The sequence below is a fragment of the Nicotiana sylvestris genome, chromosome 4 (assembly GCF_000393655.2).
Source record: "Nicotiana sylvestris chromosome 4, ASM39365v2, whole genome shotgun sequence".
Lineage (NCBI taxonomy): Eukaryota > Viridiplantae > Streptophyta > Magnoliopsida > Solanales > Solanaceae > Nicotiana > Nicotiana sylvestris.
In genome coordinates, this window is record NC_091060.1 from 179,371,361 (window position 1) to 179,423,886 (window position 52,526).

The following is a 52,526-nucleotide window of genomic DNA, read 5'->3' on the forward strand; positions in this document are numbered from 1 at the left end:
GATGCATTTCCTCCTAAGTTGTTGTTGAAATCAGGAGCCCGCCTGAAGAGAGGAATGACGTTTATTTTTAAAGTTGTTGTTGAAGTCAGGAGCCCGCCTGAAGAGAGGAAAGGCGTTTATTTTTCAAAGTTGTTGTTGAAATCAGGAGCCCGCCTAAAGAGAGGAAAGACGTTTTATTTTTAAAAGTTGTTGAAATCTCGCCAACCTAAAGAAAGGAATGACATTTTATTTTAAAAGTTGTTTGTTTGAAGTCAGGAGCCCGCCTGAAGAGAGTAATGTCGTTTATTTTCAAAATTGTTGTTGAAGTCAGGAGCCCGCCTGAAGAGAGGAATGGCGTTTTATTTTTAAAGTTGTTTAAATCTCGCCAACCTAAAGAAAGGAATGACATTTTATTTTTCAAAGTTGTTGAAGTCGGGAGCCCGCCTGAAGAGAGGAATGGCGTTTATTTTCAAAATTGTTTGTTGAAGTCAGGAGCCCACCTGAAGAGAGGAATGGCATTTTTATTTTAAAGTTGTTTGTGGAAGTCAGAAGCCCGTCTAAAGAGAGGAATGACATTTATTTTTAAAGTTGTTGTTGAAATCAGGAGCCCGCCTGAAGAGAGGAATGACGTTTATTTTTAAAGTTGTTGTTGAAGTCAGGAGCCCGCCTGAAGAGAGGAATGACGTTTTATTTTTAAAAGTTGTTGAAATCTCGCCAACCTAAAGAAAGGAATGACATTTTATTTTTAAAGATGTTGTTGAAGTCAGGAGCCCGCCTGAAGAGAGGAATGGCATTTTATTTTTAAAAGTTGTTGAAATTTCGCCAGCCTAAAGAAAGGAATGACATTTTCATTTCAAGTGTTGAAGTTGGGAACCCGCCCATAGAACAGAGGAATACATTTCAGTCTTTTTATTTCAAGTGTTGAAGTTGGGAGCCCGCCCATATAACAGAGGAATATATTTCAGTCTTTTCATTTCAAGTGTTGAAGTTGGGAGCCCGCCCATATAACAGAGGAATACATTTCAGTCTTTTCATTTCAAGTGTTGAAGTTGGGAGCCCTCCCATAGAACAGAGGAATACATTTCAGTCTTTTCATTTCAAGCGTTGAAGTTGGGAGCCCGCCCATAGAACAGAGGAATACATTTCAGTCTTTTCATTTCAAATGTTGAAGTTGGGAGCCCGCCCATAGAACAGAGGAATACATTTTAATATTACTTTTCAAGTATTGAAGTTGGGAGCCCGCCCATAGAACAGAGGAATACATTTCAGTCTTTTCATTTCAAGTGTTGAAGTTGGGAGCCCGCCCATAGAACAGAGGAATACATTTCAGTATTATATTTCAAGTGTTGAAGTTGGGAGCCCGCCCATAGAACAGAGGAATACATTTCAGTCTTTTCATTTCAAGCGTTGAAGTTGGGAGCCCGCCCATAGAACAGAGGAATACATTCAGTCTTTTCATTTCAAGTGTTGAAGTTGGGAGTCCGCCCATAAGAACAGAGGAATACATTTCAGTCTTTTCATTTCAAGCGTTGAAGTTGGGAGCCCGCCCATATAACAGAGGAATACATTTCAGTATTACTTTTCAAGTATTGAAGTTGGGAGCCCGCCCATAAGAACAGAGGAATACATTTCAGTCTTTACTTTTCAAGTGTTGAAGTTGGGAGCCCGCCCATACAACAGAGGAATACATTTCAAGATCAAGTCAGAAGGCAGTAAAGTAGAAGGTTACAACAGGAATCCCCAGCAGGAAACAATAAAAATCCCCAGCACCGGGAAGTAGAAGGTTGCAACAAGAGGTCCCTGCACAAAATCAAGCACATGTGTCAAAAGGAAGAAAAAACGCATCTTGAAAGAAGTGGCATGTGAACATTAAATCATGCCCAGCATAACAAATCTGATGAAGAGAGTTGTATCCCTAGGGGAACCGCCGAAAAGCTTAATGAAGAAAGCCATGTCCCCAGCGGACCGAACAAAATTATGAAAACTGGTATTCAGAGAAGCAAAGGGCCGAAAGTCTCGGAAGAAAAGCACCGGAAGAAACGCAAGCGGACAAGAAAGCAAGGCAACAAGAACAAGTTGCAGTCTAGCCTAGCTTCTTGTTTTCTTTTAAGCACGGTGTAACAAGGAGATCGGTAAGCAGTGGTAATAGCATGCAACATCAGTAACATTGCACTACCATGGTAGTCCCAGCTACCAAAACTTCCCGAACTACATTGACCTGATTCCTGTTTTAGCCCAGGATATGTAGGAAACCTCTGAAGCAAAGGTTCGGTCAAATCTTTTTCAAAAAATGCTTCACACGGAGTACTCAGATGGGCAAAAAATTGCTCACTTTATTTTGCACGAAAACCCTTCGTGTCTTCGAGCAAAGAGGGGCAGCTGTAAGCACGTGATTTTTGCCTTATATGAGAATTACTCCCAAAAAATTCAAAATAAAATGATTTTTATTTTGGTGTGCAATTTTTGTGGTATTTTTGTGTAATTATTTGTATATTTGTCTGTGCATGTTTATTTGTTAAATTAATAAAAATATAAAAATATGTCGCATTTTGCATGTAGGATTTAATCCTACAATTGTTGGTAATTAAGTTTGTTTTACAAAAAATTAAAATCACAAAAATAGGCATCTTTTGCATTTTTAGCATTTAATGTCCAATTGGACAATTTCATGCTTAATTATTACTTAATTGTGTGTTAATTGTTATTGGGAGTTAATTTGCGCTTTCATAACTTAATTTAGTTCTATATGATAATTTAAGCATTTTTAGAATTTAGTTTTAGAAAAATAAAAGAAGAAAAGAGAGCAAAAAATAAAGAAAATCGGAATTGGGCTCAAATTTAAGTCATAGGCCCAAAGAGACCCAATCTTCCAAAACGACCCAGTCCATTTCGAACTGGGTCGACCCAGTTCATAACCCAAAAGACCCAAACCCCTTTTTTCTTTCATTTTTTATAAAACAAAACAAAACAAAAAAAAAACCAAGAAAAACCCTAAAAACTAACCATCCGCCCCCCCTCTTTTCTTCTTCCTCTCTTTCTCCTCCTACCCCAAGCTCCTCCCATGGCAGCCCTTCCCCCTCACACCCCTGCCCCCCTCACGTCAACACACACACACAACACAACCACCCTCACCCCCGCGACATCCCCTCGCTGCCATGGCTGCGTTTTTCAAGTTCGTCGAGCAACTTCTCCGCCACCATTGCTGCCCGTAGTTGCTTCTCCTCCTGCTGCTGCGTTTTCTTCTTCTCCGACACTGTTGCTGCTGTGTTTTTTCATCCTTCATGTTGCTGCTGCATCGTCCAAACAAACCACCACAACTGCTGCCCGCCGCGTCCAGCCATGGACGAGCTTCATCGAGCTCGAACTCGAGCTCCCATGGCTGCCGCTGCATCTTCTCCGACACTGCTGCTGCTACTGTTCCGTGCTGCTGCTGCTGCTCCGTCGAGCTCCACCAGCAGTGTCACCACTGCATTACGACTGCCATGGCTACGTCTTCTTCGTCGCGTTGCGGATGCTCCCCCATCGCTGCTATGGCAGCTCCTTCGCGGGTTGCTGTTGCGTTCTTCTTCTCCATAAGCTGCTGCTCCTGTGCTGCTACTATTTCAGCAGCATGGCAGCAGCATGCTGCTGTTGCTTCAGCTCTCGTCGTCGCCAAACACCCCTCCAGCGAAGCTTCGTCCATTATTTAAGTTTCCGGGCAGATTCGAGTGATTTTGGTGCGATAATCGTTTCCGGACAGATTTGTTTTCATTCAAGTTCATCGTCGCTTCGATCTGGTTAGTAGGTTCGAGTTTCATGTTTTCCGTATTTTGTTTTGATATTTTCGGATTTAAAATCGGTAAATGTTCGATTCTTGTTTTGTTCATGTATATCGTTGAATTAACTTTCTAGTTTGTTCATATGTTTTGTTGAATTAATTCATGTGTTTGTTCACGTATTTTGTTGATTGAATTATTGTTTTTCAGTTTGTTTCATGTGTTTTTATTTATTTTTGTAAAAAGAAATTGTTAGTTTAATTTTAATATTGTTAGATTCAAAAAGAAAATTCCTAGTTTAATTTTAATGTTGTTAGATTCAAAAAAGAAATTGTTAGTTTAATTTTAATGTTGTTAGATTCAAAAAGAAAATTGCTAGTTTAATTTTAATGTTGTTAGATTCAAAAAAAGAAATTGTTAGTTTAATTTTAATGTGGTTAGATTCAAGTTGAAATTCAATCAATTATTTCTTCTTCGGTTTATTTTTATTTGTTTAAAAGAATTTAGTTGTAATATAGAAATATGTTAGTTTAATCACTTAAATCATCCATTTTTGTTGTTTAATATAGATTTAATTCGTGTTCATTTTATTTGAAATTCGTTTTTAATTCAGTGATTTAATGTGAGTTTATGTTTTGGTTTTTAATTTTTTGATTTAGTTTGAATCATATATCTTTGTTGTAATTTTGTTGAATTTAATTTGAAGATCAATTGATTATTTGAGTTTAGAGTTTCAATCTGTTTATTTATTTTGTTTAAAGTTTAATTTGAATTTGAGTTCATGCTTTGAATATATTTGTTTGTTATTGTTGGTGAATCTGAAAATAGGTTTGTTGGGTAAAAACATTGTTCAGTCAAAATAATTCAAGTTGTTTCTTTGTTGTTCATCATATAGTTTGAGTTTATTCATAAAATCTGATTAGGAATTGGTTATAGCTGCTATATTTTGGTTAGAATTGATTAGTTGAACTTGTCATAGCTGACGGGGTAGATTGGTAAATTACAATGTTTTCAGGGTCAAAATGGTAATTTCAGTAAGGTCATAGGGGTATTTTTGGAATTAAATTTCTGAACAATTGTTTATTTTGAGTGCTCTGTCAATTAGGATTAAAATAATATTAAAATAATTAATAATGGGGGGACAAGATATAATGGTGGGGAATAAGATATTTGTTTAATGTAAGCATGGAGAACAAGACATAGTGGGATTGCGGGGCTCAAGAAAAGTTGTTTAAATAAATAATAATTGTATTTTTTTATGTAGTAGTGGGTTTGGTAGAAGAAAGTGGTTTTAATAATTGATTAAAGGGTTTGGGATGGGATATAAATAAGAAAGACTTGAATCAGATTTTAGGGAGACAGAATAAAAAGGGAAGAGAATACAGAAGAGAGAGAGAGATAGAGAAAAAAGAGAGTTGTATATTAAAGAGAGAGAAAATTCCGAAAATACTAAGATTCAGAAAATAAAAAGAAAAACATTCTGGAAATTCAAAAGAAGAATAGTATACACCCGATATACAATTTAAGTATTCTGATATACGGATTCAGAAATTAAGGGTTGAACATTAATTAGTCCTTCAAATCTGAAAAATTCCTTTGGCTTCTGTCCGTTGATTGTTGTCGGTGTTTTTTTGGGGATTTTCATCTTGATTTTAAAATCTGTCACTGGTTTCTCGTTCCTGGGTTGTTACGGTTTCTGGGTGTTGCTGTTGTTGTATGCTACTGAATTTCTGCTGATCTCCCTTTTCTTTTGCTTCCAATATCAGGTATACGACTGTAATACTAGCTATTGCAAGCTAATAATGTGGAAGCATGAATACATATGAAGAATGAAATTTTGAAGTTTTAATTTTGCTTTTTTCTTTGTTCCTTTTGTTGATTGTATTTAAGCTATTTCATGTATTACTGAATAATAATTGGAATAAGAAAAAATAACATAAGTTAGTCTTTAATGAATCGGTTTGGCAAAACGGGTTAATTCACTAGTTATGAAGGTTTCAAGATTATCAACAGTAGGTTAATCATGAACAAGTAGCTAAATTTAGCTAAGGCATGAATTTAAATTAAATTTCGTAAATTAGGCATTAAGGCATGATTTGAGTTCAAGCAAGATTAGAAGAACGTTTAAGTCTAATAAACTTTCTAATAAGCTTTAGTAATTATGGTTAAATCTAGTTTCAAATGGTTGTGAATAATTAATCTCAATAATTTTTTTATAACAATGCTGAGTTTTAATCTAGCTATATTTGATTCTTTTGAATATTAGTTGTCGAATTTTTATTTTATTTATAATTTCGAAATTTTGAGTAAAATTCCTTTTCATCAATATTTGTATTAATTTAGCAATTAGCATGCCATATTTTCTTAAAATAATAAAAAACTAGTAATTAATTAGGATTTTCTTTCTTTATTTTAGAGACTAATTTTAATAGAAAAATGTAGTCGCTTTAAGATTTGTCCATTTAAAATAAATGAGACGAGCCTCGCTTAATAAAATGTATAGATTGCAGGTCCCTCATAAAATGTATGTGTTAATTACTTAGAACTCGGGATCGGCCGCTTAGTGAATTTCACTGCCTTCCCCAAAGACAATAACGCGTTAGACTCTTTAGGCGCGATTTAATTAATCTTACCTTCTTAAACTCGGGTGCGCATTTCATGCGACCCAAATCCAAATCCCAAAACATTGAATAAAACTGTGTTCCGGATTGCGGGTGCATTTCATGTGACGCAATCCAAAGACATGTTTTTAAACGATGTTCACATTCTTTTAAAAATATAATAACAAAAGCGGTAAAGAGTTAAAACTTTCACATAAGTTTATATTTGTATAAAAATCAGATAATCAAGCCGAATATGACAGTTGAGCGACCGTGCTAGAACCACGGAACTCGGGAATGCCTAACACCTTCTCCCGGGTTAACAGAATTCCTTATCCGGATTTCTGGTACGCAGACTGTAATATGGAGTCATTCTTTTCCTCGATTCAGGATTAAAATTGGTGACTTGGGACACCCTAAATCTCCCAAGTGGCGACTCTGAAATAAATAAATAAATCCCGTTTCGATTGTCCTTTAATTGGAAAAAACTCCTACGCCCCTCGCGGGGGCGGAAAAAGAAGGTGTGACAGTCCCCAGAGTCCAAAACGAGTTTGTTGATGCATTAGCTACTTTATCATCCATGATCCAGTATCCAGATACAAATTTCATTGATCCCATCCCAGTAAAGATTCATGATCAGCCAGCTTATTGCTCCCATGTTGAGGAAGAAGCGGATGGAAAGCCATGGTTCCATGACATCAAGGAGTACTTGACAACAAAGGAATATCCAGAACTTGCCAACGCTACTCAGAAGCGCACACTTCATAGGTTATCCAACAACTTCTTTCACAGTGGAGGAATCCTGTACAGGAGGACTCCCGATTTGGGTTTACTAAGGTGTGTCGAAGCAAAAGAAGCATCCAGGCTATTAGACGAAGTGCATGCAGGGACCTGTGGGCCGCACATGAATGGTTTTGTGTTAGCAAAGAAGATACTCCGAGTAGGGTATTTTTGGATGACTATGGAAACAGACTGTATCCAGTATGTTTGCAAATGCCATCGCTGTCAGATACATGCAGATATGATAAAGGTGCCTCCAAACGAGCTTATTGCAACAAGCTCACCATGGCCATTCGCCGCTTGGGGAATGGATGTTATCGGACCTATCGAGCCTGCCGCATCAAATGGGCACAGGTTCATCTTAGTGGCAATCGATTATTTTACCAAATGGGTCGAAGCAGCATTATACAAGGCGGTCAGTAAGAAGGTTGTGGCAGATTTCGTCCGCGACCGCATTGTTTGTCGGTTCGGAATTCCGGAATCAATCATCACCAATAATGGTTCCAATATCAACAGCGACTTGATGAAAGCAATGTGTGAAACATTCAAGATCAAACACAAGAACTCTACAGCCTACAGGCCTCAGATGAATGAAGTTGTGGAGGCAGCCAACAAGAATATCAAGAAGATACTAAGGAAGATGGTCGAAAGGCACAGACAATGGCATGAGAAATTATCATTCGCCTTATTGGGATACCACACCACAGTCCGCACATCGACCGGAGCAACTCCCTGCATGCTGGTTTATGGTACAGAGGCGGTCATCATCTCCACCGAGGTAGAAATTCCCTCCTTAAGGATCATACAAGAAGCAGAGTTGGATGATGCAGAATGGGTAAAAGGACGCTACGAGCAGTTAGCCCTTATAGATGGGAAAAAGATGAATGCAGTTTGCCACGGTCAGTTGTATCAGAATAGAATGTCCAGAGCCTTCAACAAAAGAGTTAAGCCAAGGAAGTTTACACCGGGGCAGCTGGTGTTGAAGAAAATATTCCCACATCAAGATGAAGCCAAGGGGAAGTTCTCTCCCAATTGGCAGGGTCCGTACATGGTTCACCGGGTTCTAACTGGAGGAGCCCTTATTCTTGCAGAGATGGATGGAGAAGTCTGGCCGAAGCCAATCAATTCAGATGCAGTGAAACGATATTATGTGTAACCACTTATGATTCCCTTAATGATGTAATTTGAACTACGCCTAACCTGATTCCCGTTTAAGAGGGGATACGTAGGCAGCCCTATGGGTTCGGTCACAATTTAATAAAAATTCCATTTCCCCCCGCTATCGAAACTGGGGCAGAATTTTGAGGACCCTTAAAATTCCGAAGTTGATTTTAGTCCATGCATCGCCAGCCCAGTAAACTGGGGCAGAATTTTGAGGAGGACCCTCAAAATTCCGAAGATGATTTTTTAGTCATTCAGCACAGCCATCAGAAATGTCCGCTCAGCAAACTGGGGCAGAATTTTGAGGAGGACCCTCAAAATTCCGAAGCGAAAGAGGTTGCAATGTCCGGAACCACGTCGCAGTCGTTGGTTCATCTAAAGAAAACTATTTTTGATTATATACTTACGTTATATTTACTAAATCATGCATAACTATTATCCGGATTGCTGTTGTTTAGCGATGCTACCCCAATGACACACAATGTCAAGAGCCTGGGGAAGACGAACTAACCTTTTACCCTTACAGAACTCACGATTTTTCTTTGGATGCAGGCACTCAATTCGCAATATCATTAGATATATTTATGCACTCACACTTTCCCAAGAATGCAACTTCTCAGAACCATCAAGTGCCCGCAATTGCTATTCATACACAATCTCCCCAGCAGTCATATTATCATAATCGGCTATCAGCTAAGAGATCTTACTACTAATCATCCTTTTACATTCTTGCACTGCATAAGGCTACCTTTCTGCCTTCCGAGGTTAAGCTCTACCTCCATCATCATCTGCATAAGACTACTTTTCTGCCTTCCGAGGTTAAGCTCTACCTCCATCTGCATATCTTTGCATTGCATAAGGCTACTTTTCTGCCTTCCGAGGTTAAGCTCTACCTCCATCGTCATTTGCATAAGGCTACCTTTCTGCCTTCCGAGACTAAGCATTGTCTCCATCCTGCATTTCTCATCATTTTGCATAAGGCTACCTTTTTGCCTTCCGAGACTAAGCTCTACCTCCATCTGCATTTCCTGCATTGCATAAGGCTACCTTTCTGCCTTCCGAGACTAAGCATTGTCTCCATCTTGCATTTCCTTGCATTGCATAAGGCTACTTTTCTGCCTTCCGAGGTTAAGCTCTACCTCCATCTGCATTCTTGCACTGCATAAGGCTACTTTTCTGCCTTCTGAGGTTAAGCTCTACCTCCATCTGCATATCTTTGCATTGCATAAGGCTACCTTTCTGCCTTCCGAGACTAAGCCCTGTCTCCATCTGCATTTTGCATAAGGCTACCTTTCTGCCTTCCGAGACTAAGCATTGTCTCCATCTTGCATTTCCTTGTATTGCATAAGGCTACCTTATCTACCTTTCGAGACTAAGCCCTCTCTCCATCTGCATTTTGCATAAGGCTACTTTTCTGCCTTTCGAGGTTAAGCTCTACCTCCATCATTATCTGCATAAGGCTACTTTTCTGCCTTTCGAGACTAAGCTCTGTCTCCATCTGCATTTTGCATAAGGCTACCTTTTTGCCTTCCGAGGTTAAGCTCTACCTCCATCTGCATTTCCTGCGCTAATATCACGTGCCACCCCTCTTCTGAGGAGAGATTGCTGGATATTACATTGATGTGATCCATATTGTTTGTAAACCTAGGACCCCTCTTCCCTTTACTTGTTAATTTTTAAGTTTTCTTTTAAAACTAATTTTCTAAACTTTCTACTTCTTCAACTCTTAAACTTGTTTGCAAAACTATGTGAAGCCCTTTGCTTTATTTTTCTACCTGTCTTCTTAAAGTCGCAATTGTAGCATGGCCGGGAACCACACTTGTGAATCCTGAGGGGTGCCTAACACCTTCCCCTAATTTCTAGCCTTTACCCTAATCTCTGGTTTCTTCATCTCAAACTCTTCTAAAAGTGTCCAAATGCACTATAATCATTAGGTGATGACTCTTCAACTTCTAAACTCAATTCTCGAAAGAGAATAGGGTTGTCCTCCCAATGTTGTATACCCGATTTTGACACACGTAGAAAAAGGAGGCGTCGACAAGTAGTCGATAATCTAATTTTGTTTTATTCAAGTGTTTGAGTTTTCTAGTCTCATTATTCTTTAAAGATATATTTAAAATTAGATAAAATTCATATAATTTTTTTTATTATATTTAGGTATTTTTGTTAAAGTTTTGACTATTAAATCTTTCATTCTTAAACTATGTATCAACGCCTCATATTCTAGAAATTTAATAGTATTATCTACACCCAAACTGAAAATAACATCTAGTACTTTAATATTATTTATACACTAAATGAAAAATATTACGTTACTTATCATTAGGACATGACGTTAGATTTTAGACACAATATAATTATTAAGATTTTACAATTAATTTCAAAATATATAAAATATGAAAATAAGTAAGAACAAATTAATCTTTTCCGATACTTCTGCTCTTCCAGTATTCATGATTAGTTTTTCAATGTCTCTGAAATTATGCTATAAGATTTAACATACAAGTTTCAAATAACATTTGCTTGACTATCGAAAATGCACAAACAAATATTTAGTGTAAATTAGATGAAGTTTAGGGATTCTTGCCGATTAAGGTTGAGAAGGATTCGTGAATAATATTTTAATGTATTCTAACGTTACAAGTGTTAAGAAAATTAAAATGAAAGGTAATATTGTTAGATTACATATTTCAAATAGGAAAGGATTTATAAAAGGTACAATTTTAATTCACTTTGAAGTCTTAAATATTAGAAATGTTCAAATAAGGAAATATATAATAACAAAAAATTTAGTTATTTCAAATTCTTAAATAGAAAAATAATTAAATGACTATTTTGTCTAATGTGAACTCTATTTTAAAAGGGTAAAAAATACGAACTACATTTCGTTAAGGGTCTTTGTACTTTTAATATAAAATATAGATGAGACTAGCATTAGGGTATGCGTGACGGGCACGAATCCTATCTTAGTGAGTATAAATTTATTTAAAAAATAATGTTAAATTATAAAATAAAAGTGTAAGTTCCTGAAGATAATATGAAATTATGAATATTGGTTGTGTATAATTAACTCAATAATTAAAAAACTATCCCATAAATCCTCAATCATCAATAATTCAACTAATTCAACTTAAGATACGTTCCAAGTTTGTAATTTCAAAATTTCTGTTTCACGGGCAAGAATCTTGAAAATATAAATAATCATGAAGTATACAACTTATAACATATAAGCAGACAACTAATAATCTACAAACTTTAAATAACATAAATTAAAATTCAATAATAAACCAAAAAGGACATTAAAAATAAAATAAAGCAAGCTACTAAGAAAATCTACAATTGAAAGCTAACGGATAAACCCTCTCATGTTTAGCTAAATATATCATGGATTAAAAATTAAAGAATCTCAAAAATTATCTTGTTATTTTATGCCTTTTATTGATTTCCGCTCGACATTGCTTATAATTGTAAAAGGGCATTCGAAACTTTTGAAAGTTAAAAGTATAATATTGAATAAAATTATTGGTGCAGTATATTTTAAAAAGTGAATTATCTACGTTATTGTCCAGGAACCGTACCTATTTCTTCTTAAATCTTTCTATTCTTCTTTTATTTATTTTTTAATCATTCATATATAACTTATGTGTAAGGCTTATACGAAGTGAGATTTTAATATATCTCTAAATATTATAACTTTCTACATGATTCGAATAAGAAAACAAATTAATAAGTAAAATTTTAATTAATTTAGGCTCTTAAATATTAAAAAGTAATTAAATAACTATTATATGAATTGTTTCTTATGACATTTAACATAAAATTTGAGGGACTTCAGAATATTTATTTTGTGATAAAGATTAAGTTTGAAATGAAAAGAAAAGGCATTAGCTTAAAGTTTAGTATTTTATTCTAGGTAAATATTATTTTATTAATAGTACTACATTGAATGGTAATACTCACATTTTGTTATTTAATGAACATGCTATGGTGAAGGCTAAGAATTAGGACTTCTTAATTAGCTCAGCAATAAAATATTTACTAATCAAAATATTATGTGATTTAAGTATCCTAAATATTGGAAAAGTGACTTAAATTACAATTATGGCCAATGTAGAAATTTATGTTTAGAGGGTAAAAAAGACGAACGATATTTCACTAAGGGCCTTCATGCTTTTAACGTAGTTTATATATATAAACTACATTAGAGGGGACAAGTTTACGATAAATGATCAAAACGGTCCTTATTGTATTTGGGTTGCTTTATTTGATCCTTGATATATCCCTTTTGACAAGTATAGTCCTTAATGTATGTAAATATGTGATACATTTGGTCCTCAGTCCTAGTAAAACGGATAAATATTGTTCTGATTTTGTAGTTATATGAAAAAATCTCATTCTAATACTAGTAATATTTAATTTTCTTAAACTTAGTAATGTTACTAGTCTTTTGCTACGCGCGTTGCGCGTGTATCCAATCTCCATGAAGTCAAAAATTTAAAAGATCGCGTAACTATTATATTTAAAATTATGTTTGAGTTATATATAAATTAAAAATACTGTTTAAGTTCTTGTAAATATCAATTGTTGATATTATATGTCGAATAAGTTCTCCATCATCAGTAGATATATTCAACATAAAAGTATTGACGCAGACAATACTTTATTATTTGGGAGCTTTGGTTTCTAAAATCCTCTTTTCTTTTCGATAAATAATTTTTGGCTTAGTTCATATTTTTATGTGGAAGAAGATAATAGAAGGAGAATTAATATGCACAAAGCAATAAACATAAATCGAGAGAAGAACAATAAAAAGTACCAATAGTATTTAGTTTGAAATTGTTGCCTGTTGGTTTTTGTCTTAAATTTGATCTGGACATATGTTATTTGGAATAGTAAAATTTTAATGATTTTGAGTCCTAAATAGTAAGACTTAATTCAAATAAGAAAATATTTAATAATTAAAATTTTAGTTAATTTTAAAGTCCTAAATAGTTTTAAAAAATTTATTTTACCTAGTGTTAAATTAATTTTTAAAGGATAAAAATAAAAATTATACTTGCTTTGTGCGTGTAGTCGTGTACACATGTCAACCAATGTAAATTTTATGAACATCATATGAATGTTTATCAACTTATGTTTTGTGACATGCAATTGTTATGTGTTATTTCAAAAATATTTCTTCAATTTGTGGTTGAACTAGAGAGTATAATTATCGTAATTGTAGGGTTATCTTATATCTTATTATACTATTTATTAGAATATGTATTTATTTTGGTACATACATTTTGTGAAAGAAGTGTTTAATTAAAGGGTAATATACAAGCTTATACCTTTCATACAAAAAGAACTTTCCGTCAGTTTCTTTTATACTTTTACTCTAACAATTGTCACGACCCAAAATCTATTAATGGTCATGATGGTGCTGGACACCGCTGTCAGGCAAGCCAACCAAATTACTTAATTAAATTTTAATTTTTTTTTGTATTGTTTAAAATCATTTTTCTTTATACATTAAATAACGAATAATAAAATTTACAGAAATAACCATGAAGTCTTTAACAAAACTTAACATTTAATAATCCAAAAATCCTCCCAGAACCCGGTGTCACAAGTGCATGAGCAATTTCTAGAAAATAATGTAATACAACAATCGTCCGGAATACAATATTAGACAGAAATAAATACAGAAATTTGAAAGAGGCTCTGCTTGCTGCGGGTCGCCTCGAGAAGTGCAGCTCACCTAAGTCTCCGTATCAACCATGCTGTCACGCCGCGTAAGCCACTAGAGACGCATGTGCCTGTGCAACAAAAATGCACAGAAGTGTAGTATGAGTACGAAACAACGTGTACCCAATAAGTATCCCGCCTAATCTCGAAGAAGTAGAGACGAGGTAGTCGACTTCGACACTTACTAGTGGTCCAATAATGATATACTATTAATGCGAATAATCAAGGATTGATTAAGAATGACAGTAATTTCAAGTAAGTCATGAACAGGTGAAAGTTCCTTTTTATATTAAAATTCTCAAGATTTATAATCCAATAGTTTCCAATTATTCAAGTCGGGGAGAGCAAATATCAATCCCAAATAATCTTAAGGCAAGCAATACAAGCATGCGCAAATCATGTCGAGGACGTACGACCCGCTCCGACAAAAAATAAATTGTGCACTGCCGAGGGTTGAACGGCGCGAACCATAGATGTATCTATTTAATCTACCGAGGCGCTCGACCCGCTCCAAAAATAAACACATACAGACTGACAACCAAGAAGTCCACACGGAGAAATTTTCCAAAGAAAACCAATCCTCTTTTAACCATTTAAGAAAAATAAAGTTTAATCAGTTTAGAAATTTATTTACTAATTCAATGTGATTTAAGCAATTCAAGCTGTCAAAAAGTTCACAAATAATCTAAGTATAACATGTTCTTGGGTCCTAAACTACCCGGACAATAGCATAATAGTAGCTATGCACGGACTCTCGTCACCTCGTGCGTATGTAGCCCCCACAAATAAGAGCACATAATCAATTAGCTCACCTATGGAGACAATTCCCTCTTACAAGGTTAGAAAAGAGACTCACCTCGCTCCGAAGATCCATAACCGGCATTCCACGCTCCTCCGAAGACTTAAATCGATGGACAATGCTCCAAAACTAGCCAGTGATTATACAAATCCATTATTATATGCTCAATTACTCATTACCATCCAATTTATAGCAACTCCCAGTCCCGATCGAAAAGTTGACAAAATTGCCCTCGGGCCCACGTGCCTGGATCCTGAAATTTTTCGAAGATAAAGTTTACCCATGAACCCACGAACTCAAATATATGATTTTCTCTTAATTCCATACCCAAAATCGTGGTTAAATTCCAAGAATATAAATTCTAGGTCTTTCTACCAAAACCCCCAAATTTCTACCAATTTACATGCTAAAACATAATTGATGTATTTAACTCAAGATGGATGAGATTAGCTTACCTTATCGTTGATGATGAAAATCCCACTTGAAGCTTTCCCAAAAATCGCCCAAGCCAAGAAAATATGAGAGAAAATGGCCAAATCCCGATTTTTAAAACATCTCTCTGCCTCCAGCACTTTTCGCACCTGCGGTATCTTGACCGCTTCTGCGGTTTCTTCAGGTGCAGTTAGAATACCGCTTCTGCGGACCCTCACCAGGCTGCCCTTTTCCGCTTCTGCGTCTTCTTCACTGCAGGTGCGGTCCCACATCTGCGGCAAAATGACCGCATCTGCAGTCCCAACTTTCCTCCGCCAATACCGCATCTGCGGCTCTTCTAGCTGCCTCTGCGACTCCGCACCTGCGGCCCATTTCTTGCAGGTGCGGTTATGACAGCAACCAGCAACTTCAGCCTTCCAAAATTTTTATTTTTGATCCGTTAACCACCCGGAGACCACCCAAGGCTCCCGGGACCCCAACCAATCATACCAACCAGTCCCAAAACACATTACGGACTTATTTGAGGCCTCAAATCATATCAAACAACGCAAAAATCTCGAATCGGCCTCCAATCCAGGCTTTATGAACTTTAGAACTTCAAACTTCTACTCTCGATGTTTAAACCTAGCAAATCACGTCCGATTGACCCCAAATTTTGCACACAAGTCATATTTGACATTACAGACCTATTCCAATTTCCGAAATCGGATTCCGACCCCGATATCAAAAAGTCCACTTCCGGTCAAACTTCTCAAAAACCTTTAATTTTCTATCTTTAGCCAAATGACTCCAAAATGACCTACAGACCTCCGAAATCACTTCCTATCGCGCTACCAACTCTAGAATCACCATACGGAGCTACTCCCAGACTCGAAATCCCAAACGGACATCGATAACATTGAAATGCACTTCAAGCCAAACATATAGAATTTCTTCCAAAATGCTAACTTCTACAACATGCGCCAAAATGCTCCCAAATCATCCAAAACCTGATCCAGGCATACGCCCAAGTCCGAAATCATCATATGAACCTGCTGGAACCTTCAGATCCCGATTCCGAGGTCGTTTACGTAAAATTCCAATCCTAGCTAATTCCTTCAACTTTAAGCTTCCGAAATGAGAATTCTCTTTCCAAATCAACTCTGAACTTCCCGAAATTCAATTTCGACCATGCGTTCAAGTCATAATACCTGAAATGAAGCTACTTATGACCTCAGAATGCTGAACGTCACGCTAGAGCTCAAAACGACCGGTTGGATCATTACAATAATTAAATTATATAAAATTTATGAGTATTAACTCTATGATCGATTAAAATCTAGACTTAAGAATAAGAAAATTGAAGAAGTGTCAACATAAGTTATAGTTTACTACTTAGTCTTTCTCTAATGTATTTTTTATTTTTACTAATATAGACTTAATTGGTTATACTTTTATAACAAAAAAATAACTTAAAACTACACCAAGTAACAGCTACACTTTACTTCTTACCATTAATTATTTTATTTTTTTGATATTACTTGTGTTTTATAAAATTATTGTGTTACATAAAATAAGGAAAAGATTTGCGCAATAGTGTCACGACCCGATTTTTCTACCTTCAGACCGTGATGACGCCTAACATTGCACTCTCTAGGCAAGCCAAAATAAGGTTGTATTGTGGGCCGGGCCCAGGTCGGGACCGCTAGCAAACGGGCCAAACGGGCCGGTTCAAACGGGTCGGTCCCTAACGGTCCTAAAAGTCCACTGCGGGTCGGTCCTCCCAAAATAGACCGCGAGCCCGGGACCATTTAGCCTGGGACCGGCAGGCGGGTCTGGGCCAGTTCAACCGGGCCAAACGGCTATTTTTCAAAAAAAAAAATTAAAAAAAGGCCAACGGTTAGAAGTTTAAAAACTAGCCTTTGGCCTACCATTTTAGCCGTTTGGCTTTTTAAAAAATAGCCATTTGGCCCCCAAACTTTGTTTTAACCCCAAACTTTTTATAATTACACTTTTTTCCTATTCTCAACTATAAATACTCCCTCATTCTTTCATTTTTACTCACACATTCATCAATCTCTCTCTAATTTTCTTCTATAATTGCTTACTTTATTATTGCAATTTTGTGAAAAATTGTGAAGTTGATGAATTGAAGTATTCAAGTCTTCAACGATATTCAATTTTCAAGAAGTTGTTCGGCAATTCGATAAACTTGTTCCAACTCTTAAGTTTTAATATTATAGTTTTGTTTGTTTTAGTTTGTATAATTATAATTAATATGGACTTTTCTTTGAAAAACATATTTGATGGTAAGGGTAAGGGAAAATTTAAAATTGGTGAATCTAGTCGCCAAGCTACTACTCCTCCCCCAGCTCTCCGACCCAGACCTGTTACCTGTCCTCCTCCACCTGTTATTCTTGATAGTGATAACCCTTATTTTCAATTTTCTGATAGTCAATTTTGCTATGATGTTGCACCAGGTCAACAATTAAATGATGAAGTTATGAATGCTCTTTGTCCTAATCAAACTATCTTTGAAAATGATGAGGAAAATGATGATTTAGATGAAACGCAACCGGATTTAGATGATACACCTACTAGTCCTGTTAATAACTCAACTGATATTAATCCAAATGATGCCCCGCCTGACCCTCCTGTAGTAACCCCTACTTTTAATAGACAACCTTCTAAACGGACCGAAACATCTCTTGTTTGGCACTTTTTACTCAACTAAGAGAACAAAATAAGGCTAAGTGTAAAACTTGTGGGTCTTTGATGACTCATAAATATACTGGAGACTGTAGCGGTACGGGTACTTTGACTAGACACATAAAGAAATACCCTAGAGATAAAGCTAGATATTTACAAATGAAAGTTGCGCAAGAGGGGAGAAGTGTAGATACTGAGGTTAACCCTAGTACAGGGTCAAATCTAGTTCAACCGGGAATTAACACTGTTACCGGTGACATTTTATATTATGATCCAAATAAAGATCGTGAAGAATTGGCAAAAATGGTTACTGTTATGTGCTTACCCTATAGTTTTCCTTCTAACCCTCACTTTGTGCATTATATTAGAAGAGTTTTTAATCCTACTTATAAAGGATGACCTCGCGCAACCGTAAAAGCGATATTTATAAATATAAACATGAATATGAACAATATTTGTGCTATTTATTTACTCATATAGATTGTCGCATTGCTATTTCTACTGATATTGGTAGAAGTGGTAATGACTGTGATTATCTAATTGTTACAAGTCATTGGATTGATGAGGACTAGATAATGCAAAATCTCATTATTGCTTATAGAATAATTAATTCACACCACACAGGTAAGTTTATTGCTAACACAGTTGCAGATATTTGTAGATATTTTTGCATTAGAGATAAAATAATGTTAGTTTCAATGGATAATGCTTCTAGTAACACTAATGCTATAGGCTTGCTTACAACTACACTAAATCCTGCATTTACTAATATTTTCCATGTTAGATGTATTTGTCATATTTACCAGTTAATCATCGGTGATGGTATAAAAATTTTAAATGTGGAAATTGAAAAGGTTAAAATGGCTCTTAATTCGCTTTTTTACTTAAACCGTAGAAGTAGACTTAGAGAATGTTTTAAAAAATGTGATGAATTTGGCCTTAGAGAAAGAAAGATTCCTAAACCTTGTGGGACTAGATAGAATTACATGTATGAAAGTTTAGTTGTTGCATATGAATATAGAAACCCAATAAATGCAACATTTAATGCTCGTGTTGGTGGTGATGATGATGATGATGAGCACCTTACAGATCAGGATTGGACTAATGTTAAAATACTTGTAGACTTTTTAGAACAATTTCATGTTGCTACAAATGAATTATCTGGGCAATATTATCCTACTATTTCTAACTGTTTAGTTTATATTGCAGCACTTGCAAATTTGTTTACTCAATTTCAGAGGGTGAGGTAATTTATCAACTTGCTATTAATTCTATGAAAGATAAGTTTAAAAAATATTTTTTCCCTATCACCCCTATTTTTGGTGTTGCTGCCATGTTAAATCCTATCATGAAATTAGGAGGTCCTCACTTTTGGTACACAAAAATTTATAAGCCTTTATCACTTTCAGATGAAGAATTTGAAAGTTTATAAATTGTAAGGTGCTCATCATCTTAAGTTGTCTAGATAGTTTCAGCTCATTACACAAGTTTAATCCTTCTTGTGTACAAACTCCTATAAGTTTGCCATAGGTATAATTCTTATACGGAATTTCACCGTAACTACCCCTTAATGCTTTCCTTACTCTCTCAGCAGATAAGGAGGGAAGAGCATCTATAAACTTAGCTTTCTAATGCTCATATTTATTTTCAGGTAATTCCATAACCCTACTCATAAAGGTATCTTTGTACCATCTGAATTCACTAAGAAGAGCTTATAAAGATGGGAGTGGTAATATGGTTAAAGCTATATACCCTCCTCAAGCACCTTTTATTTACCTAATAATACTGGTATCACATTTTCTGCCTTCCAAAAATTTATTGATGAAAATGTTGCAGCAGTCAGCATCGCAGAAATTAATAAATTGATTTCTCAAAATAATTATTTGGGGTTATATGTAAAAATTTTGGGACATACTCTCTCTATATATATATTGTTTACAAGAAATTACCTTAGATAAAAAAAATTCGAAAAAAATAGCCCGGAACACTTAGGCCTGTGGGCCCAGCCTATTTAGCCCGGGACCATGTGGGCTTAGGCCCATAGTGGGCCGGTTCCACCCATTAGGATCATTTGACCCGGGACTGCCAAAGGCGGACCGCCAAAGCCCGGGACCGTTAGGCCCGGCCCCGGCCCAGAATACAGCCTTAAGCCAAAATTACAGAATATTTAACCTTTTTCCTTTATCCTTTTATAATTAAAATCTAATAAAATTAAATCAGCGAAAAATAAAAGCGAAAGTACATGATTTAACTAATTACTCTTATATTATTAACGAAAACATAAGTAAATACCACCTAGAAACTGGTGTCACAACTCACGAACAGTCTATGAATATTATAAGTATGGTTTGAAAGAAAATACATCTGTCTCGAAGAAAGTAAAACAGAAATGAAGTAAAGATAGGAGGGGACGCCAGGGTCTGCGGACGTCTGCAGGGCTACCTTGGGTATCCTAAATGCAGTAACAACAACCAACCTCTCGATCAGCCACTAGCTCCGAGATCTGCACAGGAAGTGCAGAGTGCAGTATCAGTACAACCGACCCTATGTACTGGTAAGTGCCCAGCCTAACCTCGATAAGGTAGTGACGAGGCTACGGCGGGGCATAACAACATATATAACCTGCAACAGTTGGTACTAAAACAGAAAGGAAATATAGATTGAAATATAATAGTAACTTTCATTAAATAATTAAGGAACCCAGTCTTACACTAATACTCAGCTATAACCAATCCTTAGGGGAGTTTCAATACCACAATAATGAGTCTCGGCAGAAATGAATACATAAACAACAATTGATGCGGCGCGCATCCCGATCCCACCATATAATCAATAACGATATAAATATTCTCCCTTATTACTCCTTGTTGCGGCGTGCAACCCGATCCCACCAGTTTACCCTTGTTACTCCTAAATATATCACATTTATTCCTCCTGTTGCGGCGTGCAACCCGATCCCACCTGTCCACCCTTATTACTCCTTGTTGCGGCGTACAACCCGATCCCACCAGTCAATCACATTCATCCTTATTCCTCATGTTGCAGCGTGTAACCCGATCCCATTATATATATATATCAGCACCAATTACAAAAATAAAGATAAGTGTTTCACAAGTTAACTCAAATCCTTCAAAATACTTATACCTCAATCCAACACAATGGAATATCACTACGATTATAAAACTTCACCAATTAAAACTATACAACGAGACCAACCAAAGTGTACCATGAAGCACCAATAAACCAATATAAACCAACAGTGTGATATAATGGAACAATTAACAATACCAATAGAGGAGCAATATTTACCAAGAAGCAATTAGACATGGAAGTATCAATAAGCAAGTAGCAAGTAAGACATGAGAGCAATATATAGGGAAACGGGGCAAAAGAACAAGCTAAACAAGTATTTGGCGACGCATAGGTGCTTGTCACCACACCTATACGCCACACACATGTTATTTCACATAGTAAGCAAGTCGGGGATCCCTAATCCCTCAAGTCAAGGTTAGACCAAACACTTACTTCAAGCCAATGGGTATTTCAAAACTCAATCACCGCTTTACCTCTCGATTTCACCACCAATTCACTCGTATCTAGTCATAATTAACTTAATAACATCAATAGATGTTAAAGAACTCAATTTCAATGCATAATTATAGATTTTCCAATATTTTCACCAAAAAGTCAAAAATCGTCCCCAGACCCGCTTAGTCCAAAGAAATTCGGACCAAAACTTGATTACCCATTCACCCTGAGCCTAGATATACAATTGGTTTTGGAATTCGACCTCAAATCGAGGTCTAAATCCCCAATTTATAAAAATCTCTAATTCTACCCAAACCGCCAATATTTTATCATATAAATCTTAGATTTTTAGTTGGAAATTCATGAAATGTGATGGGAAAGTGAAAGAAAGTGGGTTAGGATCACTTACCAAAGTTTTGTGGAAGATTTGGTCTTGGGAGAATCGCCTCTAGGGTTATAGAATTTGAAAAATGTAAAGAATGGGTGAAAATCCCGTTTAAGTTCTGTTTTGAACAATTGCAGATGTCGCATTTGCAACCTGAGCTTCGCAATTGCGAAGCTCACAAATGCGAGACAGGCATCGCAAATGAGAACATGTCGCATTTCTGCTATTGTCGCAAATGCGAACCTTTGGTCGCAATTGCGATGATTCCCCCGTCCCTGACTACTTCGCAAATGCGAAGATATGTTCGCAATTGCGAACTCTGCTGGCCAGGTCTTCTTCGCAATTACGATAAAGTCCTCGCAATTACCATGACTGTTAAGCTCGCAAATGCAAAGTCTGATCTCGCAATTGCAAGATCAGAGGCATGCTACAGGTATCAGATGCAACAACAGATTTCTAAGTTCCAAACTTACTCCGTAACCTATCCAGAACTCACCCGAGCCCTCGGAGCTCCAAACAAAACATGTACAAAAGTCTTAAAACATCATATGAACTTGCTCGCGCGATCAAATCGCCAAAATAACATCTAGAACTATGAATTCAACACCAAAACTCATGAAATTTTCAAGATAGTTTCAAAATTTCTATTTTCTCAACCAACATCCGAATTACATCAGATCACTTCCGTTTTCACCAAATTTTTACAGATAAGGCTTAAATATCATAACAGATCTGTGCCGGGATCCGAAACCAAAATACGGGACCGAAACCAACAAGATCAAATCTTTTGAATTATTACATTTTTAGTCTTATCAATTTCTTTGAGACATTCATTTCTTGGGCTAGGGACCTCGGAATTCGATTCCGGGCATACGCCCATATCCCATATTTTTCTACGGACCTTCGGGGACCGTCGGAATACGGGTCCGGGACCGTTTACCCAAAACGTTGACCGAAGTCAACAGAAATTATCTTTTTAAGCCAAAAATCATTATTTCTTAAATTTTTCACATAAAAGCTTTCCGGCATTGCGCCCGGACTTGCGCACGCAAATCGAAAAAAGATAAAAAAAGATTTTTAAGGTCTCGAAACACGGTTTTGATTTCTAAAACAAGAGATGACCTTTTGGGTCATCACAAATAGATATAATATAATAGGACTTTTTATATATAGTTCAAAAAAGAAAGAATTTAATGTTAAAAATTTAGTAGATTTATATCTCCTAAATATTAGGGAAAAACTTAAATTCCCGAAAAAAATATTCTTAAAAAAAGAGTGAACTCCTTGTTTTAAATTGGAAATTGGTATATTACCCATTTTTTGTCTTAGTTTATCAAAACGTTGAATATCAAAAACCAGTTCGAAATTGCATGACTAAATTCTGCATATTCCATTTTGAATCATATATGAATGCAAAATATATTCATCCATACTTATTAGTAGAAATATACTCAATTTTGAATTTCTAAATACTGTATTAGGACTTTCAACATATTTAAAATAACAGAAAATTTATTAATATTAAAAAAATTAAATTACAGTTTTGTCCAATATAATTAGAAACCAAAATTTAGAAAAAAATAATTGTCTAAAATTCGGAAGAACTAAAAGGAGTGTGAAGCTTACGTGTTACTTGAGTTTGAGTCAAATAATGATTAAATTGCTCATAACAAAATAAAGAAAAGGAAAAACTTGAAAATAAAACTTATCCAAGATTCCTAACGTGTTTAAAAGTTCTTTTCTTTTTTGCTTATCAGAATAGCCAATAAATTTGGTAGAATTAGACTAAAAAAGATGTAAAATTTACGTTTAATTTGGATTTGGACAAAGCTAGAATTTTATTTTATTTGAGTTGAAGTCTAATAATGATTAAATCATTTCTAACAAAATAAAAAGGCAAAGGCTTGAAAATAATTACGACTTCAAAGAAGGAAAGAATTTAATAATCAAAAGTTTAGTAGACTTCAAATTCCCAATATAATAATTTAATTACGATTTTATATTGGGATTATGTATATCGTTGCTTATTTAATTAATTTTGAACCCCTAGATTTTAAGAAATAACTTAAATTACTATTTTATCCAATATATAATATATTTTTAGAGGGTGAAAAAAGTGAACGATATTTCGCTAAGGGTCTTCGTGCTTTTAATATAATATAGATAGATAAGATCAACGATATAGAACATTAGTAACTCTGTTCTATATGTCTCATTATTTAAAGCTCTAAATCTGATTACTTTAATAACTCTGAAAGAATCTTATTACATTATTAATCCAAAAGGAAACTATTCACATGATTTTCAGAATTTACTTATATTTCTTTTTAGTATGGATTCATACTGTAACTCAATGTTTTTATCTCTAAGGAACATCCAAATATTTGGTATTATTTATTTGTACAGTTTCTAAATTATTAGTGTCATAAAACGCCTTACATGTTTATATATACGTACATATTTGCTTTCTTTTTGTTTGTATTGATTTATTCAAATTAATGGACTTAGTATCTACCTGAAGATCGCATTGCTTTATATCGTTTAACTATTAGACCATAAGTATGCAAATAAATAATTGAATATCCACGGATTCTTGAAATTGATTGGACTGCATATTACTCATTCTAGAAAAATTATAGTAATAGGAAACAGCAGAGGACAAAAAAAATGGTAAAACTTGTTAAGGATTCACCTGAGGACAAAAAAATTAAGGTGTTCACAATTTGAAACTAACTAATAAAGTGATACAAGATTTGATTTTTGGCACCAAAAAATGAGCTACTCTATTATACACTATAAATAAACTAGTTTCTGACAAACCGTTTGGAGGAAGAAAAGGAAACAAAGTAAAATCCCCCCACCCCACCCCCCACCCCCACCCACCCCACCCAAAAAAAAAACTATTTAAAAAAAAAAAAAAAACTTAAGTAACCCATTCTGAACCAGAGCTTCATTCCCATGTGCAGCAAATATGGATTTCTCCCCCTTCACACTTTGAGGAGAAACCATAGACCAGAGTCACCTCTTGAACTTTCTTAAGCATCTGTCATTGGGAACCACTTTTCTGGCCACTTGGGGTATGTGCGTTTAAACAAACTCATGCATACAGTATCATGCTGCTGGAGGATTCCATTGAAGATGCACTTCATTGCCCCTGCAGATATGAAAACATGAGTTTTAACTTTCCGTTATAACATGTTAAAATACAATGCAGTGTAAGAATTCTTACTTTCTCAGTGTATATAAGTCAAATTCGTGATAAAATACATCAAAAAGAAATATAAATCCTACAACAAACTCAAAATAATTGTACTTGTGGCAGTTGATAGAGCATGCAAGAAACAAGTTGTTCACCTAGAAAGGGTCAAATAGTTCGGGCATCCACAAATAGTAGAAGGGCAAAATGATCGAGTGATCGAAGAACCCAAGAACATGCAAACCTTTTTCTTATTATTAAATTCAAATAATACACATTGTGAGCATACACATGCACAACAATTAGTGAACCAATTATTATAATTCAAGCAACACAGCAAGTGCAATACTTGCTCTTTCTTTTTTCCCCTTTTGGCCAGTTGCCAATCAGAAAACTCTGATTATACGCAAATGGCATGGTCAGTCAAATTTGAAAAGGATGCTTCAATAGCCACAGGCCCCATAATCAAGGGGCAAATGACAAGCTTATGCATTATTTGATACAAATATCACCACACTAAATTGCACAACACTGGCGAATTGTGATATCTGGACGAATTTTTTTTCTTGTTTTTGTGGGAGGGGTGTGTGTGTGTGGGTGGGTGGGTGGGGGGGAGGGGGGTTATAGAAGAAGAGTGGAAAGTTTCTATATATACCCTTAATGAAAAAACTCAGTTCAGATTTTAGAGACATACCATGTGTACCGACAGGTTCCTTAACGCGACCACGGCGACCACATTTTGACCAAACTTCAACAGGCTACAAAAGTCCAGACAATTTGTTAAAGGTGAATAGCTCACAAATAAGAAGATAAAAAATACAATTGTTTACATACCTTGAACCATCTGACATCCTCTGGGTTATGAAACATGTATCTTACAGTCGCTTTCAATTTTGATACTCGTTGAGGGTAACTGCAACATAGATGACATATCTTGTGAACAAAGGCTAACTAATAACAGTATCACCTACTAGCTCTCTCTACAATCATTTTTCCCTTTGAACTAACAAAAACCTCAAATTCTAGAATAAAAGCAATGCAAATTATATCATCATGAAGAATCAGCTTAGAATACGATGTCCTGACGCTAATGATTCTCAGAACAAGTTTCCTACCATGCGAGTATGAATAACTAGAATGATATTCCACTTAACTTTTCCAAGATCCCAGCATGCATAAACAAATAACACGAATTTCGTGGTTGACAAATTATATTTCATGTCATGCCTAGTGAAAAAGCACAACGGTTCTATATTATGGCGCTAAGTAGGTTCAACCTATATAAACCAAATTTTGACCTGGAGAAAGATGATAAAAAAAGAAATATAAGTTGTTCAGAAAGAAAGTTCCAGAAATAAACATCTAAACCATCTATTCCAGTGTAAATAAATGAACGCAGAGCAAAAATCGAACCGTGATAAACCTAAAACAGAATTATAATCACAACTCTAGCAAGTGTTACACGTAGAGAAGCTTGGGCAATCAAACCAACCTAAACTAGCAATACTTCATTATTCCAGCCATCCTCAAAAATGAAAAATCAGACCCCTCCCACATAAACAAGGAATTGGTTATCCAAAGCCACCCCTTAAAATGTCAGAGGAATCTTACCCGGTTAAAATAATTTTCTTTAGAATAATCCTATCTGGGTCAATACTTCTCAAAGAGCCAACGGCAGCAACAGTGGCAGAAGTTGCATCGTCTTTAATTTTCAAGGCAATTAAAGGAAGGGGAGGAAATGAAATAGGAGCATATATTGAAGCTACTGAAAAACGTCCGGCATGAAGAAACCTCTCCATTTTTTGCTTGTCAGCATTAAAGCTATCTGAAGAAAATATCGGCCTGTAATCATTGGGGGAGGGGGGAGAAAGAAGTCAGTGAACATTAGTAACTTGGCAAAAGGTTACAAAGTTTATTACACAGAAGAAAAGCACCTTGCAACAAACTGGCGAAAGCCAAGATTGAATATCATCTCTTCTTTAGCTTTTATTGGAGCAGTGTAACTGTCATGCTTTTTCAAGCTGCAAACAGAAAGTTACTCAAGTCCTTAAACAATTACAAACAAAATCACTAGGGGAAGAAAATAAGGAAAAAGGGTTATAAAATCATATAACAAGATGGTGTACCTGAAGTGGAGGACAGAAATTTTAGACTCATGCTGCATCAGACCGCACAGGGTCACAGGCATTGTCTTCGTTACAATATTTAACTTGTTTGCCACACCAATTGGAACTTCCCGGATATGGAGCCTTGCATATGAACCAGCTGGTATACATTCATCAATGTTCTGTTCCATCTCTCGGGCTCTAGACAGTACATGCTTCTGCGTCCTACTAAAATTGTCAAATGCAAATATTCTAGCATACTCTTGAGGTAGAGATTCCTGCAAATCCCATCCAAGATTTTTAATGCAATTAGAGCACGTCCAGAGATTTTTCTAGACACAAATTTTTCAATTAACAGAAGAAGGTACTTTGGGATCCCAGGAAGAAGTTCTGAAAGACTTGAGGCCTCTGTACTTGGCAAAACGCTTCCTAGCAGGAACATCCAATGGCGTATCCACTTCATCGGGGAATTCTGTAGGCAAAACAAAAATTAGATCAAAAGAAAGTTCCCCGAAATAACAAAAACATAGGAAGCTGCTAAGCGGCGGAAATTGAAATAAGTACCTTCATCCTCAGCATGTGCTTCTTTAATTTTTCTTATCTCGTCTTCTATTTGCTCCTTGGTCAGGTTATCACCATCCTACACAATACATAAGTTCAGCATCCAACTTACAAAACACACTTGGGAAAAATAATACATTCAAAAGAAGATTTCTCTTTTTTGATTGATAAAGGTCTGAACGAATGATTTTTTGACATACTGGTTCTAAATTGCACTAAATATCATTTAGTTTTACAAGCACCCATGATATTTTAACAAAGCTTTTAGTTTACAAGGAGGCACTCTCTCCTGAGGTCGGATGTTTGTACTGACGATTCCATTCAACAGTTATTACTTCCTCTGGGTCATCCCCCCCCCCAAAGAGGCCATTGGGCTGCACATCCTTAATTCAGAAAGGAAAAACTAAGAGCAATTACTTTCTGAGCAAGAATTGGCCAGGGCACCTAAAATTTTGCTCCCTTTTGCATAAGAGATGCATCAAACAGCTTCACATGCACGAGAATATAATTCCACATATTAGGCAAAATACTATCGGAAACATGCTGTATGTGGCAACAGAAATAGGATATACCGTGATGGTTATTCTGAAAATAGCATAATCAAACCCTAGTAACTGGTGACATTAGATGGGGACCATACGGGATATATGTGATTAAACCCACATATGTATATTAATACCTCAGTGGGAGAATATCAGGCTTTACTATACTTTGTTATACATCCCTCTGCAAACCACATATGTATATTAATATTGCTCAAAGAGCTCAAATGCTTTATGTATTCATAAGCCAAACAGTCAGCAGACAAAATCAGCTACAACACAGTAGACCAAAAAATAATTGAAGTTAATATTTCAACAACATACACATGCCGTGTATGTCCATCACCTTAAAACACCTTCATTTACAACAAGTATCACCTATTGTAAAGATTGATTCCACATTTTGTTGTTGTTGTGTAAATTCTACATATTTTTGTTATCCCCTAAAAAGCTACTACAGAAAGACCTTGAGGCTGTTTATCCCTTCCAAGCTAAAATGGTAGGCTTGATTGCCAAGAATTAAAAGTATCATATATATGATTCATGGAAATTACCACCATTATCTTCTTTTCAACTCTGTTTCTTCATGAGATAAGTAGTTAACAACTTGCATTTTCCTTTCCCTTTTTTGATCATCCCGATTACTCTTATCAGCTTTGCTTATATGCGACAAGGCCATAAATGGAAAAATGATAGTCATGTCTATGCTCATAGGTATACCCACCATCATCATAGAATGAGTCTCAGTTTCTTCATCTGACTCGAGTGATAGAGAAGCCTGGTCATCATCAAGCTCAAATTCATCCATACGCCCTTGGCTATTAAAGGCATTCTCCCCTTCGTCCAAGACCATACCATCATCTTCTTCATTCTCGCTCTCAGAAACATCAGCGTCCGAATCTTCTACAATCCAAGCAGCCTGCAAGTCAACTAATTATTTCTGGTATAAACCAATACACCTACGTTACAATAAAGAATTACATGTTTGCACAACTATTGACAGGAAATGAACCTGGTATTCAGAAGTGCCCTTAGGAAGAGTTTTCCTTTTCAGCTTTCTTTCCTCATGATTTCTTTCTGCTTCAGCCATTTCTGCCTCAGTAGGCCATGTCTGATTAAGACCAACATAGAGATCAAATACTTGAACACATTACAAATGGTTACAGAAGAACGGCACAAGTAGGTACAATGATGAGACATGCATTTCATCATGAACTGAAAACCCAGTGGTTACAAAGAAATGCACAAGGTAGAATGATAAGACACATGCATTTCATGTATGAACTTTGACCACTCTGAACAATAAATTCGTACAAAGAATAGAGTTCTACCTGCTCTCCAGCCAATGGATCAGGGACATTCTCAACAAGTAAAGGCTCTTGCTTCATAGGGTCAGGAATCAAGCAACTGACGACCTGTAATACATTGGAAGAAGTAGCTGGGATGAGGAGAGATGGAAACCAAAGAATTCTGCTCGATGAACCACGAAATGTACTACAACAGGCACAGGAGGAGAATAGATGTTTGCATATCATGTTACACCGATAAAGGAGAGGGTTGGAGGTTATGAGAATACATCATCCAGAAAAGGGGGAGGAAAGATGTCAGCTACACTAGAAGCATATATCTACAATGCTATACGCCCATTATTAGTACAAGGTGTTTTTTTGATAAGGTAAAATATAGTTAAGGATTTGAACCTCAAAATACTTCAATTTGTAATTTGCCTTGTCTATACACAACTTTGGAATATTGAACTTCGTCAGTAAAATGCCTTATACAAAGAGGAGTAGTAATTGTACTTTGGTGTCTGCCAAAATGTTGCCTCTAGGTCCAAAGAAAGAGAAGAATGGTGAGACAAGAAATGAATCCAGAGAAATTCAAGCATGAATGAGTGGAATTAATAGGAAATCACTATTTTACAGTTCAATCTTATCTTATCGGATACTAACTTTTTCAATACCACAAAAAATTGCTGTTTATGTAAGCAAAATAAAAGTTCACCTGTGTCTCATTCATATCATCAGAATCCATTATGTCCCCTTTTCTCGTGTTCAGGGGACATGGATCCTTGAGAACTTCAATCTTGGATAACTGAAAATCTCCAGCACCTGTTATGTGAACCTGATCCAGGAGTATTTAATGTCAAGGGTATCTTTAACATTTCAAAGTTATATGCTGAAGCAAAACAATTACCAGCTGATTCACAGACAGGCTACGAGCACGAATATAACCAGAGAGGAGGAGTGTACATTTTCCTGAAATGGAATTATCAGCTAATATGTCGACCTGAAACACAACAAGACCCGAAGAAAGAAATTAATCCTGAATCCTAAACTAACAACCTTGTCTGCAAAAAGAAGTACAAAGACCAAAACCATAGTTCAGAACAAAGTCAATTCAAAGTCGCCTGCATTGATATTAAAGCTGAGTAGATGAAAATGGTCTATACACATTTTAGTTTTTGGGTAGTCAGTCTAGGAATGAAGAAATGTCTGCCTTACATTCAATCAACTATGCCTCAATCCCAAACAAGTTAGAATCGGCTATATGAACTGTATCTATTCCGGTTTATTTAGGCCCATTCAGAGGATTCATCATAGTTAAATTGAATTATGCTGACTGTCAACAAATGTCTGCCTAACTGAGAACAATGAATGAACCTATATGAAATACATCACTTCCATAAAAATCACTGAGACAACTAAAGTTCCACAAAATGGTAAAAAGGGGCAAGCCATCACAGTCATGCTCTCTAGAAATGTATTTGGAGAGACAGCATACACATTATCTGAAATTTAGAAAAGCAGGTGCTGAATTGTTGAACCGGATAAGAAATCAACAAACATCAATCAATCATTCAATTAGCTACTCTGCAATCTCAAATTAGTTTGTGTTAACTATATGGATCCCATATATCCACTCCACTCTATTGAAGCATTCACTGTCAAACAATATCAGAGAAAATTCATGCAAGGTCAACATACATAATCTAGCGACTAAATTCAAGTCTGATGTAACAACGTATTAATGTTAGGAGAATGATGGCTGTTGTTCCCCCCCCCCTTTGATGAAATAAGATTCTTCGTTGCAAGGAATCAAGAAGATGCAAAATTGCAAAGAGATTGCTTTTGCTCCTTTTTTCTGGCTGAAAAGATTTCAACTAAAAAAGCTAAAAACAAATTATCAAACAGGGCATCAAAGAAGATATAAATACATCAACAAAGTGGAAACCCCGAAGGTCCATACCTTTTGAGCCATTAGATATGGCCGTTGATTACGCCAATGGGGTACTGAGAGCCTTTGCTCCTTAAAAAGCCATAAGAACTACAAACCACAACCCAAAAAACAATGATTTCATAGGTTAACTAGACTAGTACAGAAATATGCCAGAAGACATCATAGCATACAAATACTGTAAGCAATAAAAGACAATCTCCAAATTATTACTTTATGCAACTCATCCTTTGTATCTGCTGGATAAAACTTGCAGTCCTCTGGAAATTCAGAAGCCAGGCTAGATGCACATGCCTTCTTTGAATCATTTTTCTTTTTTAACTCACTGGGCAGATCCTATAGCACAGAAGAAAACTTACTCAAGTCTAAAATATTTACCAAAGCATTCCCAAGAAAATGACAAAAGGAATCTCTTCCTTTCAGGAAAGTATCTTTATCCTTACACGAATCAGCACTGCAGTACTAGGAAGACCAAGGGCTCTAAAGACCGAAAGGCAGTGCGATCCAAATGCATCTATATGACAATCTTCTTCATTAGAGGAACTTGCAGATGTGACAAAAGCAATTAAATCAGCAACCTGCAAATGCCAGGGTTTCTAAGTTGAACATCCTTGAAAGAACCTAAGAGCAATCATAACCTGGAAATAGTTCTGAGCATATATTGTACCTTGGCCATCTCCATACATGTCAAGACATCACCATGAGGTGCTTTTAAGACCTAGACAAAATAACTTACTGTTAGGATTTCTTCAGAACTCTCTGTGAAAAAGAAACAAGCCAAAGCAAAGAAAAGTAAAAAACTACTAAACTAATCAATAACTGACGAACAATTTGTAGTATGCTGCTTCAGGCTTCAGGTTTGACACCAAAAGAACAGCGATATGAAAATTCATAAAAGTAATTATGATTGTTTTCTAGCATTTGGGTATGGAATACACATGCCTGAGTCCTAGCCTCCTCTTAGTCGTATTCTTAAGTGTAGTCAAAGCTCCTTCTATTCTATAATGTACCGCTAAAGCTTATATCTCGTATATTACTCCCCTATCTTGCTGTATAAACCCGAATAAAGTGAACAGTTAAAGAGGATTTAGTTTGGATTGAGGACAGTAATTGATTTATTGGTTACACTTACATAACTATGCTTTGCATCTGTTTGCTCATAATATGATACTTGGCTAAATTAGAACCTGAGACCAATTCAAAAAAGCAAATATTCTTCTTCTATGTATCGCTTAACAACTAGTAATAGATAAAGGGATGCACTTCCTACCGTTGCTCTCAACTTATATTCCGAGGAAGCAATTGCCGGAAACAGAACACCATTTCCATCTGCAGACAGTAGCTTCAGAAGATCTTGTTCAAGTGCACTAAGATCAACTGATTCAGATAGACCAAACAGAACCTGTCACATAAAAATGTTAGAAAGCACTGATAACATATATCTTCCTCTCACCGGCTAAATTTATTACAATAACTGTTTTGACACCAATTGGTGTTTGTTGATTAAATCTGTTTGACTTAACTAAACCAAAAAAAAATAATACTTACAATAACTCGGGGAGGACTATTTGATCCAGATGAAGCTCTTTTCTCCTGCAAAAGGGCAGCTCTTTTCTGCTCCCTCATCTACAAAATTGCATTTTTGCATATAAAACTAACACAATAACCCATAAAGCAATTAAAAAAAATTGAACAGTAAAAGCAATAATTTTATCTTGCTTTAATCCAATACTACAAGTCACTCCCAAACAAGTCAGATTCGGCTATATAGAAAAAATTAATAATAGAATTACCATTTTATTACGCTGAAGCCGAGCTGCCCGGGCTCCCTTGATGAGATTGCGATCAGGTTTCGCAATTTTGCTCTTATCTGACGTAACCAAATTATTAATTAATACATAAATTAAGCAAAGTTAATACAACTGAGAGAGAACAAAGCTGTACCTTTTGAAGAAATTTTGTGAACATTACGAGAGGATTTGGAAGCAAAACGAGTTTTATGAGCCTTGTTTACTTGAGCTCGAGAATTTCCCATTTTTCTCTACGATTGTTGCAAACAGCAAATCAATTTTCTCCACAATAATAAACCCTAGCTGCACATCAGCTAAGCCAGCACTTGACACAGTAGGGTTTAAGGTTTTTTGCTTCATTGTTTTGATATATATGTATTTGGGTAAATTACTGCTTCCACCCATCTACTTTGAAAACATTACAAATAACTTCCTTAAAGTTTAACTAAACTGCAAATTCACCCTCCTTTTCTATACACATTTTTTTATTCAAAAAGAAAACTACGTTGTTACTACTTTAGTTTAGTGCATAGCTTGATTTGCTACCAAGACAATCGGGTGGAATTAAAAAATAGTCATATTTACAAGTGGTAATTGAAAAATAGCTACAGTTTAAAAAGTAATTGAAATTTAATCACTTTTCATGTAAAGATAAATTTGAACGAATTCGAAAAATATTCCAACATCATATACTGGAGTTCCAGCATAATATATTGACTTCCAGAAATATACTGATACATTATAATATGTTGAAAGTTCATACATAGATGCTCTAATCTCTATTATATTATGCTGGAGCTTTTTGTGTGTTGGAGTTCTAGTATAATATGCTGGAAGTCTCCAGTATATTATGCTGGAACTTTCCATGTTGCAGCAAAATAATAACTTTTTTTTAATAACTTTGCAAATGCTGGCTATTTTTGAATTATTAGTCCGAAAACTAGTTAGACCGTGCTACTTTCTCAGGACAAGCGCTTTCAAAAGATGAAAATACAAAAGTAGGGATAATCCTATATAGCAATAAGCTATCACTATCACCAGCTTTCAAGGATCAAGGACATTAATTGCCACTTGCAGCTAAAATCAAAAGTGAAAAAAAAAATTTCTGTATAACACAAAATAACGCAAGAAAAAAAAATTGACCAAATGTCCTTTGTGTAGTTGTTCTTACAACTCCACATATAACACTTGACATAGAGATAACTCAAACAAGTAGAATAAAGTTTCTGCAAGAGTAAGATCATTTCAACTTTCTTCTATTCTACCACAAATGAGAAATTCAAAATACAACTAATCACTTTGAATCATTACAATATGTACAGAAGAAACTGAAGATGTAGGAGAAAGAATAGGAATGAAACATTAAAGAGAGAAGGAAAAAAAATCCAAAAGTTCCAGCAACTTAGTGATACATTTTCTATAAGCACGATTATCGTTCAAGAAAAAAAAAATCTAAAACCAAATGAATATAAATTTTTGTGTTTCCACGTCCATCAACAGTTTTTATCTTGAATTTTCTCATATTCACAACAGAAGATGGTTTACGATTGAAATAGCGTTCACAAAGATATTTTGTCGAAGATTCACATACACCAAGTTGAACTTGTATTTATCTTATATATATTGTGCCTTTTATATTTTAAGGCACTATTGTAGATGTTACTAGCAGAAATGTATTTAGTATTTGTATCTTTGATATTATTTTTATATAATTAGAAGTGTCACATTGCAAATGAGAAAATATCTTGCAAATCAAAATAAAAATGTATATGAAATATGAGTTTTCCTCTTAATAGGCGCATGTTGGGCTTTTGTGGGGCATTTGAACTCTTATCGAAGCAGTATATTTTTAATTGTTTGTATTGTTTATACTCAAACCCTAAAGCCATGTAATATTATAAACAAGCTGGTGTTACACTGATCATTATGAGACTTATTTTTAATTTGTCATCAATTTCGGCATGTTGATAGAGTATGAGAGGTTGAATATCTAGCATTATATAAGAAAATATTGTAAGTATTTGTATTATTCTAATAAAAAATTCTTCATTTGTTATTTTTAGAGATGCTTAACTTTTTCCTTTCTCTAATTGCGGTAGTGTACTTTATTAAAAAAAATTAATTGTTTGCATTAATATGTGAATTGCTGTGGAGCATGTGAATCAATGTTTGAAATAAATTAAATGTCTTATTCATAATAGGAATACTGTCCGGATCAATAGTTTGGATTAAATGAAGTGTCTTACTTACAAGTAGTTACTAAAATATTTCTTTATGTGGTTGATTATTTCTCACTATTAAATTATTAGAGATATTTCTCTCTTTTCAAGTTTAATAAAAAATTCAATTCCCAAATCCCAAGTTATATGTTTACATTTTTCACTCTATCAAAATAATTTAAATTGAATTCAGTTTTTGTGAAAGAAAAATGGCTTGATATAATATAGAGTATGTTGTACCAAAAAAATGCATAGTATGTTGTCAAGTTTCTTCTTATAGTGACTATCTTATTTCAAAAGAAACTTGTTTTGTTCATATTACTAGGTAATCTAAAGAGATAAAAGTAGAATGAAGAAATGAAGAATTGAAGAATTGAAAGATGTAAGTTGATCTTTATCATAAAATGAAATTAAACCATGATTTCATTAATAATATTTTTTTTCTCATCTTTTAATCACATGTAGCAAGCCATATGGTGGTAATTGTTTTCGACTATCAACTTCTTCATTGTTTGTTTCCTGTTTACAGCTTGTTTGGATGGTTGTTACTTGTTGTATTGTATCGTATTGTTACTTTAAATAGATAGTGTGTTTTGATTGTTACTTAAATTTTATTGTATCGTTAATCAATGTACTGACGAAAAGTATCACTTTATGAAACGACGTATTTGGTGTAGTGACACCGTTACCTTATTTTTTTTTCTCATCTTCCTATTCCTTATTATTAAATAATTATATTTTATCCTTTACCTTACTTTTTTATATAATAATTCTATTTCGTATCCTATTTTTCTTAGTAATGTTGCTTTATTCTTCATATTGTTGGTGCATGACAACATGAAACAATGACAAATGATACAATCTATCCAATCATCATATTCATTAAATAATATAGTATAACAACACAATACAATACGATACATTATGAAACGAAATGTAACAACAATCCAAACAAGTTGTTAGTTTTGGCTAGGTGGTCTTAGAAGCATCTTAAGTTCAAGATGAAACCACAGACAGAAACAAGAAAAAGAAAATACTCATATGACATGGCAAAAATCTGATTTATCTTTCCACACTCCCAAGCAATGTTAACAACATGGACAATTCAATTCCTAACTGAAATAAGAGCCTTTTTCTGAGCTCTACCATTTCTATAGTGAAGCAGAAGAAAAGAAATCAGGGAATAAATTACACAGCTAAAGAATAATTTGGCATACCCCCTTTTCACCTTTTACAGCTCTCAACAAAACTGTTTTAGCTAAATCTCAAGGGCAGCAAAGAATACCTTTCACAAGGACATAGCAGAAACAATTTGTCGACCGCTCTTTGAGATTCTAGAACAAAACATAAACATCAACAGAACTGATGATAATAAGAACAATCTAAAGTATGTTCTAATCTCCTGCATTCCCAGCTCAAGCACTTCCATTTTCTTCCCATATCGACTTTTCCTTTCCATTAAATAACCATTCAGATAATCGTCGATAGATACCCACTTCTCAAAACTGGATGCATTTGGATGAAGTTCCTTCATCTGGACTCCGCCCAAACTGAACAGTGTAAAAAATGCTGCAGACCAATCATTGAGAACTCTCTGCAATTCAGATGAAAAACGGCTGAGTGTTTTCGAAAAAATTAAGAGGGTTTTACTAACTGTCAACCATTTTTACTGGTAAAATCAGGCACATGACAAAGAAAGATGCATCATCAAAGAAACATAATGACATACATTAAATGTGGTGATGTCGATGGGATTGAACATCTTAAAGCAGTCCTTTGACGAGGCCGTGCTATCACCATATATCTGCCAACCAACAGAAACATGCATCATGTATACATATTGGACACTAAACTATCAGTAAAAATACTTGGCATCGAGCAAGGACTTTAGCCGTGTATATAAATTGATAAATGAAAACAAACCTCGAAGGTGAAAGACATCGGTACTCTTGCAATATCATACATATAATCAGTTGCTGTCCCATGAGCTAAATACCTGTATAAGTGCATAAGGTTGTAGTTAGGGTAGGGAAAAGTTAAATCTAAGGCTAGACAATAAGTGAATGGTGACCCTTATATTTACTTCAAAGGGGGGAAATTGTGATCATTCTTATTTCTTAAAGAAAAAAGGGTAGGCAGAAGGACGAAATCAGATGCACACGTGTTTCATGCCAAACATCGTGATGTTAATTTATCATTATTCCTTTATACATAAGTGGCTTAACATCTATTTTTCTTTCAGTGGCTTAATATCTATTTTTAGTAGTGAAATAGAATACACTCACTAGTAGATATATGATGAGCATATTGCACAATATCTAACAGGAAAGCAATAGTGTTGGGAATAACTGAATCGGAAATCTCCTTTCTGAAGCCAAGTAACTAAAACATAAAAAGTCAATTTATAGAGGATTAAAGTAGGTTGATTCTTTAAGTTTTATGCATGCACCGCACTGCAGGTAGCTCCAATGCAAAAGCTTGTCATAGTTCAATTGCTTTTGAGTATGCTAAGAAATACAGTATATCAAATCCTAACCTCGGATGGACTAGAATGTTCCGTCCTCCACTGGATGTGCTTTTTTTTCTTCAAAAAAGCGACGGAATAGCAATGGTCCCAAAAGAATATTTTTCCATTTTGCATACAAAATATTTCAGAACTTCTGGCTGGGGTATTATCAAGTTTATTGCTTACGCAGTACAGCATGCAATATCATAGAGCTTAATAAACATATTAAAAGTTCTGACGATTACAAGGGCAGCACGCACAATAAACAATATTAGGGCCATGACAATAAAGATTTAGGCAAGTCCTAGACAAACTTCAAGTCTGATGCAAGTCAAATCTATTTGTTATGCACTAAATACAAAACTTGTTCTACGAAATGTAAACCACAAAAATAGCAAGGCATGAGTAAGTGATACAAACCCGACTGAGCCTCCACCAGATCCAACTAAGCAACGATCTTTCAGTTGAAAACGATTCAGCTTTTCAAGCATTAATCTCATTCTCTGAGAAGGTAATCCTTCAGGAGTCGTGTTCTTGTGATCATATGGCATAAATAGAGCCTGGAGAAATGACATAAAAAACCTAGAATCAATATTTCATTCACAAAAGAAACTAGAAAGAATTATTCTCCAAAATTTCTGGGAGAGAATCCTACAAGGTCTCCTCTATGCCCTAAATTCTAAAACAAGTCATGGGGAAATATTGAAAATAGTATCCTTTACATATGCAGAAAAACTTACAACACAAACAGCAGAAAGACATACTACTAAAAGTTATACTTGCCTCCATTCCGGAATGCACGTTAACCCATATATGTGGTTCGAATGATGCACACAATTTCCGCATAATTTGTGTCTCCGGCTCACTGAAAGGGGCAGTCCCGGGATTTTCTTCATATGGATCATAATCCTGAAAAGGAAAGATCAAAGGGACAAAGAGCTGGATAAGCACATAACTGCATTAATTTGAAATAATAAACACAAACAACATATACACAAGAATCCAGTAAAGTAAAATTTAATTGGTACCAAGTGCAAATATTACTTGAGCACCACCAAGATGGCATAAGCAACAGCCTTACGATAAGAAAAGGAACACGACCAGTCTACACACCAGTAACAAAGCAACACAACATGTACACACAATGAGGATTCTACCAATGGAGGTCTAAAGAACAAACCTTTTCCTTCTTGCCCCAATCTACACTCCAGTTGCGATTAAGATCAACTCCTCTTCCTGCCAAATAAAATTTGAACTTAACTATCTTGGTACTGCTAAAAAAGTAAAACTTTGTGATCCGACTAGCAAGACAAATAGCTATACCATTTCTTCTTTCACAGAGATCCCCTCCTTCTACAAGTTTACGCCCATTCACATTCTCCATTGGAATAACCTGATAAACAGAGCATGACCAAGTAACATTAGTTTACAATAGAATTTGGTTACTCTCTAAAGTGATAACGATCTCTGTTTCCTTTTCTATTTTCAGCCCTCGGTATATAGTAATTTTTAATTAATTGCACAAAATTTGAATTTCTATGCCAACACGAACAGAAATAATTGACAAGCAATATAGAACACAAATATGCATTCTATTTTCACACATTTTGACTGCGAGTTCCAAATAGACTAGGATTTTACCTTTATGACAAGCCTATCAAGCGTGTTATTTAAATTAAGTGGGTATGCACTGGATAAAAATTCCTCTTCACTTAAAATGGAAAGTATCCGCAATGCGAGCTCTGTAGTTATGAGCTCCCTCCCATGCTGGCCAAAACTCTGGAACACAAGCAATTTATCTGTCAAAAACACCAGCAATGACCAATCTGAGATTTTTCTAACACTAAAGACCAAATCAGTATAATGTCTGGGAAAACATTAACCCTAAGTCTTTTCTTAGATAACACTAGAAACCATCTACTTCCCCTCCTCTCTTCTTTTTTCTTTTGAAGGCAACCATCTTTACAAGGGAAAGTGACCTAAATAGTGCCCACGAGAGGTAGTACACCATATACTTACATTCTACTAGAAATGAACAAAGCAAAACTGGACCAGAGAAAGTAAACTTACAAGAAGGATCCTAAGCTTTGACTTGTCATCACAGTCTTTCCTGTTCCGGCAATAAGTGACTACAGTCATCTCTGCAAGATACCCTTTGTTTTGACTAGAAAATGTTTCGAGCTGCATAAACATGAAAAAGATGGGATTATTAAGAGATGCCTGTTTGTGCAGTTTCCAATTTTCCAAAGACAAAAGATTGGAAAGGCAGGGGATAGGGGGAAACCCACAGAGAGCTTGCTCGGGTGTCTATGGACCAACGCTTCAATCTCGTCTAACAAAGCACCCCTACAAGATATCATCAATCGATGTCAAATACCCAAATTATATAAAATATAAAGGAAAAACATAACAATGCCGAAAAGTGAACCATCAATCACCTCACCCCTCACCCTCCCCCCCCCCCTTAAAAAAGGGCAGCCTGATGCACAAAGCATTCTGCAATCATGCAAGTCCCGGGAAGGGTCGCACCCCAAGGGGTGTGATGTAGACAACCTACCCTAATGCAAGCATTAGCGGCTGGATCGAACCCGTAACAAACTAAAACAGAGCCTTTCTTGATCTGTAACAAACAAACTTCGGCAATCAAAATAGAGCCTACCGTAAAACATTAATGCATTAATATCCATAAAGATTCACTTTCTGTCGAATAAGGTATTAAGCTACTCACATTGATTAAAATCACCAAAATTTGATTTTGATCTAAAACCTCCTATCCCAGCTTCATCCCGAGTAAAAAGAAAATATCAAGGAAAACAAAAAGGAGAAAAAGCTACCAATCAATCAGCTGTCCTCAATCCCAAATAAGTTCAAGCCGGCCTTACAAGTCCTCTGTATCCATTATCTTCTATTCAGGTCCATTTCATCCTAATACTAAATAATTTTCCATTTAAAGATGTAATCTTTCTAAATTCAGAACAAAACAGAACACTGATGCAAAAGAAGAGAAGAAAGCCATCACCTTTCTTAATATAGTACTATTAAATTGAGTAAATTGTACAACCATATTGCAATCATATCCATAAAAGTTCAATTTTCAGTCTAAGTACTTAATATGCTGACTCACTCACACCAATAAACACCATTTAAGATTCCTAGTTAATACTTAATTGCAATCAAAATTCAATTAAATAAGCAGAAAAAAGAATCCCAGATTTTTACCTGGTGTGATAAAGATCGTGATTGATAGGAGTAAGAGGAATCTGCGTGGCATTTGAATTAGAATTTCCATTGACAATAGAAGAACACAGAACAATCAACACAGCTCCACAAAGCAAAACTAACGGCGAAATGGGAGAAAAATACAAACGTCGCCGACGACGAAACCCCATTTAAATTACCAAAGACAAAACCCACATCCGACGTTTCCGTGATGTGTCTTTTTCTTTTTCGACAAATCCCAAATCTTTTTCTTTTCGACAATCCCTAAACTTACAAACGTAGGAATTGGTTAAAGAAAATGTTGGGAGATGCCGGCAGTGATGTTGGTGGGGGGTGGGGGCGGGGGGGGGGGGGAGAAGAAGAAAATACTGGTTAGAGAGTCGTTGATTTGTAGAGGTTCAACGGCTATGATTGGATGGGAAAAATCTTCAGATTTAATCATTTCATGATCCAATCCAGTATCATTGTCAGTTTGTATGGCTGTATTGGGCAATTTTGTCAATTGTCGCTATAAAGTTTCTAAATTATTGTCTCTAATTTTTTTTAGTTATTTTGCATTTTGCACCCCAATGCATGGATCATTTTTTTTTTTTGCACCATATTATCAATTATTTAACCCTTAATATATCCACTCATTTAAAAATATTATTTCATTTTATATGTTTCAGTTTGAGACGAAGTTAAAGTATTTTAAAAAGTTTTTTGAATTTTATGGATTTAAATTAAATGTGTATATGTTATATCAACAATACCCTTATTATGTGGTCTTTTAACTTTTAAACATGATATGTCATTCCTGCAAAGGAGTGTCGTTAAGGCCTTGTTTGTTTGCACTTAATGGAGATCTGAATCTTAATCATTCATATCTTAAACATTAAGTGCGTTTATTTTTAAAGTCTGAATCTTAATCATTCATATATCAGACATTAAGTACGTTTGTTTTTAAAGTTTGAATCTTAATTATTCAGATCTTAATCATTAAGTGTGTTTGTTTTTTTACTTCACAGCCAATTAATGGGTCTGATAGTAAGCACCCTCCACTTCCAACCAAGAGGTTGTGAGTTAGAGTCACTCCAAGAATAAAGTGGGAAGTTCTTGGAAGGAAGGATGCCGAGGGTCTATCGGAAACAACCTCTCTACCCCAGGGTAGAGGAAAGGTCTGCGTACACACTATCATCCCCAGACCCCACTAGTAGGATTATACTGGGTTGTTGTTGTTGTTGTTGTAACCACTTAATGGGTCTGAATAGGTCTGTATGATTAAGATCTATAACAGAGATTTAATTTCATTAAGATGCTATCACATATTCATTATTAACTGCTGTCACCGCCTACCATTATCAATTACCACCATGCCACCACCATCATACTCAACCACCACCACTACCACCACCATGCCACCATCATCCTCAATCATAGCCGCCACCATTATCGACCATCACCACTCACTATTCCCACCACTCCGACCACCATATATCATTCTCACCCACAATCAACACTCATCCACCTCAACTACCACAACTGACCACCCCATCACCATCAACAACCATAGTCGGCACTGCCCATCATTATAACCTACCACTACCCATCCACCACCTTCCTCAGTCACAACTACTACCACTACCCGCCATTATTAACTATCACCATCCACCACCACCATCCTCAATCATTATCACCACCACTACCAATCACTACTAGCTACTAGCATGAACCACCATCATCAACCAAAACTACCATCAACCACTGCCTCTAGTTGGCATTCACCCGTTAGCCATCATCACCAACAACTATCATATTTTAAAAAACTATATATTTTATTGATAGAATATTAGATTAGTTAATATTTTATTTGAATTTTATGTTTATTAATTTTCAAATAAAGATAAATTTTATACATTCAAATGTTAAAAATCAAACAGTCTTGATTATTTCTATTCAGATCTTAATACACATCTTTGATATTCAGATGTGTATTCAGATTCAGACGTCTTAATCTTTAAAAAAAACAAATGAGGCCCAAAGCTAAATAAGAGTTGAGTAACTACCGCAACATTAAGTAAATATGAGTTGCACACAGGGGTGAAGCTACATTTAGTTAAGGGTGGTCAGCTGAGCACTATTCATCGAAAAATTACACTGTATATATATAGGTAAAATAATATGTCTTGAAGGTATATAATATATATTGAATACCTTTGTCGCAAATTTTTTTTACTTCTTTCAAATTTGAACTCTCTTGGAAAAATTTCTGGCTTCACCATTGGTGTCACATGAGGAAACTATGCAAGTCTAAAATAACAAGAACAACAACGTAACAATATATAAATATTGTGCATTATTCCAAAAAATAGCGGTCATATTCTATAAGATAAAAACTCATTATAAATTTGATTAATTTTACATTAGTCATTAATATACTATAAATCTCATCCTTTAATCGGATTAAGACCAGTAAAGTTCATATAAGCTAAGTCAAAAGTACGTGGCAGGCCTAAAACAAACAAATTAAGTTAATTTCTTCGTTTTCATACATACAGTTCTAATAATCATGAGTTTCGACCAAAATATTGAAAAGAACACAAGTTAAAAAATGTAAGCACGAAAAATAAAGTAATTATTGATGATTGGGAAGGTTCATTCACACGAGTTAAAATAGTCTTGACATAAATTTCAAGACTGCAAATAAATATTTACATGTTTAGGGCCAAGGACTTCATATTTTTTTTTTGGTTTCCCACATGATGTTCGATATTCACATTGGAGCTCGACTATATATGAATTCGCGTCGCATAGGACTCTATTCCAAAGAAGCGCTCCCTGCCAAGGATTTTTCCATACTCAGTACTCGAACCGAAACCTCTGATTAAGGAAAAATAGTAAGAGGGCTAGGGTCTATAGAAGCAAAAACCAAGAGCTCTTGATTACCTACTATCATGTTCATTTCTTCCTCATCTAATGTCACCCATGCTTCAATTCCATCAACACACTTAGTTTCCATAAGTATAATAAGATTCATGAAAAATAAACACCTTGAACTTATACTGCTAATCCATATTGGTTTTCCAAATCCAAAATCAATATCATAGAATCCAAACTTACACCAACTAGTAAAACCATAGTGATCTGCACCTTTTGAGCAAACTTCTCCAATTTCCTTAAGAGATTTTCTCATCAAATTAAACCCTTCATCACTTCTCAGCCTTTTGATATAGCGATCATCGATCGTCGATATAGATTTTCGTACTTGATTCACCAAATCAGGCAACTCCATTTCATGTTTTGCTGTATTCTTTGCACTTGATAGCCAAAGAAGATTTCCAAGAATGTTTTCAGGCAAAGATGGTGCTGCTCTTTTTCTCAAGTTCACAATGTGTGTGAGAATCGAATTCGAATGCCTCTTATTAGAACAATTTTTCTGTTTGGATGCAGCTATTGAACATTTCCATATGAAAGATGAGACAACCTCAACTTTAGTAGGATGTTTTATATGTGAGCTAGTTGACATAGTTTTAAGGTTGTTTATAGCAGATGCATTAAAAACAAATCTTCTTGTAACAAAATTACCTTTCTTGAACATTGAACTCCACATGGTCATAGATGTATCTCTTAACCACAAATCCTCAGCTGGAAAAAAGTAATTAGCCATTAAATTAGGATATTGTACTTCATTTGAACTACAGGCCAATCCAGCCCAATATTTGAGAAATGTACTTAACCCTACTCCATCAAGAATCTTATGTGCTATACATAAACCAATTGCAATTCCACCACATTTGAAAACATTTATTTGAATGTTAGTTACATAATCCCCTGCAGCTAATACCTTAAAAGGAGGTTGACAAGGAAGAAATTGACTAATCGATTCGAGGTTTGGTTCGTTTAGAAACTCGATTAGATGGCAATTAACATTGGTTGTAACATAATTAACTCCTTGATCGTTGCAATCGATGGAGAGTTCATCTTTAAACCTTCCTGCAAGTGGATAAAAGCGATACAAAGTATCAACTAGTGATTTCTTTAACAATGCTGATTTTTCGTGGACTTTAATATCGCCAAGATTTGGATAGAAGAGTAAAATAGGTGCATAGGGAGCTGGAATGAGTTGATCCAAGAGACAAAGATTAAAGTTTTTGAGGTGATTTGGTGTTGGAGATGAAGGTTGGATCATTTCTGTGGAAATGAGTTTAACTTTTATATTCATCGTCTTTGGCTTATGAGAGTTGAGTGTGTTTTGATGTAGGAAGAAAGATGAATAATGCAAAAAGCTTATAAAGATAGTTGTTGAGTGACATAACAGATGCCTAGCATCTTTTAACTTTGTCATGTACATAAATGCTAGAAGAAGGAATCATTCTAGAAATCTTAGTAATCTCTAGTTCTAGTTCCATTAATTAATTGTATACTTGGATAACAATAACTTGCCTATGATAACAATTATTGTTAGTGATATGTGCGGGTCGAAAATGAGTAATGCAAAAAACGGATAAATTATCCGACCCGACCTATATTTAATACGGATAAAAAATAGGTTAATCGGCCGGATAATATGGATATCCATATCTTCTTGAATATGAACGTTTTTTGGGAGAATTCCCATTCTGCTAAACTTGAGGAATCTCATTTGAGACTTTACCAATGTAAAAGTTAAACTCATTAGTCTTCAAAAGGGACGTTTCTTTTGAAGAATAAATGAAAATTTTACCTTGTCAATTTTTGGCAATGTCATTTTTCTCTAAACCAATTATCCAATCATTCCCGTGACTTTATGGGCTATCTATTGGTTATTCATTTTCTATGTGGATAATATGGTTTTTATCCATATTTAACCCGTTTTTAAAAAATTCATTATCCAACCTATTTTTAATGAAAAATATGGGTGGATAAGTGTTTTCTTTTAACCATTTTATCACCGCTAGTTAGAGAATACTAGTTCCTCATTGATTGTGTAAGAGATTTCAAAGAAGTTAATATAGTGTCATGCGCTACCCCATTCATTGCTTATGGTTTTGAATTAAATACTCATCTAAATTCACAATTATCACATAAAAATTGAAAAGCACTATATGTTTAATGCTGATGTCTATGTAGATTAATGCAATTTGTATGCCTAGACTGATGTTGCAGGCTAAAGGATCCTTTCAAGAGTACTATAAGTTAAACATTTCTCTTGTATCGCTTTTTGACATTGAATATATCGTTTAATTAGTTAGTTAGCTGATTAATTTAACAAAAAAAATAAAATCTTACTGTATTATCACAAATCAAAATGTTCAGAAAATAACCAATATGATATATTATCGCTGCACCACCAAGAATTGTGGTGAGATAGATAAGATCTCTCAATTTTTAAATCAAAGGTCTTGAATTCGACCAGGAAATGAAACAATGTTAGTAGGAAGCACTTCTACTTTTTAATGACTAATGTATTTTAGGAGGCGTGAATCCGGATTAGCCCTTCCCAAAAAAAAAAAAAAAAAAAAAAGGAAAAAAAGAAAAAGAAGAAGACAAATTGCCGCTGCACCATTAGCAAGCTACTGCAACTTACTCTTTGATGTCTTTCACAAATAACAAAAAGAATTAAATATTAAAAAGAAAAAGTTAGAAATGGATGTAAAAACAAGGTTAGAAATGGACGAGTCCTACTATACTTTGTTACACATGTTAACTTTATAATTTTATTAAAAATAATATAATTAACACTGATAAGTTTGAAGCTAAAGTTTAGGCACTTCAACCATTTTTCAAGTGGCATCTCTCTGTTAAAATTCTCTTTATTCAGCTAAAAAAGTCCATTGAAGGCCATCTTTCCTTTCTCATTCTCTTCAATAATTTTTTGTTGAATGTTTAATTTAACACATTATAAATTACAGTATATAATATATGATTTAATTAAATATATGTTTACTTTGTAAACAAAATAAAATCTTGCATATAATTATGAGAGTTAGTTTTGTCATTTTAGTATTTTTAATTCATGTAGTACTACCACCCAGCATTCTTAATTCACGTTCTATCCCGCACAAAATAATACATTAATTTTTGCATAATATACATTATTTATGAGGAAAACAAATAAGCAACCAAACATTAGTACTATAAATTAATGAACTTTTTTTTGTGGAGATTAAATCTTCTCAAATCCCAACCAAACAGCCGCTTAGTGTTAATTAGATAGAACAGCAATCTTAGTGATATTGTGGAACGTGGCAAAGTAGGCCCTCGACATAAAAAAAGATGAACAATACACTATTTAAATAACAAAGAGAGCTAGAATCTGGATCACTTGAAGGCTAGATTACTACCAGATAAAGCCTAAGAAAAAAACTGCTCAACTAATAACATGTGAAGTTTTGTATATACCACTAAAGCTAGCTTTTGAGGTAACATATATTTATGCTTTTATACAAAGGAAGAGAGAAGAGGACTGCGGGAAGGGTTAATCAATCATAGTAAAGGATGTAGCAAGCCATGTATGGTAATAGGTGACTTTAATGCAGTGTTGAATGCAGATGACAGAATAGGTGGAAAGGAAGTGACATGGGCTGAAGTGGTGGATTTTCACAACTGTGTAATGGAGTGTGGATTAATGGAATTGCCAGCACAAGGGAATAGGTATACCTAGAGTGATAAACATGAGGAGCATATGATATTCTCAAAAATTGATTAGATTTTTATCAATGATCAATGGCTTACTACTATGCCAGAGTGTACTGTCAGGTTCCTGGCTGAAGGAATCAGTGATCATTGTCCAGCTAAGGTGACCTTTGTAGAAGAGAGGCAAAGAATCAGAAGGTCTTTTCAATTTTGCAATATTTGGGCAAAGCATCCACAATTCATGAGGACGGTTAAAGAAGGCTGGCAATTAATCTGGAAGAGTGCAAAATGTTTAAGGTTGTTAAAACGCTGAAGCTGCTAAAGAAGGGACTAAAAACATTAAATGCACAGGCTTTTAATAACATATTGACAGAAACAAATGAAGACAGGGCTAATCTAAAGAAGGCTCAAGAGCAGTTGCAGAGAAGACCCTTAAATGTGGAGTATCAACAAGCTGAAGCTAAAGCATATCAGAAGTTTAGGAATTCATCCTACTTAGCTGAAGTATATTTACAACAAAGGAGCAAAGTAATATGGATAAGATTGGTAGATGATAATACCAAGTATTTTCATTGAGTAATCAAACACAGGAAACTGAAGCAGGCAGTTACTCAGATAAAAGACAGCTCTGGAAATTGGCTAACAGATCCAGATAGAATTGCAGATACTTTTGTTGAGTATTATGAGAACTTACTAGGGAGGACAACAAGTGAGAGAGTGATGACTTTCAGGAGTATAATCAGAAATGGAAGCAGATTATCAGAAACACTTCAAGATGAACTAATACAACCTTTCTCGAGAAGGGAAGTAAAGCAAGCTATGTTCCAAATAGACATCAATAAGAGTCCTGGTCCATATGGATTTGGGAGTGGTTTTTATAAAGCAGCTTGGCCAATAGTGGGAGGAGATATTACTGAAACAATATTGGAGTTCTTTCAGAATGGAAGATTGCTTAGACAGATAAACACTATTAACATTGCTTTGATACCTAAAGTGGAGGTTCCTTAGAATGCAAGCCAATATAGACCTATTTCATGTTGCAATGTGTTATATAAATATATATCAAAGATGATATATTCTAGATTAAAGCCAGCAATCAGCTATATAGTAGCAGAAAACCAATCAGCATTTGTACAAGGAAGGTCTATGATGCATAGTGTGCTAATATGCCATGATCTACAGAGACATTATAATAGGAGGACTACTCCTAGATGCCTAATGAAGATTGATCTAAGAAATGTTTATGACATGGTGAGCTGGGAGTTTCTAGAGGAAGCATTAAGAGGATATGGCTTTCCTGACAAATTTATACAGTGGATTATGATATGTGTTTCTATTGCAAAGTTCACAGTCAAAGTTAATGGAGAAGGGCATGGATATTTTGCTGGTAAGAGAGGACTGAGGCAAGGTGACCCTATGTCACCATTGCTATTTGTCTTAGTCATGGAGTATTTGTTCAGAACATTGAGTATAATCAGCAGGTTATCAGACTTTAGATTCCATCCTATGTGCAAAGAGATCAAGATGACTCATCTTATTTTTGCTAATGATCTGATGATATTTTGCAAAGGCAATACTAGTTTTGTGAATAGAGTGATGGAAGCCCTTGATCACTTCAGTAAAGTTTCAGGATTGATTGCCAACATTGAGAAGTCAAATATCTTTGTATCTGGGGTTGAAGATGAAATCAAAGCACAGCTGCTGAGTAGAACAAAATTCACTGAATGAGTGTTCCCTATCAAATATTTGGGACTGCCTCTATTACCTAGGAGATAGAATAAGATGGACTGCCAAATGCTGATTGGAAAGATCATACACAGAATTAATATCACATATTCTAAACAATTGCCATATGCATGAAGGCTTCAAGTAGTAAATGCTATCCTATTTTCTATCCATAGGGGGGATGTTTTTATCCTCCCTTAAAAAGTGGTGAAAGGAGTAGACATGTTACGCAGAGAGTACTTGTGGGGCAAAAAAGAGGAGATGAGTAAGGTTGCCTTGGTTGCATGGGATAAAGTATGTTGTCCTAAAAGCATGGGAGGTCTAAACATCAAGGGATGTAGGGAATGGAATATAGCTTCAGTTGGGAAACTTGTATGGCAGTTAATATTGATCAAGGAGTCTTTTTGGGTAAGGTGGGTTCATGGGGTTTATATGAAGTCAAATCAAGATATATGGACACATTGACCACCTTCAGATAACAGCTGGTACTGGAGGAAGCTAAACTCAGTAAAAGAAGGGATAAAGGAGTGGTACTCACAGGGCAAATACATTCTAAATCCTACAGGGAAGTACTCTATTAATAATAGCTATCTTGCAATAATTGGTAGACAACAGAAGCTGGAAGTTGGAGATTTAGTATGGACAGTAATAGCTCAACCTAAACACAGATTCATAGGTTGGCTAGCAACACTTGGGAAATTGCTGACAAAAGATAGGATGATTGGGATACAAATACAGGTTGAAAATGTTCATTTTATTTTGTGTAATGAGGATGCATTGGAATCTCAGGATCATTTGTTTGCTAAATGTGGATGGATAATAGCAGTAAGACAAGAGTTGAACATATGGACAGGGCATGAAGTACAGTATATGATCGAGGCCAACCCTGTACTACTATGAAGTAGTAAGAGAGGTCGAAACAGCTTTTACCCGAGAAGGTCGGGATCGATTTCCACAGGGAGCTAGATATTGGAGTTGAGTTTCTATCTAAATGGGAGTTGTGTAATTGTTCTTAATTTCATTTCTAAACATTGTTTGTTTTGGTTTTACTTCTAATTTTATATTACTACGATGCTAAATTAAGCTAAGTAAAGCTAAGATTGAACTATTGAGAGTTGATCAAAAAGATAAAAGGCACTAGGATAGTGACTTTCTCCTAGGTGGTTAATTGACGGATTCTTGAGTCTAAGGCTAGATTGTCACATTTGGGGATTATGATATAACCATTGCATGATTCTACTCACTCTATACCTCTCAGTAGTTCGAGTGATTTTGCCCGAATTGACTTTCTCAAGACTAATTGGGTATGCAAATTTGTACAAGCAATTGTGGTTCAAGTTGGGTATTATTATCTCTAGGTTTAACCTTTTAATTGGGGCTATTAATCTCTTGAATACGCCCAAATTCCTTGTTGGACTAATTTCATGGACTTAGGCTCTCTTTCTCAAGAAGAGCCAAAGTCTACTAGACATAAACTAGTGTTTGCAACCACTAATTCAACATTAAAACCCTAAATTAGTCCAAATATCAAACACCCACAAACAATCAAGCATCAAAACACAAAACCCATCAATTACCCATACTAGGGTTGAGCCACAACCCTAGTTAATGGGTCTAGCTACTCATAATCATAGAAGAAAACAAAGAAATAGATGAAGAAAAGCCCATAATAATTAATTACTGAATAAAATTCAAAGATTCAATGTTGAAACTAAGCTAAAATGACTCAAAATGGTAAAAGAGAAGAAGTCACGAGCGCAGCTCTACGTCAAAAACTATCTAATGACCTAAAAATGGGAAAAGAAATTATTTATACTAGGCAAAAAATTTTGGACAAAAATACCCATGCGGGGCTAGTGCGGACCGCACAAAATCGAGTGCGGCCGCACTAGGGCTCTTGGCTTGACTAATTTGCTCTCTGAAGTTGGCCACCGCAGACCGCACAAAATGCACCGGGCCGCGGTGGCTTCTATTGTGATCCGCACAAAATGGACCGCGGACTGCATTGACCAGGTTCCCCAAAATGCCACATCTCTGAACTTTGGCTTTGCGGACACACGAAATTGAGTGCGGCCGCAGTGGAATCAATGCAGACCGCACAAAGTCTTTTGCGGCCACATTGCCTGGCTAACTGAGAAGCATACTCTCTGATCTTCATCTTTGCGGGCCGGACAAAATGGTGTGTGGCCGCATTGGTCCTGTTTGACTAAGCTTGGTCTTGGTACTTGTGCAAGTTTCACTCCTTTTTGAGCTGGTTTTTGACACCTTATCACCTTATTGATCAAACCTGCAATCAAGTACAACTCGTGAGCCTTTGGGACTATTTTGTACACATTTCTAATCAAAACTTAAGCAAGAAAGAGTGTAAAATGCATCATAATCCCTAGTTATCAACTCCCTCAAACTTAAGCTTTTACTTGTCCTCAAGCAAACAAAATAAGACCCACCCTTTAAGAGTCAATCCAAGAAAATACGGACCTAAAGTGACCTCATCTAGCATCAATTAGAACTAACAATTTCCCTCAATTCAAATGAATCATTAACAACATTCACTCTTTTAAATGCCATAGATTTAGTGCGACACGAGAGCATCAAGAGTTGACTCAACACATCAAAGAAACTCTTTCTATTACTTTGGTCATTGTGGAACTCAAACTCACATATCCTCAACTCTCCCTAAGCAAATCTCACCTTTAGGATAGTGGCACTCAGAATGAGGTTAATGGACTACACTCATCTCTCTCAAAGAAAAGTCATAAGTCCGGCTCTTAGTACCATATGCTTTCCCCTTATGTAAGTTACCACTAATGAAAGTTTCATTCAACTCAAGATCATATAGGGCTTTTGTGGAGACATAGTGAAGGTTTTTGGTTCAGGGTAGGAAATGTTTGGTCTAAGTAGGTTCCAGCTTTCCTTTGGCACTTCTTTCGCTTTATTTTGGCGCACATTCAATTGCCTTTTTAAGGCATTCCACTTCTTTCTAAGGGGTTAGAGAGAC

General features: G+C 35.3%; 3 protein-coding genes across 3 annotated transcripts; all 3 read right to left on the minus strand.

The window, feature by feature from the left end:
• Nucleotides 1-24,770: 24,770 nt before the first annotated feature.
• LOC104229370 (uncharacterized) lies at nt 24,771-33,607 on the minus strand. The gene is made up of 21 exons (XM_009782011.2): nt 33,420-33,607; nt 33,269-33,345; nt 33,024-33,101; nt 32,746-32,877; nt 32,143-32,193; nt 31,919-32,053; nt 31,689-31,811; nt 31,488-31,565; nt 30,435-30,527; nt 30,243-30,362; nt 29,570-29,653; nt 29,251-29,349; nt 28,963-29,157; nt 27,700-27,775; nt 27,504-27,607; nt 27,157-27,413; nt 26,965-27,051; nt 26,642-26,872; nt 25,865-25,943; nt 25,725-25,788; nt 24,771-24,988 (listed from the first exon to the last, which is right to left on the minus strand). The coding sequence occupies exons 1-21, from the start codon at nt 33,508-33,510 to the stop codon at nt 24,870-24,872; spliced, it is 2,373 nt and encodes a 790-aa protein (XP_009780313.1). The 5' UTR covers nt 33,511-33,607; the 3' UTR covers nt 24,771-24,869.
• Nucleotides 33,608-36,531: 2,924 nt separating this feature from the next.
• LOC104229372 (uncharacterized) lies at nt 36,532-41,548 on the minus strand. Its single transcript, XM_009782012.2, has 11 exons — nt 41,210-41,548; nt 40,279-40,336; nt 40,061-40,171; nt 39,632-39,769; nt 39,314-39,383; nt 39,171-39,226; nt 38,774-38,899; nt 38,411-38,550; nt 37,408-37,480; nt 37,214-37,288; nt 36,532-37,078 (listed from the first exon to the last, which is right to left on the minus strand). Exons 1-11 carry the CDS (start codon nt 41,377-41,379, stop codon nt 36,773-36,775), a joined length of 1,323 nt encoding a protein of 440 aa, XP_009780314.1. The 5' UTR covers nt 41,380-41,548; the 3' UTR covers nt 36,532-36,772.
• A 2,524-nt stretch (nt 41,549-44,072) lies between these two features.
• LOC104229376 (stemmadenine O-acetyltransferase-like) lies at nt 44,073-45,410 on the minus strand. The gene has a single exon (XM_009782015.1). The coding sequence runs from the start codon at nt 45,408-45,410 to the stop codon at nt 44,073-44,075; it is 1,338 nt and encodes a 445-aa protein (XP_009780317.1).
• Nucleotides 45,411-52,526: the final 7,116 nt, after the last annotated feature.

Excerpts from the sequence above, each read along its gene's own strand:
- LOC104229370 (XM_009782011.2), bottom strand. The coding sequence starts at position 33,510 with ATGGGAAATTCTCGAGCTCAAGTAAACAAGGCTCATAAAACTCGTTTT. Across the intron at positions 32,054-32,142 it reads CATGTATGGAGATGGCCAAG|GTTGCTGATTTAATTGCTTT; the intron begins GTACAATATATG and ends TGGCATTTGCAG. Across the intron at positions 27,776-28,962 it reads AGACTCATTCTATGATGATG|GATGGTGATAACCTGACCAA; the intron begins GTGGGTATACCT and ends TGTATTGTGTAG.
- LOC104229372 (XM_009782012.2), bottom strand. The coding sequence starts at position 41,379 with ATGGGGTTTCGTCGTCGGCGACGTTTGTATTTTTCTCCCATTTCGCCG. Across the intron at positions 39,770-40,060 it reads CAAAGCTTAGGATCCTTCTT|AGTTTTGGCCAGCATGGGAG; the intron begins GTAAGTTTACTT and ends CTTGTGTTCCAG. Across the intron at positions 39,384-39,631 it reads TTGATAGGCTTGTCATAAAG|GTTATTCCAATGGAGAATGT; the intron begins GTAAAATCCTAG and ends TCTGTTTATCAG.
- LOC104229376 (XM_009782015.1), bottom strand. The coding sequence starts at position 45,410 with ATGAATATAAAAGTTAAACTCATTTCCACAGAAATGATCCAACCTTCA.